This window comes from Podarcis liolepis (genome assembly GCF_965112155.1).
Source record: "Podarcis liolepis genome assembly, chromosome: 8".
NCBI classification, from domain to species: domain Eukaryota; kingdom Metazoa; phylum Chordata; class Lepidosauria; order Squamata; family Lacertidae; genus Podarcis; species Podarcis liolepis.
The window spans coordinates 13,161,789-13,228,803 of NC_139560.1; the positions used below are offsets into that span (position 1 = coordinate 13,161,789).

The 67,015-nt window shown below is 47.0% G+C and overlaps 1 protein-coding gene and 1 long non-coding RNA gene across 8 annotated transcripts; one reads left to right on the top strand and one right to left on the bottom strand.

Annotated features, from left to right (window-relative positions):
* Nucleotides 1-20,825: 20,825 nt before the first annotated feature.
* On the bottom strand, nt 20,826-44,098 carry LOC310713251. Of its 2 annotated transcripts, XR_014529148.1 has the most exons (5): nt 44,020-44,098; nt 33,784-33,849; nt 32,621-32,674; nt 23,214-23,240; nt 20,826-22,629 (listed from the first exon to the last, which is right to left on the bottom strand). It is a non-coding gene; the product is annotated as an uncharacterized lncRNA (long non-coding RNA). The 2 variants fall into 2 exon arrangements; XR_014529149.1 differs by lacking the exon at nt 32,621-32,674 and having other exon boundaries at nt 20,828-22,629.
* On the top strand, nt 43,609-55,965 carry LRATD2 (LRAT domain containing 2). 6 transcript variants are annotated; one of them, XM_083517013.1, is made up of 2 exons: nt 43,609-44,056; nt 50,637-55,965. In XM_083517013.1, exon 2 carries the CDS (start codon nt 50,642-50,644, stop codon nt 51,518-51,520), a length of 879 nt encoding a protein of 292 aa, XP_083373139.1. In that variant the 5' UTR covers nt 43,609-44,056; nt 50,637-50,641; the 3' UTR covers nt 51,521-55,965. The 6 variants fall into 6 exon arrangements, with proteins under 6 accessions (XP_083373139.1, XP_083373141.1, XP_083373143.1 ...); XM_083517015.1 differs by having other exon boundaries at nt 50,640-55,965; XM_083517017.1 differs by having other exon boundaries at nt 43,617-43,688.
* Nucleotides 55,966-67,015: the final 11,050 nt, after the last annotated feature.

A 67,015-nucleotide genomic window follows, 5' to 3' on the forward strand; every position in this document is an offset into this window, starting at 1 on the left:
GCCGAACGGGTTAACTTGTTTTGTTGCTTTAGGTTTCTTTACCTAATGAGTGATCGGAGAACCATTATCACGCACAACATTTCACCAGCTGGAGCCTTAATTGAAATTTGTGCTGAGTTCATAATAGCATTAGGTCATGTTCCGCTTTTAGCATTAAGTAGTGATTACATCTAATGCTTTTGTATTTTAATTAGCTCCTTTGGTTCTCCACGAGAGAGAGAACCATCCTGGACCATAATTCACTTCAGTTTACAATGGCAACAGCAGAACAGGCAGTCATCTTGGGTGTCAAGTGTGTGGATGTATAATTTACATTAGTGACTTGAAGGCTACTGGACCTGGTGATATTTTGATTTTCTGTCGCTTATCGGTTCTGCTAATTGTCCTTTAATGGTGGCAAGGTGCTAGCATTAGTACGTTCAGGGAAATTATATAACACATATATAACATTTCCTTCTGCTGGCTGCAGTAGGAAGCCTTTCGGAAGAAGAAATATGGGGCACATCACTGGGGCTAAGATTCAAGAAGGCTGGGCAGCCGCCATTGCAATAGATGATTGAAGGGCCCATTGAACTCCAACCACAACACAATCCCTACAGTTACAGGTAGGAAGTCATGGTGTGTGTGTGTGTGTGTGTGTGTGTGTGTGTGTGTGTGTGTGTGTGTGTGTGTAAAACAGACCACCTCTTTAATATTCTATTCATGCTGCAGCATCTTAGCTCTCTTCCATATTTACTCTGCAGAGATGTTCATATCTATATAGTATGAACTGTAAATTTTCTCTAGCCTTCAAGATATGATGGATATGGTAGTTAGTCTGAAGAGACCTTCGCTTTGTAGATTAAGAACATAAGAATTGCCTCGCTGGGCCAAACCAAAGATTCATCTCATTTGACACTCGTCTCCCACGGTAGCCAGCCCAGATGTCTCCTGGAAATTCACAAGGGCCTAAGGAGGATATCTATCTCCTATTGTTTACCCTAGCATCTGGTAATTAATAACAACCCTTAACATCTTGTAGAGCACCTTTTAAGGGTTTAAAGCTGGAGCATCCTTGACAAGTGCCTTTCTAAAGGTGGACCACTGAGCCCTAAGCAAGCACTTCAGGCAAGAGCATGGAACCTGGTGCCCTTTGTATGTTGCTGGGTCACAATTTCCATCATTCTTGTCTACAGGCTATGCTCTCTGTGGATGATAGAAGTTCGGTCCAGCAACAACTGGAGGGGCACAGCTTCTCCACCCCTTTTAAAAAGGACTTCACATGCATGACCTTGTAAAGTAGGTCTGAATTATTATTATTATTATTATTATTATTATTATTATTATTATTATTAATTCGAGTTCAGGATTTTTACATACATTATATTATCTCCTTCCAATTTTTAAATTTCCCATACAAATTTTTCCTTTACCCCCATATCCATTGAAGGGTTCAAACAATTATCCTCAGCTATGGGCATAGCGTCTTTAGTTTCCACCGAATGTCTTTTGTTCCAGTAGTTTTTATCCATTGAAGATAGGGGTTCCATCTGTTCCTTATCATGGTGGACTTGACCTTCCACATTGTTTCCTGTGACATCACTGCGGCAATGTCCGACTGAATAAGTTCAAACAAATAACTATTCCATGCCTCTACTGTCCATTTTTCTCTATCTTTCCAACCTAAAGCTATCGTTGCCTTTCCCGCTAATATCATAGCTTTGAAGGTAAACTGGTCACCTTTTTCTATAGCCGTGTTTCCAAGTACACCCATTGTCATGAAATCAAAGTCTATTGAAAGCTTCGCTGAATTATTATTATTGACATATTGTAGGCAGGGAAAGGGCTGAAGGTGAGAGCTGCTTGCCTATGATCGCCTAGCAAGCTCATGAAAAAAACCACAGTTTGTGTGTGTGTGTGTGTGTGTAATGTTTTATTATGGTTTTATTATTTTGTAAGCCGCATGCAGTGGCTGGGGCTACCAAGTCAGATGGCTGGCTTATAAAAAATAAAATTATTCTTACTAATAGGACAGTCCTATTTTCATCGGAGAAATGTTGGAGGATGTATCTGTAGCAGCACAACTGGGCACCTTCATCTGCCCCAGTTGCAATAAAACATGTCTCTCCCACATTGGTCTCTACAGCCACAGCAGGCACTGTGACTCTTCAACAGTTTGACTTCACCCCCAAATGTGTGCTCCTCCATTGTCTCCCTCCCCTTGATTTTTCTTTTCAATCAGTTTGAAAACTGAGGGCATGAGGGAGAGCCAGTGTGGTGTAGTGGTTAAGAGCGGTAGACTCGTAATCTGGGTAACCGGGTTCGCGTCTCCGCTCCTCCACATGCAGCTGCTGGGTGACCTTGGGCCAGTCACACTTCTCTGAAGTCTCTCAGCCCCACTCACCTCACAGAGTGTTTGTTGTGGGGGAGGAAGGGAAAGGAGAATGTTAGCCACTTTGAGATTCCTTTGGGTAGTGATAAAGCGGGATATCAAATCCAAACTCTTCTTCTTCTTGTACTGCCAAAGTTTAGACAAATAGGTCCAGGAGCTATTGAGTTAGGTGATTTTACCTTCATTCTATTAAAAAAAGAATGGGGAAAGTCACCATTTTTTCTTGCTGTTAACTCTTCCTGGAAATACAGTGCAGGAAGAAAGTAGGACGGGGAGAGAATTCTGATTTTAAATTGTTTAAGAAAAAGAATGATTGGCGAAGAAGTAGGCCTCCCCAATTGCCTAACTTTGCTACTTACTCCCAGCTGTCACAGCCAAAATAGAAAGGGAATGATGTCCTGCTTGAAGAACAACTCTCTTTATTTACTTCAACATCCCTCCTCCAAATCATTGTGATTGAGTGCCCATGGGAAATAATTCACCATGATTAAAAGCTGGACCTGTCCGTCAAAACAAAAGATTGCTTCATTTCTCCACTCGCTCCCATCTCCTCTATAACCCACTGAGCACTGGGCTTTCCCCCCAGTTAGTTTGGATGTGTTTCTCAGAAAAGAAAAGGAAGGGGGAATGTTTTGTGTTTAATCTTTTGTTGTGGGGGGACGGGGACCCCAAGGCAACATAGCTACTATGAAGGCTGGGGACTTCCTCATCGACCTCAGCAAGCTTTGTTGATGATATGATTCTATATCAATAATAATAATAATAATAATAATAATAATAATAATAATAATAATAATATTTATACCCCGCCCATCTGGCTGGGTTTCCCCAGCTACTCTGGGTGGCTTCCAACAATATATTAAAATACAATAGTCCGTCAAACATTAAAAGCTTCCCTAAACAGGGCTGCCTTCAGATGTCTTCTAAAAGTCTGGTAGTTGTTTTTCTCTTTGAAATCTGGTAGGAGGGCATTCCACAGGGCGGGCGCCACTACCAAGAAGGCCCTCTGCCTGTAACCTGGCTTCTCGCAGTGAGGGAACCGCCAGAAGGCCCTCGGCGCTGGACCTCAGTATCCGGGCAGAACAATGGGGGTGGAGACGCTCCTTCAGGTATACTGGACCGGGACTACCAGAGCTGGCCCACTAAGGCTGGTTGCTAGGATTCCCACCCCTCATCCAAGCCATTTGTTTGGGAGATTAATTCAAACTGAGAAAGATCGTCTTCCCGGGATATCTTGCCAACATGAAGAGTGGACCACACCAAATGCAGTTTCCTGTCTGTCAACCAAACCAAAGCTCTCCCCCTCCATAGTCCTGTGTGTTCTGCTTGCTAGCAACTCAGCTGCTACTTTTGTGAATGGGCAAGGAAGCTGAGAAAATGACTCATCTGTTTATCCTCTTCTTCGCCAGGCAAGCTAAACTTTCTGCTGTGGATTTGGACTGTACTGGGAAATGAAGAAAGCTGAATTGCTCTCTGCAAGAACCCTGTGATACCAGTGCACCCCAGTGCCCACAAAACCTAATGGTGAAGCAGTATCTGTTGGAATATTAGAGCTATAAGCCTCCACCTTCTCCTCAACTCATAAACTTGTAAATAAATGCAAAGAATATTACAAAATGTCGCAGGTCTTTTGTGACCTTCTAAAGGATACTGAATTTGAAATGAATGCTGATCTCCTGAAGCATCTCACTGCTTGAAAGGGGATGTGATGGCCTGGGATTCAGACTCGGAAGCCTGCACAGGATTCCCCGCCTCCAGAACCAGCTGAGCTGGGGCTGGGGCATGAGCCTGAAGGGTCCTCACCTGTGCTGGATCCTCAGGTGCAGGCATCAGCTGAGTCTGCTCTGGCTCCTGAGGTGATGGAGGACCCATTGCCTGCAGGTGCTCCACTTTCAGCCACTTCAGAGGAAGCTGAGGTTGCCTCTGGGTCCGGTAACCCTCCAGCCTCTCCTGAGCTGCAGAGGCTCAGGGCGGAGAGGCGGAGGGAACTAAGTTCCCGCAGGAGGAGTGCTCGCCTCCAGGCCAGGAGAGGCGAGTCACCACAGGATCGGGGCCGCCCTATGCCTTGGGGCAGATAAAAGCCAGCCAGCCCCAGTCCCAAGTTGTGGGAGCAACATTGTTGGTTGGTAGTTCCTGCTTGAACCCTGTCCTGCTTTTCTGCCAGTGCTCCTGACCCACCCTGGCTTCCTGCTTGCAAGCCTGTTCCTGACTTCACCTGACTCCCTGCCCTGCACCCAGCTTCAGCTACTACGGACTGCCTCCATGTTGCACCTTTGACCATGGACCAGACTTGGACCTTGCCTCTCGGGAACCCACGGGACCAGCACAGGGGAGTCAACATGCACAGGAGTGTGGTGTAGTGGTTAGAGTTTCAGACTAGGACCTGGGAGACCAGGGGTCAAATCGCCACCCAGCCAAGAAGCTCATTGTGTGACCTTGGGCCAGTCTCTCTCTCTCTCTCTCTCTCTCTCTCTCTCTCTCTCTCTCTCTCTCTCCTTGGAGATAAAGGTAGAATGCAAATGTCACAGCCACAACAAGCAACACTGTGTGTGCTGCTTTGGCCAGCGAGGTTGCATGAAACCCCAGTCTTGAAGACATTTGAAGGAAGCGAGGATGTCTTTTTTGAAAGAGGCAGGTGGAAGTAACAGATCCATCTGTGCAACTCCTTAAAAAGAAAAGAACATTTGGACAAAAAGGGAATCCACCCATGTTTGTTCGTCTCAGCTGAGTGATGTGCAGCAGGAAGCCTGCTGGGCTCAAGGAAGAAAGCAGCAGAAAGATGTTCGTGTGTGCAACAGGAGGACAAATTGTCAGAGACCACATACATTCCTTTTTGCAGCTCCTTCTGCTTCACTGACACAGGAGAAAGAGAAGCAGCCCGATGGATGGAGACAGATTTTCTCACACACATGCACACCAAAAGCTGAAGATAGCGTGAAAGAGCTATTTTTGCTTGTGTAGCGCATGGACAGACTCATTAAAAAATATAAATCCTGCTAATGTCTCCAAGCAGGTTGTGCAGGTTTGTTGTTCTTCCGAAGAAAGCAGTTATGCGCACCACAGGCTGTTATTAAAGAATAGAGAAAAGGTTTTTTTATCCCTTCCTCATAACATTAAAACCAAATTTCAATTTGGTTAGCAAGCTTAGCCCTACTATCTTTGGACACAGGTTTCACAATGCACCACAGGGAACTAGTAGGCTTCTTCCTGACCGCAGCACGAATAGCGATTGCTCAACAATGGAAGGACCAGTCTGAAATAGTCCTGAATATATGGGGAAATAATATATGGGATACAGCAATATCCAGGCATCTCACCAGGCACAAGAGGGTAATTAAAGACATAATGAATAGAGACACCTTCCAAGAAACATGGACCCCTTTATTTAACTATGTTAATGGCCAAAGTCAAGAGCTCCTTATATCAACCGCTCAACATTCTCAGTGGAGAGGTTACATTAAGTAATCTGTTTGAACGTTGAATGTGTAAATATATGTCTAGAGACAATGGATAAAACAAATACCATCAGATGTACTGCTGGATAAGTGTTTAATGGTTATTGTATTTGTTTAAAAACAAAAAATGTATGTTGATGATATTATTATTATTATTATTATTATTATTATTATTATTATTATTATTATTATTTTATTTGTACCCTGGCCATCTGGATGGTTTCCCCAACTACTCTAATTTTTTTAAAAACTAGAACCTGTGGACACACCAAGAAACTGAATGCTGGAAGATTCAGGACAGATGCAAGAAAGGTCTTCTCATACAGTGCCCAGCTAAACTATGAAACTCCCATCATCCCCTAATCCCTAGTCCTGCTAGCTGGGGGTGATGGGAGTTGTAGTCCAACAACAGCTGGAGACCCAAGTTTGGGAAACCCTGTTGTAGACAAACAGTGTAGACCCCAAACACAAAGTAAAATGGGATGATTTGGGGCAGGCTCCCACACGATACCCAGCTCTACCTCTCTTTTAAATCAGAACAAGTGAAGGTGGTGAAGGTCCTGTGTGAGTGCCTGGAGGCAGTTAGAGGATGGATGGTGGCTAATGGATTGAGGTTGAATCCTGACAAGACAGAAGTACTGTTTTGGGGGGACAGGAGGAGGGTTGGTGTGGGGGATTCCCTGGTCTTGAATGGGGTAACTGTGCCCCTGAAGGACCAGGTGCGCAGCCTGGGAGTCATTTTGGACTCACAGCTGTCCATGGAGGCGCAGGTCAATTCTGTGTCCAGGGCGGCTCCATCTGCTATGCAAGCTGAGACCCTACCTGCCCATGGACTGTCTCGCCAGAGTGGTGCATGCTCTGATTATCTCCCGCTTGGACTACTGCAATGCGCTCTATGTGGGGCTACCTTTGAAGGTGACCCAGAAACTGCAACTAATCCAGAATGCAGCAGCTAGACTGGTGACTGGGAGTGGCCGCCAAGACCATATAGCACTGGTCCTGAAAGACCTACATTGGCTCTCAGTACATTTCTGAGCACATGTACTGAGAGCACATGTACATGCTATTTGCCCACCTAGGCCTGTATTGTCCATTCTGTGGCTAGCAGAAGCTCTCTAGAGTCTCGAGGTAAGAGTCTTTCCCATCACTCACTGGCAACGGATCCTATTAAATTGCAGTGGCCAGGAATTGAACCTGGGACCGAGACCACATAACACCGGTCTTGAAAGACCTACATTGGCTCCCAGTACGTTTCCGAGCGCAATTCAAAGTGCTGGTGCTGACCTTTAAAGCCCTAAACGGCCTCGGTCCTGTATACCTGAAGGAGTGTCTCCACCCCCATTGTTCAGCCCGGATGCTGAGGTCCAGCTCCTAGGGCCTTCTGGTGGTTCCCTCACTGTGAGAAGTGAGGTTACAGGGAACCAGACAAAGGGCCTTCTCAGTAGTGGTGCCCTCCCTGTGGAACACCCTCCCATCAGATGTCAAGGAAATAAACAACTATCTAACTTTTAGAAGACATCTGAAGGCCGCCCTGTTTAGGGAAGTTTTTAATGTTCTGTTGGAAGCCGCCAAAAGTGGGTGGGGAAACCCAGCCAGATAGGCATGGGCAGGGTAGAAATAAATTATTATTATTATTATTATTATTATTATTATTATTATTATTATTATTATTATTATTATATCTCCCATAGTAGAAAATGCAGAGCTATCTAGAATCATAGGGACCCTAATCTAGTCCAACCCCCTGCAGTTTGGGGGTTCCTTGGACCCACAGTTTGAATCAGGACCCACTTCAGGAGTCGCAAGAGGAAGGCAGAAGAGGCCTTTGCAGAGTTTGCTGAGGAGCTGAGGCATAATGCAGACCTACCCAATCTCTCACTTCCCGAAACAATTATGCACACTGAAACACAGCTATCCTTCTAAAGTCACACTTCTCTGAAGCTTGTGATGCCGTACCCCAAGCAAATACTTTGCATTAATGTGCACATATTATATTTGACAAAAATGCATGCAAACACACACACACAGAGAAAGTGACAAATGGATGCGGATGACAGAGGAGGAAAAATGAGAAACTGAAATTTCCAGGTTCTTCAGCACATGCCCAGGCCAGATCTAAACAAACTACAAACTCAAAGGTTTGGGAAGAATCCTTGAGAGACCATCCAGAGCCCCCCCCCCCCAATGTAATAACAACATGACACAGAAGCTGCCTTCAACCAGGTAATGCTATTTGCCCACCTAGGCCTGTATTGTCCATTCTGTGGCTAACAGAAGCTCTCTAGAGTCTCGAGGTAAGAGTCTTTCCCATCACTCACTGGCAACGGATCCTATTAAATTGCAGTGGCCAGGAATTGAACCAGGGACCGAGACCACATAACACCGGTCTTGAAAGACCTACATTGGCTCCCAGTACATTTCCGAGCACAATTCAAAGTGCTGGTGCTGACCTTTAAAGCCCTAAACAGCCTCGGTCCTGTATACCTGAAGGAGCGTCTCCACCCCATCGTTCAGCCCGGACACTGAAGTCCAGCTCCTAGGGCCTTCTGGTGGTTCCCTCACTGCGAGAAGCCAAGTTACAGGGAACCAGGCAGAGGGCCTTATCAGTAGTGGCACCCGTCCTGTGGAACGCCCTCCCCCCAGATGTCAAAGAGAGGAGCAACTACCAGACTTTTAGAAGACATCTGAAGGCAGCCCTCTTTAGCGAAGCTTTTAATGTTTAACAGACTACTGTATTTTAATACTTTGTTGGAAGCCGCCCAGAGTGACTGGGGAAACCCAGCCAGATGGGCGGGGTATAAATAAATTATAATTTTAAATATAATAGTGATTATTATTATTATTCCATATGTGGTTCTGCTTCCCATTGCTCCTGTGTATGTGGGAAGCTCATATATGTTGTTGTTTAGTTGTTTAGTTGTGTCCGACTCTTCGTGACCCCATGGACCAGAGCATGCCAGGCACTCCTGTCTTCCACTGCCTCCCTGCAGTTTGGTCAGATCCATGTTCATAGCTTCGAGAACACTGTCCAACCATCTCGTCCTTGCTGTCGATCACTGCCTTGCTGTGGCGAAGGGGCTTGAATAACTCAGAGAAGCTATGAGCTATGCCGTGCAGGGCCACCCAAGATGGACAGGTCATAGTGGAGAGTTTTGACCAAACGTGATCCACCTGGAGCAGGAACTGGCAAGCCAATCCAGTATCCCTGCCAAGAAAACTCCATGGACAAAGACAACAGGCTGCCATATACCCTTGGTCTGTCTAGCTCAGTATTGTCCACACTGACTGTCAGCATCTCTCCTAAGAATGACCTGCTTAATCAGGGCAATGGCCATCTTGTCCACCCCTCTGTTCTGACAGTGGCCATCCTGATACCCATGGGAAGTCCATAAACAAGAACCCAAGGCTCTCCGGGGTTTCTATTGCAACCTTATCTGGAGATGCCATGAATTGAACCTGAGACCTTCTATTTGCAAGGGAAATGCACTCCCATGAGCCACAACTACCACCACCCCATGTCCAGGTAATATGAGATGCATAGGGTCATGTGGGAGGAACCCAATCTACAGTATGGCACTGCTCGAAATCCTGAGTTAACAATGGGATGAGGAGGAGTCACAGTATGTGTTATGTATTCCGTGCTCTGTGTTTGCCTGAGCTTGAGTCTGGACTAAGGATTCTGTGTTCTGATTCGATACCTGATATCCAATCACAAAACATTTCAGGATGTGGGCCTCTGCCATTGGCCCTTAAACTCTGAGTTATGATTTGCACCTTGGAAGCTTAGATAGCCAATCACGTTGGGAGTGGCAGTGGCTCAGGCCTTCAGTTGCTTTGCCCCTGTTGTCCACTTCGGTTCGTTCAATAAAGATTCTTGTTGTTATCTCTATGTCTTGCCTTGTGGGAACCCACCTACACTTCAGTCTGGGTAAAAGACAGTCCAGTCAAAGGCGACTATGGGGTTGCGGCGCTCATCTCGCTTTCGGACCGAGGGACCCAGTGTTTGTCCACAGTTTTCCGGGTCATGTGGCCAGCAGGACTAAACCACTACTGGAAACGCCGTTTACTGTAAACGCCGTTTACCTTGCCGCCGCAGCAGTACCTATTTATCTACTTGCACTGGCATGCTTTCAAACTGCTAGGTTGGCAGGAGCAGGGACAGAGCAACAGACAGAGCTCACCCCACCGTGAGGATTCGAACCGCCAACCTTCCAATCCACAAGCCCAAGAGGTTCAGTGGTTTAGACCACAGCACCACCCGCATCCCTACTTCAGTATGGACCTCTGACATGACCCAAAGCATTGGAAAACAGAATCCAACTCACTCTCTCGTTTGTCATGGTTCTGTATTCCCCTTGCTACTATCAGTCTTGTGGAAAAACCAACATATCAAAGCTACAGGCTTTGTCGTTCTTCCTCTCGACTACTCTTTTTCTCACTCAACTCCTAACATTAATATTAATGGCAGCTGTACCTGTCTTCGTTGTTCCTGCTGCTGTTGCTGCTCCTTTTTCTTTTGGTCTCTGGGGAGTTCTCAATCTCTGTCTCTTTTTACAGGAGCAAATGCTTGCTTGACGGAGCACCAGGACATGTTGAGAGGGATGCATGTGATAGATGTTATTCGGTAAAACTTGGGAATAAGCCGCATTGTAGAGAAGTGAACCACAATACGTTCAAACGTGTACTAGACTGAGCATGTGCCTGCCATCCCATAGCTGGAATCTGTCTGTCTCTGGAGACAATGGAGGAGTGGGCCTTTGGGAGCAAAGACAAACTGTTGGAAGGCTACGGCGCCTGCTATGGCTGTAAATGGGACAAATTGATATGGGGCAGACATGTTTTGTTGCAGCTGGGGCAGATGAATGTGTCCAGTTGTGCTGCTGCAGATGTCTTCTCTCTACGGTCATTTCTCCTCAGGTCACTGCTACATATACACAACTTGACTGCCTGTCTCCAGGCAAAGCGGTCACCTGCAAGGAATTCGCACCTGGCGGGGTTGATGTTACCAGCCTTCATATCTGATTTGCAGCCATCCTTGTAGTGCAATTTGGTCTGGTGCTCGAAGCCAGCTCCCTGTAGAGCACATATTTGGCAGAGATATTCAGACAGTCGGGTTTCAGGTTCTGTGAGTGTGCTGGATGTCAGTCTAAGAGACCAGTGAGAAGAACCATCTGGGGCAGGCACAGGGCAAGTTACAGAGGTGACATATTCCAAGCCCATGAGAATGCAAGAAAAGCCCTGCAAGATCAGGCCAAAGACCCATCTAGTCCAGCATTCTGCTCTCACCGTGGCCAACCAGAGGCCTGGGATAGCCCGAAAATGGAACCTGAGGATTGCAATGCTCTCCCTGCTTATGATTCCCATCAAGTGGCCTTCAGAGATACACTGCCTCCAAAGGTCATGGAGATAGTTGGGGTTCAAAAACATGGAGATGATGGTAGCAGGACAATCAATCAGGAAACTGTGGCACAGCTGCGGTGGCTGACAAGTTGCTCAAACTAGAGAAACTAGAACTGGAGACAGCAGTTATCACCCCATATTGCAGAAATAGCCAACCTCCAGTCTCAGCCAGCATGGCCAATGGTCATGGAGGATGGGACTTGTAGTCCACCACATCTGGAGGGAAGCTCATTTGCCTTACTGCCTCTCCAGATCATTCGGACCAAGTGGTCTGATAAGATTTCCAGCCATGTTTAAGGTTGGTGATAGAGAGCAGTCTGGATCAGGCCAGCCATTCCCTCCATTTGTGAGCTGTCCTGGTGGTGCAGAGACAAATATACCTTGGCCCTGATACCAGATTTCTCAGTTTGAGTCACTGGTGATGTAACGCTGATCACACTTAGCATGTCAAAATGAACCTCATCATCGCTGCTGGTAGAATCACAGGTTGCATTCTAGAGATGGCATCTAAGCAGTCAGGTATATGCAGTTAGATGCTGAGATACCTTCTATAAACTGGGGCATGGGGTGAATAAACAAGAATAATGATTGTGGGGCATGTGAATTCTGCAAACTAACGAAGTTGGGAAAGTAAGAAGAGAAGGACTTTAAAAAATGAAGATCTAGGGTTGTGCTACTAGTCCTAATCTAAGTAGACCCAGTGCTATTTTTCTAGAAAATGAGGTGCTGGAGCTCACCACAAACACCTCCCTTGTTCTTTTAGAATGGCATTGGCACTCACCAGAGAGGTGCCGGAACTAAATTCGAGTGAGTTCTGGCTGAAACAAAGTTCTGAGTAGACGCATTGAAATTATTGAATGTAGCTAGTAATTTCCAATAGCTACAGTATGTCTACTCCAAATAGGACTAGCATTAGTTGTGACAAAAAAATGCGTACAAAAATGTGAAAATCTGCAAGAAGTGCCTGCGGAAAGGGATACGCTAGTGTAAGCAATGTACAAAAGTGCATTCTGTTAGGGGAAAGTTGCTTGCCAAAAAGACACGTAAGACTGCAAAAAGTCGACAGATTCACCCAACCTTGCACAACAGAGTCTGAAACACTCGTGGAACTTCTCTTTCTTAATAATTGTAATTCATTAACGATAGCAATTTGCTATTTACAGAGAAAAGGAAAAGGCAATTTACAGTTAATTGGGCATCCCATGCTGTACTAGGTGCTTTACTAATTTTGAAAAAGGAAAGTCTTGCCAAAAGCTTCCTTTCTTCACGCAGGGAGAGAGATTTCTAGTGTCGTAAAAAGGGCATCTCAATGATTGTTCCTTTCAATTGCTGGAGTGAAGTTGCATTTTCCAAGCACTTACAGCATGGATAGGCAAAATAAGGCCCAGGGGCCAGATCCAGCCCAATCACATTCTAAATCCAGCCTGCGATGGTCCCGGGAATCAGCATGTTTTTATGTGAGTAGAATGTATCCTTTTATTTAAAATGCATCTCTGGGTTATTTGTGGGGCCTGCCTGGTGTTTTTACATGAGTAGAATGTGTGCTTTTATTTAAATACACCTCTGGGTTATTTGTGGGGCATAGGAATTTTTTTTCAAAATATAGTCCAGCCCCACACAAAGTCTGAAGGACAGTGGACCGGCTCCCTGCTGAAAAAGTTTGCTGACCCCTGACTTACAGGGACAATGCTACAGCAAACTCCCATGAGAGGTGATGGAGTCTCCTTCCTTGGAAGTTTTTAAGCAGAGGTTGGATGGCCATCTGTCATGGATGCTTCAGCTGAGATTTCTGCAGGGGGTTGGACTAGATGACCCTTGGCTCCCTTCCAACTCTAAGTTTCTATGACATTTGTTCCGATTCACTGGTAAACCCCACCCATGTCCCCATCTGAATTACCCTCCAAAGATTCTGCATTTCCCCCTCCCAGGCACCCCAACAAAGACTGTTGGTTCATCTTTTTTAAAAAAATAAAAATAAAAATCCTCAAAGCCTGGAAATGCAGCTGAAAATAATGTCCAAAATCTGTTTCTCTCGACTTTTTTATATCTTTTTTTTTTTTTTTTTGCAAAAGGCCTAATTTGAAATCCGAACAGCAAAGGTCTTTTGGGCTTCATGCTAAGAAATCTAACACTGAAGAACTGTCTGTATTTGCAAAACACAGAGTCTAAGCAGGGTTGTTTCTGAGATCTCGGCAGGGAGCGTAATAGGAAAATTCAAATCAGGTTTCTGCGCTTCTGGCAATTTCAACACCCCCACCCCAATAAAAAAAGATCTCTCTGCTCCCCAAGCTTTTAAACTTAATTAACTGTCTCTTACCCAGCCTAGAGTATAGAACAGCCCTCCCCAAACTAGTGTCTTCCAGATGTTTTGGACTACAATTCCCATCAGCCCATCAGCAACGTTGCCTGGAGTAAAAGGAGCTGTAGTCTAAACATCTTGAAACCTCCATGCTGGGGGTGGATGAGATAGAACTTCAGTGGGGGTGGGTTGCTACTTCCTGGACCACCCGCTTCCAAGTTCTTCCTGCCCCACTGTTCATTTGTTCCTCCTGTCTGTGCTTCAGAGAACAAGCAAGCTGTCTATAGGTTCAGCATTAAACCTATAGTGTCCTCTGTGGCTAGCAGTTCCTTTTATGAACATAGTCTGGTTCTCCAGGTCTGGCCATTCCTGGACAGGGATAGCTTGACCACTGTAGTCTATGTGTTGGTGACCTTGAAGCTGCAGTGCTATGTGGGACTGCCCTTGGGTCTAGTTTAGAAGCTCCAGTTGATGCAGAATGCAACGGTCAGACTGCTGATGGGGACATCTGGGCAAGAACATGTATATTGTTAAAAGAGAATTATATGAAAATGATATATGAATGGTATATCACACCCTGAGGCAAGTCACAAAATGGCGCCCTGACCCCTACGAGGGAAGAAGGGATGAGTGAAGATTTGTTTTTTGTTTGTTTAGTATACTACCCTATACTCGCAGATCAGGAACAAGGGAGGGAGGAGACCAGCAACGCCTCCGATTTGGGCACTAGGAGCAGGGCTACAGAGGAGATGGCAGATCAAAGGAGCACAACACAGCTGCCGCTGCTAACATGGCAGCAGTGGCAGTGAGCAATACATTCCTTGGAGACTAGACCTGCTGCCCCTGTGGATCCTGCTGCCTGAGGTGGCTGCCTCACCTAGCCTCTTGCACAAGCTTTGCATGGATAAGATCTAGGTTCAATCCTTGGCATCCCCAGTTAGGTTTGCCAAAGGACCCTGGTGACTTTCCAATGGAGAGCTGGTGGCATTTGGACCAGGCGTTAGATGCGCCAATGATCTGACTCAACAGAAGGCTGTGTACTGTGTTCATATGCTCACCTACTGTGGGTTGGCAACTACCGGGTTCCTTAATAATTGTACATTATCTATAAGTATATTATGTTAAGGCATTTTCCCTGGCTGCAACAGAGGAAGACATGGCTGGGAGGGAGCGCAGCTAAAATGCCTCTTCCTGAACTGTCTTCATTCCAACTGGTTGATCATAAGCCCGGTTTTGTAACTTGAATGACTGGTACCTTGAGTTCCCATTTCCTCTTCCTTACCCATCCCTTTTCTCCTTTTGTGCCACGCCTGTGGGCAGGGATTATATTCTGGAAAAATTCTAGATGGTTTACAAACCAGCAGCACAACAACACATAGCTAAGACACAACACATTTCTACTAGAACCATCAGTGTTGTCTCTGCTCCCCCACCGCTGATACTGGCTACATCAGGGATGCAGAAATAGTTAAAACACCATCATCCGGCTGTATTTTTCAACCAAATGCAATTTAGGGCACAAGAGTGCCAAGAAAATAAATTACATTTCAAGTTCGGTTACACTGTGTAAGACTGATAGAACTGAACACTCAGCAAGCCCCAGCCTGCGTTCAGCTTCCAGCTGTGATGCTGCAAAGCTCCATTTCTGATTGCCACATATCCCTACCTTTCACAGAGTCCACAAAATATCACTAATATGTTTTTTTTCCCCTTCCCTTTCCATTTCGCCTTTTCACCCCTTTCTCGCTGAGGCCCAAGCTGCCGCTTTAAACCTTTTGAAAGAAGCCAGCCGGCTCAGTTGCAAATTTTGCTTGGGTGGGCAAACATGGAGATTTGACTGAGAGGGTGGAAATCTGCAGCTCTGGCTTCTGAATGCTCCCCTCCTCCCAGGTTTAGACACTGGTTTCTGTCTTCAGGAGTTAACAGTGGTGCATAGAGCATTATGATGGGATGACTGCTCTGGAAACAATGGGCTAGATTTCTCTTTCGTAGTCCACCTTTTTCTTACTGCTCTCAATGGATGCTGCCAAGGAGAAGACAGAAAATACAGTGGTACCTCAGAAGTCAAATGGAATCCATTCCGGAAGTCCGTTCGACTTCCAAAACGTTCAGAAACCAAGGTGCGGCTTCCGAATGGCTGCAGGAAGCTCTTGCAGCCAATCAGAAGCATGATCAGACATTTGGTTATCAAAGAACGTTTGCAGACCGGAACACTCACTTCTGGGTTTGCGGCTTCGGCAGCCAAAATGGATGAGTACCAAGGCATTCAACAACCAAGGTACGACTGTAAGAGAGTTTGATCTTCAATAAACCAGCGGCCTTGTACCCAGCATTGGTCAGGAATTCTAAGGGAGCAATTCTATGTAAAAGAAGCTGGCATAAAGTTGCAGCAGATCCAAACTCCGTTTAGTAGCAGTTTAGAGAGCGGAAAGAACAAGCTAGTTTAAGATTGGAAAGGCTCTTTCTTCCAAAGGTGAGGAATGGCCCAGAGGAGGTGGTGAGGAGGGATCTGCCACCTGAGGCAGTTGCCTCACTTCGTCAAATAGTAGGGCCGGCTCTGTTTCTGTTTCATCTCGATCCTGCCTGGGTTTTTTTATTTTTAAATCAATTCTTTATTAAAAGTTTTCAATGAAAAATACAATAAAAGTCAAACTAACCTAAAGAGAATGAAAGAATAGAGAAAGAGCAATGGAAAATACTAAAGAAAGGAATAAGGGAGGGAAGGAAGGAAGGAAGGAAGGAAGGAAGGAAGGAAGGAAGGAAGGAAGGAAGGAAGGACAGAAAGCAAGGAAATAGGACTTCCAACGATCCGTCTGTCAGTTATATATGCAATAGTTCTTCAAAATAGTCAAATGTTCAGTTCAAATTAGCATTCAGATGCTCCCCCCCCCTGCTAGGTGATTTTCCAGTCTTTAATCCAGGACTCTCCAGTTCATTAGTTCTTTCAATGCAATAAGTCCAAGAAAGCTTCTCCAAATAATATAATAGTCTACAATAGATTCTCCTCAGGTCCAGCATCACAACGTTACCTCCAGTATTAGGAAACATTCAATCCATCTTCTTCATTTCCTCCAAGATTTCTTCACTGTGTTTATGTATTACAGCACCAGTCCATAATTAGTTATTATACAATCTTTAATCCACACCCAAATCCATGTATCCCAGTCTCTTTTCATGTCAACTATACTTATCCATCCGTATCTTTTCATGAAAAATTCAAATTTCCATCTTCTGCTTTTTCCAGCTCTGTTTTGGTTTCATCTGGATCCTGCCTATTTTCCGCAATGGATCTTATGACCGTCTATGTAGTGTACCCAATCAATTTCCTATCCATGGCCTGACCTGAATGTCTCAAGGCGGTTGGAGGATGGATGGCAGCTAACGGATTGAGGTTGAATCCTGACAAGACAGAAGTGCTGTTCTTGGGGGACAGGGGGTAGACTGGTGTGGAGGACTCCCTGGTCCTGAATGGGGTAACTGTGCCCCTGAAGGACAAAGTGCGCAGCCTGGGAGTCATTTTGGACTCACAGCTGTCCATGAAGGCGCAGGTCAATTCTGTGCCCAGGGCGGCTGTCTACCAGTTCCATCTGGTACACTAGCTGAGATCCTACCTGCCCACAGACTGCCTTGCCAGAGTGGTGCATGCCCTGGTTATCTCTCGTTGGACTACTGCAATGCGCTTTATGTGGGGCTACCTTGAAGCTGACTCGGAAACTGCAATTAATCCAGAATGTGGCACCTAGACTGGTGACTGGGAGTGGCCACCGAGACGATATAACACTTGTCCTGAGAGATATGCATTGGCTCCTGGTACGTTTCCAAGCACAATTCAAAGTGTTGGTGCTGACCTTTAAAGCCCTAAATGGCCTTGGTCCAGTATACCTGAAGGAGGGTCTCCACCCCCCACCCCCCGTTCTGCCCGGACACTGAGGTCCATCGCCGAGGGCCTTTTAGGGCTTTAAAGGTCAGCACCAAGACTTTGAATTGTGCTCGGAAACGTACTGGGAGCCAGTGCAGATCTTTCAGAAACGGTGTTATATGGTCTCGAGAGCCAGTGTGGTGTAGTGGTTAAGAGCAGTGGACTTGTAATCTAGTGAACTGGGTTCGATTCCCCGCTCCTCCACATGCAGCTGCTGGGTGACCTTGGGTCTCTCAGCCCCACTCACCTCACAGAGTGTTTGTTGTGGGGGAGGCAGGGAAAGGAGAATGTTAGCCGCTTTGAGACTGCTTAAGGGGAGTGAAAGGCTGGATATCAAGTCCAAACTCTTCTTCTTCTTCTTCTTCTCCTCGGTGGCCACTCCCATACGAATCCGTCACCTTTTTTTTTTTTAAATGTCAAAACATTTTTAAAAAACAATTGCAAATCTGATCTGGGGTGAAGAGAGACTGCTTTGCTGATCATCCAGGCACTAGCCATTGATGCCTTCCACAACAAGCATTCGGGACACGGGTGGCGCTGTCATGCTGGCCACATGACCCGGAAGCTGTATGCCAGCTCCCTCGGCTAGTAAAGCGAGATGAGCATCACAACCCCAGAGTCGGTCATGACTGGACCTAATTGTCAGTGGTCCCTTTACTTTTACCTTTACAAGAAGCATATCCTTTGAATCATGATGTAAACCTGCAGAACTGGAGAGGGGGTTGTTTAGAAGACAGAAAGGGTACATTTGTCCTGAGCATAGCAAAAGTGCAGTTTTAAATCAAAGCCACTGCTGTAGATCCCCCTTCCTCCAGTCTTCACTCACACATAATTTTATGGGTTTCTGTGTGCTCAAGTGAGCGTCCCATGTCATGTTCATCAGGAGGATGGGGGAAAGAAGGGTCCAATGTGGTTGCCACAAACATAAGGATGATGCCTTATGAGGAACAAACAATGCCTTATGAGGAACGGCTAAGGGAGCTGGGCATGTTTAGCCTGGAGAAGAGGAGGTTAAGGCTATATGATAGCCATGTTATGGCTATATGATAGCCATGTTCAAATATATAAGAGGATGTCACATAGAGGAGGGAGAAAGGTTGTTTTCTGCTGCTCCAGAGAAGCGGACACGGAGCAATGGATCCAAACTACAAGAAAGAAGATTCCACCTAAACATTAGGAAGAACTTCCTGACAGTAAGAGCTGTTCGACAGTGGAATTTGCTGCCAAGGAGTGTGGTGGAGTCTCCTACTTTGGAGGTCTTTAAGCAGAGGCTTGACAACCATATGTCAGGAGTGCTCTGATGGTGTTTCCTGCTTGGCAGGGGGTTGGACTCGATGGCCCTTGTGGTCTCTTCCAACTCTATGATTCTATGATTCTATAAAGAGGGCCTACTGGATCTGGCCGGTGGTCCTTCTATTCCAGCATCCTGTTCTTATGGTGGCCAACCAGATATACATGAGAAGACAGCAAGCAGAACCTCAACACAACAACACATCCCTGGGTAGTTTACAGCGACTGGAATTCTGCCAGAAGCATGGTGTCTCTGACTGTGGAAATGCTACAGAAGGGTACAGCCTGTAATGCTTTGAGAGAGAACGTGATGAAAATGATGTATAGATGGTATATTACACCTGTGAAATTAGCTAAGATGTATAAGACAAATAATAAATGTTGGAAATGTAAAGAAAAAGGAACATTTTACCATATGTGGTGGGAATGTAAGACAGTAAAAAACTTCTGGGAAATGATATATAACGAGGTGAAAAAGATGTTGAAATATACATTCTTTTTAAAAAACCCAGAAGCATTCTTACTCAGTATTATAGACGAGGACATTAATAGACAAGATGTTAAATTGCTTTTATATGCAACAACAGCGGCAAGAGTATTGTCAGCCCAGAAATGGAAGCAAGAAGAAATTCCGACGAAAGAAGAATGGCAGACAAAATTAATGGACTACGCAGAACTAGATAAAATGACAGGAAGGATTCGAAACCTGCGAGACCAGAGATTTACAGAAGATTTGAAGAAATATACAGAATATTTGAAGAGCAATTGTAATCAACAAATTACGCTCGCAGGACTGCAAGAAGTTTTGTAAGGAGAAATATGAAATATTGCAAAGCAGAGAAAGAATAGAGATATTAGTTAAGAAATTTAAATGTAATAGTGAAAGTAAGAAATGAACAGATTGGAAGTTTTTCAGATGTGATTGATGAAAGTCAAAAAAATTGTATAAGATACAAAAGTATGTTTAATTATTGTTGAAAATGATATGTTTATGTCCGCAAGAGTTCTGGTAGCACAAGGATGGAAGACTGAAGAAACCCCAACTAAAGAATCATGGCAAGAAAAATTGATGGACTATGCAGAACTGGCAAAACTGACATACAAGCTACGGGACAAGGATAACTGTGACTTTAAGGATGAATGGGAACCCTTTACAAAGTATCTGAAGATGCAACAAAGCGAACTGGACTCCTTGGCAGGTTTTGAATAAACATTCACAAACTTTTTATTGATAATAATTAGCTAAATAGTTTGAGGATCTATACAACTTTGTAACATGCAGAAAATAGCATTCTTAGAGAAACCAAAGACTGGAACTGAGGGAAGTTGGGGGGTGGGGTGGGGGTAGGTGGGTTTTGTGTGGGAGGGGGGAGGGAGGAAAAATGGGGGGAAACAAGGATAATATGTCTTGTTATAATTTTAACTAAAAAAAGAAATTTTAAAAAAGAAAATGATATGTTTAAACACACACACACACACACACACACACACACACACACACACACACGAGAAATACTAGAGAAGAGAAAGTGCATTAGTACATTGGAGCTACGGGACCCATGAACAAGATGGCTCGTTCTTTTGGCAAATCCTGCGGGAAGGACTCTGCTTCCGCCCTTCGCTCTCTCTTTTTGCTCTTGGTGGATCAAAGCGAAAACCTTCCAGTTCAGGGAACGTTCTGACCATTATCCACATTTCCCACCTATATATAGGCCTAATGCATCATGTATTTTAATACCAATGCTTAATGGCTGCGAGTGGCAGTTTCTGAAATGAAATGCGGGTAATGACCCAAGGAGGCAGAACCCAAGGAGGCCTGGCGAAGGAGGAAACAGAGCATACATTACAGCCGAGGAGGTTTGAACAATAGCTCTTTGACACCAACAGTCTTGGCTCAGTGGCCACGGGTCTCATAAAACCAGCACATACAATTAGGCGCAACCTATGATCTATATTTTGTTCAGAGTCTGCAGGCTGGCTAAATTCTCATTCATATACCCTTGAAGACGCAGGGCCTTTACAAGGTCACGGGTGTGGTCATGCCCTTGCAGTGGCAAAGACCTCCTTATTTCTGGTGTGTCCCCCCGACATATACTCAGAATCACGTAGTGATATCATGCTCTTTATTGCAGCTCGAAAAACAGTGAATGGATTTCCCCCCAAAACCTCAGGCTTTATATACATTATTTACACAATGAGTCCCATCTGATTGGTTTATTCTGTTTCCCTCCTGGAGCCTGATTTGGCTGCTACTGCAGGCCAATCAGTTGTTGCATCCTAGGTTCCTACCAGCCTAATAGGCTGGTTAACTTCCTTCTGGGGTCTGATTGGGCTGCCCCTGCAGGCCAGTCAGGTTGTTGCATTCTGGGATCCTACCTGCCTATTGTTCTAGGATAGAAGCTTAGTCCATAACACACACACACACACACACACACACACACAACATCTTAAAACATTCTCCCCGTGCAAAGATAATTAGCTAGACCTGACAGGAAGGGGGAAGAATGAACCTTCAGGTAAATATTTCTTTTCTTTTTTTAAAAGCAAAATAGTTTGTAACATCACTAGAAAATCACATAGTAAATGGAGGCAGAATCAAAAAATAAAGCCTCAATAGAAGTTACATACCATCCCCCATCAGTTAAGTGGTCTGTTTCCAAATTCTGATCTTACAGGTGTGCTGAGAGCTACAAAGCTCTTTCTCCTTCAGAGTCGCTATACAGTGGTACCTTGGGTTACAGATGCTTCAGGTTACGCATTTTCGGGTTGCGTGCCGTGCCGAACCCAGAAGTACCAGAACAGGTTACTTCCAGGTTTCAGAGCTTGTACATGCATAGAAGTGCTAAACCGCGCTTTGCACATGCGCAGAAGCGCTGAATCACGACCTGCGCATGCGCAGACGTGGCACTGCGGGTTGCGAATGCTGCGGGTTGTGAACGTGCCTCCCATGTATGTGCTATGGGTTTCATCCTTCCATAACACCAAGGGTAGGTGACATATGCCAACCTGAGCCTTGTATGGATATGCAGGATAGTGGTTCCTTTGGATTAAGCCTGGCACCAAGGGAAAGGAAGTACAGTGGTACCTCGGGTTACAGACACTTCAGGTTACAGACGCTTCAGGTTACAGACTCTACTAACCCAGAAATAGTACCTCAGGTTAAGAACTTTGCTTCAGGATGAGAACAGAAATTTTGTGGCGGCAGCACGGTGGCAGCAGGAGGCCCCATTAACTAAAGTGGTACCTCAGGTTAAGAACAGTTTCAGGTTAAGAACGGATCTCTGGAACAAATTAAGTTCTTAACCCGAGGTACCACTGTACTTCTCTTGGAGTTGCTTCCAGGAGCTAAGCAAAGCGATTATACATGATGGACCGTAAAGTCCAAAAGCTTTTCTAATTGGACACTTGATTTTCCCGGTTTGTCATGCTCCAAACACAACATAAGTATGGATAGCTGAACATTTCTTAGACTTCGTTTGCCTGGGGAACCTCCACTCACTACCCAAAGGACGAGTCCCGCACCCTGACATGAAGAAAGATGCCGCTGATAAAATGGCTGTGTTGCTGTTGATTTCTGTTCCTTCCTTAGTGTTTCTCCTTATTAAATTTCCCTCCATGCAACCATTTTTGGAACACTTTGGTTCCTACTCGGCATCACTGGCATCACATCACAGTCAGAATATGACAGTTTGTTCTCAAGGTGGTGGTGAGAGGTGTTGCAGGTGGGGGACAAAGGAAGATATTCTGAAGGCCTTCAAAAGAGAAGAACATCAAAGAATCTATATAAATATTCGAGTACATTCTCAACAAACCAGACAGTTATGTACGCTCGGTATGTACTTGGGTCAAGGGTGGGTGTGGAATTCTGCATTCAGGAGTTGCCAGGCTGGTTTCCCTAGAAAACAAAACATGTTTATGGATTTGAGCACCTTCTGTGGGCACAAGAAGAAATAGCCGAGGGGGGAGCCGGGCTTTGATGTGGAGTTTCGAATCAAGCAAAGCTCACAGGTGGAAAAATGTACCAGCCTTTTCCTATTCATTCCACGTTATCTTATTTTATTTGATCGTTTTATTTTACAAATGTCCACTCTGCCCTTTGATATGCGTACGTAGTTCAGGGGCAGCCAGTGATAGTAAATGCGATGGAAACAATGGAATTGAAACGATAAAACAGAGAGTAAAAGCAACGAGGGGGAAAAGTAAACTAGTAGATTTACTTGCAGTATAAGGCGAGTGTCAAAAAGGTGAAACCTAAACCAGTAAGCTGCTTCCATGTGATCTGTTTATTGAGCCTCCATTCTAATGTGTTTGTGGGGAGATTAGGCAAGAAATTGTTATCTTACACCTTCAATTGCGTCCTCCCAGCGATATGCTTACCACAAAGGCTACATTTTAGGGAAAGCAAGTTCGTTATGGAAAAAATCCCCAATTCACTTTGAACACGCAACCCAACTTTGAAAATATGTGATTGAATCTCACCTGAAAGCAGTAACAGTCTGGTAGCACCTGCAAAAAGACCAGGAATTCCTATTGGCATCATCACACTAAAAAAAAAAGTTGAGCGGCTGTGAAGGTAGGCTTTAGAAAAGGTTCATAAAGCCACCCATTATTTGAACGTTGCACGTGGTTCCTAATCCCAGTTTAAGCCCAACCAATTCAGAGCACCTTTACCCCATTTGGCAAATGAATGAGCAGAGTAACGAAAGATGGGGGCCTACCTAGTAAGTAATCCAAGAACTGTGAAACAAAGCCTTAATCTTAGCAACTGGGGGCTTTTGTGCATTCCAATCAGACACCGGCAAACAATGGGGTGGGGGGAGGAGACATTCCAAGCCAACCTAATCAAGGACAAGCTTAAACCCTAAGAACTCAAAGCTCCTTTTGTGATAAAGTGTGTGAACTATGCTACTGGGAATATTAAGGAGCCAGCTTGCAGTTCGGAGGAGCATCAAGCTTCCCATTCAGCAGAGGAAATGATATTTTCAGGACTCTTGGTGGTTGCCTCACATCCTTTAAGGCTGCAATCCTATACACCAAGGAGCGCTGAAATATACTCGGAGTCGAGAGTGGATTTCATGCTCTTTATTCAGCTCATGGTGGTGAGGAGGAATGGAAGTTCCCCCAGAATGTCTGCTTTATATACATTATTTACACAATGGGCCCCATGTGATTGGCTAATTCCGGGATTCTCCTGTAGGCCAATCAGGTTGCGGATTCACTTCCACCTGGAGTTGGATTGGGTGGCTCCTGTGGACCAATCAGACTGCTGCATTCTGAATCCTAATGTTCTAGGACCAATCAGACTGCTGCATTCTGAATCCTATTGTTCTAGGACCAATCAGACTGCTGCATTTTGGATCCTATTCAACTCAGTACATAACAAGCACCATGGGGCTGAGGAAGTTTCAGGGTCCCCAAAGTATTTTTGAGGGGACCAAGCCCCTTCAATATTCAGGAGGCATTTGGTTCCGCCCCCTGGCGCTGTGCACAGACCGTCAGGACGTCATGAGCTGTTATGTGCATGACGTCATGATGTTGTACAATGTTGCACAGGCCCCCTCAATCCCCTTAAGAAGATGGCATTTCTGCTACACATTTACCTGGAGAGAAAGTCCCACTGAACTCAATGGGGCTTTCTTCTGCGTAGGTAGCTATAGCAGTGGCTCCCAATTAGCTAAATAGTGTGGACCTCTCTTTTTTTTCAAAAGCCAAGTCAGGGGCCCCCTACTTTTGAATATTTTTGATATCTCCATGGTAGTTTTTTTAATGGTGCCACAGACCCCCCCTGGGTGGGTTACACAGACCCCCCTGAGGTCTGCAGACCCACACTGATCTATAGGATTGTATTAATGGCCTGACAAACTGGTCTTTGATCCAGAAAGGATGCTGGAATTTGCCTCAAAATACCATGTTCAAAACTATTTTCAAAACAATTTTTCTTTGTCTCGCTGCCTGTAAATTGAAGATGCGTCACTTCTGACCTTTTGGTTTATTGATATTGGAGGGCTCCCAAAATCTGGAAATTAGTGTGTGACGGCGTTGACAGTCTCAAACAATCTCCAGATTTGATTTTCAACCCCAAAACAGTGATTTCAAAGGAGTACGGTGGTACCTCGAGTTACAAACGCCTCAGGTTACAAACGCTTCAGGTTACAAACTCTGCTAACCTGGAAGAGTTACCTCGAATTGAGAACTTTGCCCCAGGATGAGAACAGAAATCGTGTGCCAGCGGTGCAGTGGCAGTAAGAGGCGCCATTAGCGAAAGCAAGTCTCTAGTTAAGAACAGTTTCAGGTTAATAACGGACCTCCGGAACAAATTAAGTTTGTAACTAGAGGTACTACTGTACAACTATTGGGTGTTGACATTCTGTGGTAGCAATGGAACTTTCCCCACCTGGGCTCTCTCCTGAAGGCCTCCCCCAACATCCTCAAAAATTGCTCCAGGGGGTTGGGGGAGTCTCTGGGGTTGATTCTGAGAGAGTATGGAGAGAAAAGAAGGGAAGTCCGACTGCATGAGAAGAATACAGCTCATGCAGCATTTGATGCAACTTATGTCCTCCCCATTGGGACGCGGGTGGCGCTGTGGGTTAAACCACAGAGCCTAGGACTTGCCAATCAGAAGGCTGATGGTTCGAATCCCCGCGACGGGGTGAGCTCCCGTTGCTCGGTCCCTGCTCCTGCCAACCTAGCAGTTCGAAAGCACATCAAAGTGCAAGTAGATAAATAGGTACCACTCCAGCGGGAAGGTAAACGGCATTTCCATGCGCTGCTCTGGTTCGTCAGAAGCAGCTTAGTCATGTTGGCCACATGAACTAGAAGCTGTACGCCGGCTCCCTCGGCCAATAAAGGGAGATGAGCGCCGCAACCCCAGAGTCATCTGCGACTGGACCTAATGGTCAGGGGTCCCTTTACCCTTTTACTTTTATGTCCTCCTCAACGTTTCACTATGTAATTTTTTTTAACATTGTATTTTTAAATCCTTTTTGTCTCTCCTAGCTGCTACTGCTTTGACACCTTCCCCTTCCGCTGCACCTAGTGCTCATAGCTCATGATTCAATCGTCACCTGTAGACACAGAGACCTCCTGTGGCTCCCACGTGGTCTTCTCCCTGCCCTGAAATTAACTTGAAGGAAGAAAGTCAATACAGTAAGAGGTGATGTGTGCTTGGTGGGAGAGTGTGTTTGTGTGTGTGCCCACAACAGATTCTCTGCAACGCTAGCACAGTGGTACCTCGGGTTACAGACGCTTCAGGTTACATATGAGTCAGGTTACAGACTCCGCTAACCCAGAAATAGTACCTCGGGTTAAGAACTTTGCTTCAGGATGAGAACAGAAATCATGCTCCAGTGGCGCAGCAGCAACAGCAGGCCCCATTAGCTAAAGTGGTGCTTCAGGGTAAGAACAGTTTCAGGTTAAGTACTTAACCTGAGGTACCACTGTACTCATGGGAAACCAATGAAGCTGATTCTTGGAAGATTCAAGACAGATAAAATTAAGTGCTTCTTCCCAAAAACACTTACTTAAACTATGACACTCTTGCAAGAGGCAGTGATGGCCACCAAACTACCTGGCTTTAAAGGAGGATTAGACAGAATTCTGGATCCGATTAATGTGGTCTGATGGGGAACATTTTCCCCATCCACAATGTTCAGCCGGGACACTAAGGTCCAGCTTCAAGGGCCTTCTGGCGGTTCCCTCACTGTGAGAAGTGAAGCTACAGGGAGTGTAGTGGCACCCACCTTGTGGAATGCTCTCCCATCAGATGTCAAGGAAATAAACAACTATCTGACTTTTAGAAGACATCTGAAGGCAGCCCTGTTTAGGGTAGCTTTTAATGTTTGATGTTTTATTGCTTTATTATTAATAATACAGTGGTACCTCGGGTTAAGTACTTAATTTGTTCCGGAGGTCCGTTCTTAACCTGAAACTGTTCTTAACCTGAAGCACCACTTTAGTTAATGGGGCCTCCCACTGCTGCTGCACGATTTTTGTTCTCATCCTGAAGCAAAGTTCTTAACCCGGGGTACTATTTCTGGGTTAGCGGAGTCTGTAACCTGAAGCGTCTGTAACCTGAAGCGTACATAACCCAAGGTACCACATTATTATTATTATTATTATTATTATTATTATTATTATTATTACTATGAACAGACAGGTGGAATTGACACTTTCACATATATGGACCTTATGCATAAACTGATTAGAGAATGAACTGATCCCCTGGGTCTTCTACTTTTTTTTGTTGAACTTTATGATCTACTTCTGTTGGAAGCCACAGTACGGCAAAGTGCTCTGGTCCTTGGGTTCTGTTTGGGATGGGATAATGGAGGCAGTGAGAGGTTTTACTTTCTTGGGCTCCATGATCATTGCAGATGGTGACAGCAGCAACGAAATTAAAAGACGCCTGCTTCTTGGGAGAAAAGCAATGACAAACCTAGACAGCATCTTAAAAAGTAGAGACATCACCTTGCCAACAAAGGTCCGTATAGTAAAAGCTATGGTTGTCCCAGTAGTGATGTGTGGAAGTGAGAGCTGGACCATAAAGAAGGCTGATCGCTGAAGAATTGATGCTTTTGAATTATGGTACTGGAGGAGACTACCGTTCTCCCGGCTACCCGAGCGAACCAGCGACAGCTTCCCGGGCACTCTTCCCGACTCTGCCTCCGAAGAAGAAGAAGAAACAGCCCCCGCCGAGGTGCATCCCAAAAGTTGGACGACGATGCGTCCCGGTATGGGCCCCCCCAATATTTTTTATAAGTCGGCGCCCCTGGTGCTGGAGGAGACTCTTGAGAGTCCCATGGACTGCAAGAAGATCAAACCTATCTAATCTTAAGGAAATCAGCCCTGAGTGCTTACTGGAAGGACAGATTGTGAAGCTGAGGCTCCAGTACTTTGGCCACCTCATGAGAAGAGAAGACTCCCTGGAAAAAACCCTGATGTTGGGAAAGATGGAGGGCACAAGGAGAAGGGGACAACAGAGGATGAGATGGTTGGACAGTGTTCTCGAAGCTACCAGCATGAGCTTGACCAAACTGCGGGAGGCAGTGGAAGACAGAAGTGCCTGGCGTGCTCTGGTCCATGGGGTCACGAAGAGTTGAACACAACTAAACGACTAAACAACAACAACAATGGACTAGACGAGCTCTGACATTCCATTTTACAAATGTGTCCACAGGCCCGAAAAGGATAGCAGGCCCTAGCCCTAACTGCTGCTTGAAGCAAGAGTCATGGCAGTTAAAATCTCCTCGGTGTACCAACTGTGATCTGCCCCGAATGCTGCTGCAACCCCCGTTAGTGCTTAACTTATTTTGTTACTTTTATTCCTTTGAAATATATCAAGGCTGCTTTTTGTTTTTTAATCTGGGCAAACACCCATCCAAAGCAAAACAAAAGATAAAAACAGTGCTACGTTTAAAATAGTGCAACCTTTAAAACTTTAAAAACTTAGCACTACCAATCGGCACTTGACATAAAAATTATAGAAGTGGAGAGAACATAATTGAGTCAGACCGTCACCCAGCTAGCAGAATTTTACCCAGCTATTTCTCTTTCCAGAAATAGTTGTGAAGAGAGAGGAGGAAGGGATGTAGCTGCAGGCAGAAGGACCCTGATTCAAACCCCAGGATCCCCGGGTAGCGCTCAGAGACACTCCCCCCTCAAAACCTCAGAGAGCTACTCCAGTCAGCATAGACAATAAAAGGCAAAGGTAAAGGGACCCCTGACCATTAGGTCCAGTCGTGACCGACTCTGGGGTTGTGGCGCTCATCTCGCTTTATTGGCCAAGGGAGCTGGTGCACAGCTTCCAGGACCTGTGGCCAGCATGACCAAGCCGCTTCTGGCGAACCAGAGCAGCGAACAGAAACACCGTTTACCTTCCTGCCGGAGCGGTACCTATTTATCTACTTGCACTTTGACATGCTTTCGAACTGTTAGGTTGGCAGGAGCTGGGACTGAACAACGGGAGCTTGCCCCATCATGGGGTTTTGAACCGCCGACCTTCTGATCGGCAAGTCCTAGGCTCTGTGGTTTAACCCACAGTGCCACCCGCATCCCTAGCATAGACAATACTATTCGCCAATTTCAATGTTCACTAGGCATGTGCTTCAATTCCCTTTGGTTTCCTTAGCGGGTACTTTCTCCTGCTTCTTCTGAGAGCCAGTGTGGTGTATTGGTTAAGAGCGGTAGTCTCGTAATCTGGTGAACTGGGTTTGCTTCCCCGCTCCTCCACATGCAGCTGCTGGGTGACCTTGGGCTAGTCACACTTCTCTGAAGTATCTCAGCCCCACTCACCTCACAGAGTGTTTGTTGTGGGGGAGGAAGGGGAAGGAGAATGTTAGCCGCTTTGAGACTCCTTCGGGTAGTGATATCAAATCCAAACTCTTTTTCTTCTATTAGACACTGTTACGATATTGAAGCAATGCAGCCGCAAGCTGCTAGCTTGAAAGCAAAGCATAATGGGAATGTTGGGACTGTCCGTGGGAAACAAAAGGACAGTCTATTCACAGTGCGAAGCACCGGAATTAGCTCAGAGTGTAATATGAGCTGTACAGGAAGTACAGCAAGTGTTTGTTCTCTCTCGACTGCAGGAGTTTGAAGAGAGCAGTCATGTTTTCTGTAACGCTGCAAAGACAAAAATAAAGGCATGTAAATACGTTTCTGTCTATCTCTTTCCCCTGCCGGGGGGGAGGGGCAGGAAAGAGGGGGGGTGTTCTTCTCACGCTAAGAAGGATCGCCTATCGCGACCTCTGCCTGGATCTTGCCGGGAAAGCAGACAGGGAGGTCAACAGGAGATCAAGCCGGGTGCCTGGGAGAGTTGCCAGTTTCTCCTGATAAAGGCTTGATTCCCGACAGACACATGGGATTTCCCATGCAATCAGGGATGACCCAGAGAACCGGATGATGTCACAACGCTATGTAGCCAATCAAGTTTAACAGTATGATGACATCACTGAGGACAAGCACAGGCAATTTGAAGCAAGAGGAATGTCAACGAATAAGCGAAACACTTTTGCAAGGAGTGCCAAAAACATGCAAACGAAAAACCCCAAAACGAAACAAAAGCAAAAAGTTGACCGCCCTGAAGGATAGCTTTTTCTTTCAGTTCCCTTTGGTTTCCTTAGTGGATGTTTTCTCCTGCTACTTGGATTAGACACATGGCGTTCCCATGCAATCACAGATAACCCAGAGAACCACACGGTGTCACAATGCTATGTAGCCAATCAAGTTTGGCAATATGATGACGTCACTGAGGATAACCACAGGTAATTAGAAGCAAGAGGAATGTCAATGAATACAGTGGTGCCTCACAAGACGAAAAGAATCCGTTCCGCGAGTCTCTTCGTCATGCGGTTTTTCCGTCTTGCGAAGCAAGCCCATTAGCGACTTAGCGGATTAGCGCTATTAGCGGCTTAGCGGGCTTAGCGGATCACCTGATAAGCTGTTAAGCGGCTTAGGATCAGCTGATAAGCGGCTTAGCGGCTTGGGGGAAAGGGGGGAGGGGGGGGAAACCCGCAGGAACTCGCAAGACATTTTCCTCTTGCGAAGCAAGCCCATAGGAAATCCGTTTTGTGAAGCACCTCCAAAACGGAAAACCCTTTCATCTAGCGGGTTTTCCGTCTTGCGAGGCATTCGTCTTGCGGGGCACCACTGTAAATTAAACACTTTTGCCAGGAGTGCCACAAACAAGCAAACAAAAAACCCAGAAACAAAAAAGCAAAAAAAAAAAATCCATAGCTTTTCCTTTCCTTTTCTTTTTTGGGCAGAATTGAAAATGCTGGCAAAAAACCCCCCACTTGAGTATTTTCAGCTCAGCTCTAATTAGCAATAATGTCCTTTCCACCAGCCTATCCATAGGCAGTTGCATTAAGCCTGGTGCGTCAGGAGCCGAAGCATTGCAGCAGCGCATCTCCATCTGGGTCTGCAACCAGTCTGTGGAGGCAGATGAAACTGAAAATGGCTGGGAGGTTGCCCTGAAGCAAGTGAAGCTTTAAAGTTAGATTTCTGTCTGGGAGAGAGCCAGGCAGGGTGCGGGGGCACAAAGCAGGTTGGAAATAAGAAGACTTGAATTACAGCATCTCATTTGCTCTCCTCGTCCCCTCTGCCCAATGGAAATCAACTTTCAACACCGGGCGGAATGGCATCTGTCTGCAGGGGGGGGGCAAACGTGCACAGCTGTCAGTTCTGACAGGTATCAGAATCATTTTTACGAGCGCACGCATCATTATCCACGCTGAACTTGATAACTCCATTCTCAGTGCGCCATCAAGCAGGCCAATTGCTTCCTCTCCAGAGGTGAGGTAGTTTTTTAATCCAACAAGTGTGGAAGACTAAAGGAAGATCCATCTGCTGCTGCCAATCCTTCCCAGAGAGCCCGTCGCAGATGCTTTTCTAATCATGAGCTCGTGAATGAAAATGGTGGCATCTGTGAAATTGTTCTGCACCAGCAGTAAGGAACCCCCGGCCCGTAGGCGTAATGTTTCTACCAAGTGGTATCCGCCTGCCCTCTAGATGTCAGCATCAAGGAGCTGTCAACGAGGCAGGTCAAGCACAGAATAGGCACACACACACTGCAGGCATGGAATAATAATAATAATTTATTATTTATACCCCGCCCATCTGGCTGGGTTTCCCCAGCCACTCTGGGGCGGCTTCCAACAAAACACTAAAATACAATAACCTATTAAAAATTAAAAGCTTCTCTAAACAGGGCTGCCTTCAGATGTCTTCTAAAAGTTTGGTAGTTATTTTTCTCTTTGACATCTGTTGGGAGGGCGTTCCACAGGGCGGGTGCCACTACCGAGAAGGCCCTCTGGTTTAACAGACCACAGTATTTTAATATTTTGTTGGAAGCCACCCAGAGTGGCTGGGGAAACCCAGCCAGATGGGTGGGGTATTTATTATTATTATTATTATTATTATTATTATTATTATTATTATTATTATCATCATCATCATCATCATCATCAGCTGCTGCCCCTGGAGACCCTGCCTCACCTAGCCTCATAGGTGGGCCAGCCGTACCTGTGCCTGCAATTTGTTTTAACTGTTTTTAACATTGAATTTGATTATTTTTGTTATCACACCCTGGGACCTGATGGTGCAAAGCAGGTAGCAAGTCATCAACGGCAATGGTGTGCTGGTCAAAAGGATGTTGTGTGACCTGTTGCATTCAACTCTTGAGCATACAGCAAAACCCTACAATAGATTAGTGAAGGTTGCACCAAGGAGGGGCCAGAGAGGAGGTAAGTGGCTCCTGCTAAACCCACCCCACCCCCAATTTTGGAAGAATTTGGAACAAACCATCAGGTTGTGGGCAGAGGGGAGCCTCTCCTTCCCTCCCTTCCCCCCTGCTGCTGGTCCCTCACTGCAACGTGCTGTCTACTTGGTAGATACTAACAGCACCTCTTCAGCACCGGCTAGAGGTCGATATGAAATTATACAGCTTGAAATGGCTTTTCTTTCGAATTGGATGCAATTGATCCATTGCAAGATCTGAGAGGCAAGGGAGATCTACATTGCCAAAGTCAATCCAGCCGCAGCAGAGAAAACCTCTAATTGCCCTTTCTCTATTGCACCGGCAAAGCTCTTATTTTGTTTTGCTTTCCTAAGAACCCTTAACTCAATACTGCTGACTTCTCCTCTGGGGCTTTAAGCAACAGGAGTATATGCAACTTGTGGCTGGATTAAAGGCCTAGGAACGACACAGCCCAGTTGCTCCCCCTGTCCCGGGAACATCTATTATGCAGCACACAGAATCGTCAGACGTGTGAGAGTTCTCTAACTCGTGGGAGAATCAAAGTCCTCCATTTGGGAGTCAATGCTCATTGCACACAGATATATGAGAATCCTGGCTTGTTCCAGGCCCAACCAGACAAGAAGTTTCTTACATGAATGCCATGAATCATCATAGTGTAAGGGAAAGCATTAGCAGGACTGGGACCCTGGGAAGGAAGAGTTTAACCCCTTCCTCAGTGGTCCCAGTGACCTCCCCACAGTGGCGTAGCGTGGGTTGTCAGCACCCGGGGCAAGGCAAGTAATTTGCGCCCCCTAACCCATGGATTTGCGCCCCCTAACCCGTGGATTTGCTCCCCCTAACCCTAACCCCCAGATGTTGCACCCGGTGCGGCCAGCCCCCCCCCCTGCACCCCCCACGCTACGCCACTGCCTCCCCATCAAAGCTATTTGTACTGTAAGAGAAACCTCCATTGCCACAAATGAAGGTTTCTCTTCTAAGGCAATAGCAGTTTGGGGTGGGGCAGGGAGTGTTTGTCACAATTGCGGCAGGAGGGAAAACAATTAAAATCTTTCTCCTGGCGGTGAACACACCACACAATTAAAGCCCATTACTTTCACCAAGGAATCCTGGAAACTGTAGTTTACCCCCCACATACACACACAAAGCCACAATTTCCAGCACCCTTAACAAACTACAACTTCCAAGACTCTTGATGTGTATGCAGCCCCGACCCCTGCAATGAATGAATGAATTTTATTATTATGGTCACAGACCAGTTCTGGCTCACTTACAATACTGAATGCCTCTCCCCTGACTGCTATTTACATTTAAAAAAATTAAGTGTACATTAATTGCCTTCACGGGACGTGGGTGGCGCTGTGGGTTAAATCACAGAGCCTAGGACTTGCCGATCAGAAGGCCGGCAGTTCGAATTCCCACGACGGGGTGAGCTCCCGTTGCTCGGTCCCTGCTCCTGCCAACCTAGCAGTTCGAAAGCACATCAAAGTTCAAGTAGATAAATAGGTACCGCTCCAGCGGGAAGGTAAACGGCATTTCCGTGCGCTGCTCTAGTTTGCCAGAAGCAGCTTAGTCATGCTGGCCACATGACCCGGAAGCTGTACGCCGGCTCCCTTGGCCAATAAAGCGAGATGAGCGCCACAACCCCAGAGTCGGTCATGACTGGACCTAATGGTCAGGGGTCCCTTTACCTTTAATTGCCTTCACACAATTGGCATCATGTCCACTACTGACTTAGGCTGCAGTCCTAACCACACTGCACTGGGAGCATGTCCCATAGAATTTAGTAGGACTTACTTCTGAGTAGACCTAGATAGGAAGACACTGTTAGGCAGTTTTTTCCATGGCCAGGAGCTCTCAAGTCTGGGTGTTGAATAAAAAAAGATAGAAAATAATTCACTGACCAAATAACTGCACCACAGTGAAAAATGCATTGGGGAGGTGTTTGTAAAACAAACTATTCAGGCTATTAAAGCTTATGAAGGGGAAACCATGTAACATTGAAGTGGTGTTGTTGTGTCACTTCCTTAATTACCCTCTGGCGTTGGGTCAAGTGCTCAGATAGAGCAATGTCCCAGATGTTCCAATGTCCTCATGGCAACACATTTCCCTGCTCCTACTTCATATCATCGGCTGCTGAGGAGAGGAGACCAGGTATTTGTACAAAGTTGTGCTTCACCAGGCTATGGAAAGAGAAGAGCTGCTCTTATTACATTTCTATCTCCACTTTCTTCCACCATTAGAACACAAGAAGGTGAGCCTGGTGGATCAAACCAGTGGCTGTTCTTACAGTGGCCAACCAGATGTCTGTGGGGAACCTGAAATCAGGATTAGAACTCAAGAGCCCTCTCCCCTCTGGTGGCTTCCAGTAACTGGTAGCCATCAATTGCCCTCTCCTTCAAAAATTCTCCTTTAAAGCCATCCAAAAGGGGGCCCATCATTAACTCTTGAGAGCATTGTAAAGTACTGTATTTTTTGCTCTATAAGACTCACTTTTTCCCTCCTAAAGAGTAAGGGGAAATGTGTGTGCGTCTTATGGGGCGAATGCAGGCTGCGCAGCTATCCCAGAAGCCAGAACAGCAAGAGGGATTGCTGCTTTCACTGCACAGCGATCCCTCTTGCTGTTCTGGCTTCTGAGATTCAGAATATTTTTTTTTTCTTGTTTTCCTCCTCCAAAAACTAGGTGCGTCTTGTGGTCTGGTGCGTCTTATAGAGTGAAAAATATGGTACTTTCTTTTTAAAATTATTATTATTATTATTATTATTATTATTAGATTCCTAAAAGAAAAGAAAACAAATAGTACAACATTTTCCAATTAGCATTCCATAAGTATTCATCTTCCCCTCCACCCTTCCATGGTTTCCTCAGGTTTTCTAATACTGCTACATATTACAGTCGTACCTTGGAAGCCAAACGCCTTGGCTCCCGAACAAATCGGCTCCCAAACAATTGAAACCCAGAAGTGAATGTTTCGGTTTTCGAGCAATTTTCGGAAGCTGAACGTCCGGAGTGCCTTCTGCATCTTCCGATTGGCTGCAGGAACATCCTGCACCCAATCGGAAGCCACACTTTGGTTTTTGAATGTTTCCCGGAGTCAAACAGACTTCCAGAACACATTCTGTTAGAAAACCAAGGTACCACTGTATGATTATTCTAAACCAGGCATAGGCAAACTCGGCCCTTCAGATGTTTTGGGACTAATAATAATAATAATAATAATAAAATTTTATTTATATCCCGCTCTCCCCAGCCGAAGCTGGGCTCAGAGCGGCAAACAACAGTGAAATAATACAGCATTCTAAAATCAATTCATTGTAAAATCAGTTCTACAACTCCCATCATCCCAAGCTAACAGGACCAGTGGTCAGGGATGATGGGAATTGTAGTCTCAAAACATGTGGTGGGCCGAGTTTGCCTATGCCTGTTCTAAACTTCTATTCTACAGTGTTCTCAGATATACATTTTAGTGCTGTCCTTACTCCAAACCTGCTTGTGTTTTAACATGTTTACAATACATATTTCTAAATAGTCTGCAAAAATATTCCAATCCTCCTTGAAAACTGTCTCATCTTGCTCTCCTCCTCTTGCTAATTCAGCATATCCCATCAGTTTCAATGGCCCATCTTTTCCAGTATGTACTGCCTCATCTCGCCATTTTTGAACATGTAATAGTCTTGCTGCGGTTGTCGCATACAAGAATAAATTCCTTTGGTTTTTTGATACATCTGTCCCAGTTATCCCCAAAAGAAACGCTTCTGGTCTTTTTGGGAGAGTCCTTCTATCTGTCCTAAATCTTCCAAGATTCCGCTTCATTGGGTGCCCATCAGATCAAGTGTCATGAGTGAAGGAGAACAACTATTCTCTAGCCTCTATCTCCATGACTTCATAGATGTATCCAAGTATGCATGAATGTGGTTTCCGGGAAGTCTCCCATACAGACAACTGACTGGACGGAGACCTGAATAGCTTCAGGAAGATGGTGGCCCAATGTGCCTTTGGACATGACCGTCAGGTGACTGCCATTTTCAACAGCAGACCTGTGTTGCTCATGCCATGAATCAGGTCACTTTCAGAAAGCAACAGTCTCCATGCGTGGGGTATGCTAGGCTGACCAACTCATTGACCAATTGGGGGCTAGCTGCCACTAGGACCCTAAACAGTGTCAAAGCAATGATTCTTCAACATCAACTTCGTTGGACTGGTCATGTTGTGTGGGTGCCTGATTATTGTCTTCCAAAGCAACTACTCTATTTTGAACTTAAAAATGGAAAAGAGGTTTAAAGACTCTTTCAAGGCAAATCTAAAAAAAAAAAAGTAGTATAAACTCCGACAACTGGGAAACACTGGCCTGAGAGCGTTTCAGTTGGAGAACAGCCTTTACCAAAGGTGTCATGCTCAAACTCAGGACGAAAGGGAGAAACGTGCTAAGAGGAAGGCAAATTTGGCAAACTCTCACTGTGATCAACTCCCACCCGGAAACCTATGTTCCCACTGTGGAAGGATGTGTGGATCCAGAATTGGCCTCCACAGTCACTCACAGACTCACTGTTAAAATCGTGTTCATGGAAGACAATCTTACATGGTTATGAGTGATTGCTAAAGAAGAAGAAAAAAGAGGACCCTAACTTCCAGAATTACCGTATCTCTCTTAGGATCATCTCATCTGCTCACATCCATTTTCCCATTCATATCAGGTTTGTTAGATTGTAAGCTTGCTGGCTGAGACTGTGTTGGTTCTTTTTTTACAAAAATATTTTATTTAAACAAAGTCTAGTGATACATTTATAAACAGAAAATGGGATAAACTGCATAAACAAATATCTTACCGTATAGCTCATTCCAGTAATGCACAAAACAATTCCATCTCTCTGCATACATAATATTCCATTTTACACCTCCTTTTTCCCCAATAGCACCTATCAATTTATCCTACGCTGCCACTTCCGACACAATTCATTAGCCATTCCCAAACAGTTGGTACATTCTGGTCTTTCCATTTTCTTACCCAAACGATTTTTTGCAGCCATTAGTAAGACAGAGACTAAAGATCTCAATCTCTTCTTCATCTCACTTTCAACCAAGTTAAGACAAAATCAACAAAACAGTAGGTCTTCTTATAAGGCCTACTACATCTGAAATGCGCTGTGAAATTGTTCTCCAGCAAGTTGTAGCAAATGGGCGTGCCCAACACACAAGGGCAGCACATTCAATTTTGCTACCCAAGGCAGAATTGGATCACAGCAGCAACTCACACAGAGACACAATGGACAACCTCTTTTGAGGGGAGACGATTCTCCCTGGTTGCTGCATGGGGAGTTATGGCATGATCAGAAATACACACAGCCCAGCATTAGCTACCCAGATATAACATCTCGGAATCACAAACCAGGTGACCATATTCTGTCCCTTTCTGACCTCAGAAGCAGAACAATACTGAGCGTTGTGGTTTATTATTGTGCTGGCAAAGCAATTGGCCTTTATTACATACTGGAAACAAATAAGAGGTGCTGTTTTTGTACTGCTTTCTTCATTTATTTTATGTGGGAGAATGGTGACCATGGCTTGATGGAGAATTTTATTTTTATTTAAAAAGCACACTTACTATAAATTATAAAACAGATATTAAAACTAATTTCCAGTTAATGCTCGACTCAGGCCATCAGAAACTTAGCCCTAACTGAAAGTTCTTGCAAAATCATCATTTTTGTTGTTGTTGTTATTGTTTTATTAATGTTTTATTGCAAACAAATATTTTCCTCTTCCCCATTTCCATCCTTTCCCAAGCTATCTCCTACGTGGACATCCCACACAATTTTGAAAGTGTTCAGTGATGGACTGGAATCTAGTCAATAGTAACAGCTTCCATGCTACCATGCCCTCTCCTCATTCTCAAACCCACTACACCTGCTTCCTAGCTGATCCCACCTCCCCACCTTAGGTTAACCCCTTTTGCACTCCGTATATGAACTCCTGACCAAGAAGCTAACCAAGAGAAAATACAGTGGTACCTCAAGTTAAGTACTTAATTCGTTCCGGAGGTCCGTTCTTAACCTGAAACTGTTCTTAACCTGAAGCACAACTTTAGCTAATGGGGCCTCCCGCTGCTGCCGTGCCACTGGAGCACGATTTCTGTTCTCATCCTGAAGCAAAGTTCTTAACCTGAAGCACTATTTCTGGGTTAGCGGAGTCTGTAACCTGAAGCGTATGTATCCTGAATCGTATGTAACCTGAGGTACCACTGTATAAGGAATGGGGAAAATATGGCAGAAGGAGAGGGAGGGAGAGGTGGCAACTCTAACCAGAGCACGTTTGACAGTGGAATGCACTCAGGAAGTGATGAATTCTCCTTCACTGGAGGTTTTTAACCAGAGGCTGGATGACCGCATTTCAGGGGGTTGGACTAGATGATCCTTAGGGTTCCTTCCAATTCTACAATTCTCTGATTCTGTGTCTACAGAAACCCTACAACTCAGGGTAGCATCAGCCTACCACCTCTATGCAAAAGAACCCACATAGTGTAGTGTGGTCAGAAATCTGACAAGCATGTATCATGTTGTCATTTAGGCAAGCACTGAATACATTTTTAATGTTTAAGAAGGCTTTCCCTGAAGTCTGCCCCAGTCATTTCATGGAATAATAATTGCACACTTGTTTTTAATTGCACTGAGTTTGTAATATTTCGTTTGTTGTTGTTTTTTATCTTATTCTATTGTGTGCCACTTTGGTTACTTTGCGTTGTGATGCGGTGTATAAATCTGCAAATAAATAAATGCATGATAAATAAATTTTGTTGTTGTTTAGTCATTTAGTCATGTCCGACTCTTCATGACCCCATGGACCAGAGCACGCCAGGCACTCCTGTCTTCCATGATAAATAAATAGCAGATCACATTTCAAATACGCCATCTGTTAAGACTTAAAAAGGTGAAAGGCTGAACAAATCCCCAAGAACTGGTTCACTTACAATAGGTCAAAAAGGTAAAGGACCCCTGGATAGTTAAGGCCAGTCTAAGGCGACTCTGGGGTTGCGGCGCTCATCTCGCTTTCAGGCTGAGGGAGCCAGCGTTTATCCACAGACAGCTTTCTGGGTCATGTGGCCAGTATGACTAAACTGCTTCTGGAGCAACGAGGCACCTTGATGAAAACCAGAGCGCACGGAAATGCCGTTTACCTTCCCGCCACAGCAGTACCTATTTATCTGCTTGCACTGGTGCGCTTTCGAACTGCTAGGTTGGCAGGAGCCAGCGGCGTAGCGTGAGTTGTCAGCACCCGGGGCAACGCAAGTAATTTGCGCCCCCTAACCCGGGGCAAGACAAGTAACTTGCACCCCCCCTAACCCCTAACCTGCAAGTTGCCGCTGGCGCTGCCGCCCAAACAACGCCGCTTGCCCGGAGGAGGAGGGGGGCAGAGAGCCGAGGAAAATGCAACGGCCCAGCAGCTGCAGCAGCACCGGCGGAGGCGGGGCTGTGAGGAGGGGCTGCCTGGCGCGTCCTCCGCGGCGAGCGCTGAGAGCCGCTGCCTGCCGGGCGCCTTCAGCCCGGACGCGCGCACAGCTCAGCGGTTCCGTGAGACATGCGGCTCTGCCACAGCCTGCGCCCGAGGCTCTTCGGCGACTCCGGAGGCAGCGAGCGCGCCCCCCCCAGATGTTGCGCCCGGTGCGGCCGGCACCCCTGGCACCCCCCACGCTACGCCACTGGCAGGAGCTGGGACAGAGCAACGGGAGCTCACCCTGTCGAGCAGATTCGAACCGCTGATCTCGAAATGATCAGCAAGTGCCATCCGCTCCTCCTACACCTATGATAGTAACATAGAAAGTTGCCTTACATGCAGTCTGACCCAAGGCTTTTTTTCAGCTGGAATTTGCCAGCATTCAGTTCCGGCACCTCTCAGGTGAGTGCCATTGCCATTCTAAGACAATGAGGGAGGTATTAATTGTGAGTTCCAGCACCTAGAAAAATACCACTGTCTGACCATTACTCCATTGTGCCCGGTATTGTCTATGCCAGGGGTCAGCAAACTTTTTCAGCAGGGGGCCAGTCCACTGTCCCTCACACCTTGTGGGGGGCTGGACTATATTTTTTTTTTTTAAAAAAATGAACGAATTCCTATGCCCCACAAATAACCCAGAGATGCCTTTTAAATAAAAGCACACATTCTACTCATGTAAAAACACCTGGCAGGCCCCACAAATAACCCAGAGATGCATTTTAAATAAAAGGACACATTCTACTCATGTATAAAAACACGCTGATTCCTGGATCGTCCGCAGGCAGGATTTAGAAGGCAATTGGGCTGGATCCGGCCCCTGGGCCTTAGTTTGCCTACCCATGGTCTATGCGAACTGACCAAGGCTTTCCAGAATTCCAGACTCGGTACATTCACAGCCCTAACTGGAGATGCCAAGGAATTGACACTGAGACATTCTGCATGCAAAGCAGATGTTCTGGCACTGAGCTATAGCCCTCCTCCTGGCCAGTGCCAATTTCAGAGCCACAGTTTTAGGTGTGCCCTGTTAGTGTTTAAGATTACCTATGAGCACATGCAGGGGACGCGGGTGGCACTGTGGGTAAAACCGCAGTGCCTAGGATTTGCCAATCGTATGGTCGGCGGTTCGAATCCCCGCAGCGGGGTGAGCTCCCGTCATTCGGTCCCAGCTCCTGCCCACCTAGCAGTTCGAAAGCACCCTTAAGTGCAAGTAGATAAATAGGTACTGCTTTATAGCGGGAAGGCAATGGCGTTTCTGTGTGCTGCGCTGGTGCAGGCTCACCAGAGCAGCGTTATCACACTGGCCACGTGACCCGGAAGTGTCCTCGGACGGCACCGGCTCCTGGCCTCTAGAGTGAGATGAGCGCACAACCCTAGAGTCGGACACGACTGGTCTTTGGGCAGGGGTACCTTTACCTTTACCTTTTTATGAGCATGTGCAGTTTGCCTTTCCTTCATCACCAAGCAAGGAAATCCTGTGCATCCCTGCTTGTCTGGAAGTACAGAGCTTACAAGGCAGATGGCAGAGCTGCCTTATAGGCCTGAACACCGGCATCTCTTTTTTTTAGAAATTAAGCACTTGCCCACACACCACTTGACAGCAGACAACGCAGTCCAAAAAATATATATGCCTGGAACATTTATAGCATATGCAGAAGTCAGAAGCTGCAGCTCGTTCACTCCATTCCAGTGGTCCACGGAAAGCTTGCAGAACTGTGAAAGAATCATAGAGTTGGAAGGGTCACCCAAGGATCATCTATTCCAACCCCCTGCAATGCAGGAATCTCAGCTAAAGCATCCATGGCAGATCCAATCTCTTCTTAAAACCCACCAAGGACGGAGAGTCCACAACCTCTCGTGGGGGGACTGTTCCACTGTCAAACAGCTCTTACCATCAGAAAGTTCTTCCTGGGACAGCTAGAGTGGTGAAGAAAAAGCGATTTATACACGTTGTATGTGCCACCAGAGGGCGATGTGGAGTCCTGGTTTTTCTCTACCTGTTTTCCCTGTTTCAATTTACAACGCTTTAAACTGAAACGCTTCTTTGACCCAGCCCTGGTGCTTAGTTGGAATCTTCTTTCTTGTAACTTGGCCCTGCTGCTAATTTTTTGTGTGTGAAGATGGAGAACCAAGTTTTTTTCACCAGGGATGGATTATATCCAACTGGCTAGCAATGCCCTCCTGAACACAGGCCAGCAATTTTCATTATTATTATTATTTATTAAATTTATTAAATTTATACTTCCCTTCATCCAAAGATGGCAGGATGGTTTACAATATAAAAAGATAAAAATACATTCCATAGTAACAAAGGAAAACAATAACACAATGATTTAAAAGCTATAGATTGCTTAATTAGCCAAAGGCCTGGGAGAAGAGGAATGTTTTTGCCTGGCACATCAAGATATGCAAGGAAGGCACCAGGAGAGCCTGCCAGGGGAGACAAGCAGGGAGCCACCACAGAAAAGGCCATGTTGCCATCCTCAATCAATCAATCAATCAATCTCCAGTCAATATAACTATCCTTCCACCCCCAACTTTACATTATAAAGGAGGCCTTCTCAGGAGCCTGGCCTAAGGCCTGTGAATATCGCTCATAATACAGCACCAGTTTTGATTGAAGATACAGATGCCAAAGGAAAAGCAAGACCCCCGGCAATTGTCAAGTGGTCAGCACACACACAAAAAGTTTGAGAACTGCTAGCTTAAAATTATGCTTCCTGCGCCACTTACACCAATCACAGGAAACAGGGGGTCAGTTCACCGGCCCCAATATCATTGAAGAAGAAGAAGAAGAAGAACAGTTTGGATTTGATATCCCGCCTTTCACTCCCTTTAAGGAGTCTCAAAGCGGCTAACATTCTCCTTTCCCTTCCTCCCCCACAACAAACACTCTGTGAGGTGAGTGGGGCTGAGAGACTTCAAAGAAGTGTGACTAGCCCAAGGTCACCCAGCAGCTGCATGTGGAGGAGCGGAGACGCGAACCCAGTTCCCCAGATTACAAGACTGCCGCTCCTAAGCACTACACCACACTGGCTCTCACTGACTCTCCACTCCTAACCACTACACCACACTGGCTCTCATTGACTCTGACTGGCAGCAGCTCTCCAGGGTCTTGGGGAGATGTCTACTCCCCCCCCAATTCAAAGCATGTGCTCTACCACTGAGCTATGGCCTGCTCATAGCTGCGAGTGTTGTCGTTTAAACCTAGCTTGGGCTCCTCCTGTGCCTTAAAAAAACAGCTTGGTGCTTATGAATCACATACTTTTTACGGTATGGAGATATAAACATCATGGCCTGCTAATTTTGGAGCATCGAATCGATGTTTTACATCGGCTGATTGGGGTGGGTGGGGAGATGGCAATTAGCATCGCCACTTGATTGGGGCGGGGAGAAATCCAGCCTAGGCTGGGCGCGTGGCTTTTAACAGCAGCCTTAATTTACAGAGGAAGAGCTGGCGAAGCTTTTAAGGAGGCTTTTAAGGAGAAAAGTCATTGGTGGAGGAGAGGATTCATCGACGGCTACTAGCCATGATGGCTTTGCCCTGCCTCCACAGCTTGAAGCAGCGATGTTTCTGGACAGCAGTTGCTGAAAACCACAGGAGGGGAGTGCTGCTGCGCTCGAATCCTGCCTACTGGTTTTCCCACGGACATCTGGGGAAACAGGGTGCTTATCTAAATGGGCCATCCTGCATAATCAGTCACAAGACCCGGTGCACACATACCATTGAAATGGCAACGCCCATCAACTTTGGGGAAACCTGGTCCACTCAAATATTTTAATGAGGGAACCGCAAGGACCTCAGCCCCTAGGAGTTAACTCCTTTGCAATGGCCTGATCCAGCTTCTCATGTGCTTACGAAGCAGTCTGCCTCCACCCTCCGCTCAATTCCCCGTTAAAGGCGCAGGCGGCGCGGCTGGGCTTTTGTTTTTTTAAAGTTGGCAACCTCCGCACCAACTCGGTACTTTCCGATTCTGACTGCATACGGCTCCGGTTTTTTTTTCTTTGAGCAGCACCTCCCCGCGAAAAAAAAAATAAAAACAACGTACAGAGATACGCACACCAACGACTGCTTTAACTCCTCCTCCTCTCCCCCCCCCCCCGCCGATCTTTGCCCGCCCCCGAACCAAAGCTCCCTCCACTGGCTGCGATCGGCGCTGCGCGCACCGAGCAGGGCGCACGGAGGAGGAAGCGCCACCAAAGACGCGCGACTTTGGTGCGTTTGGGAAACAAAAAGCGGGCGGGCGAGAAAGCGCGCACCCGCCTCCCTCCCGGGAGAGCCGTGCCTTTAAATGCTGGGGGCTGAGCGCTCGCCGGGGACTCCAGCGCCCGCCTCGCTCTCTCCAGCCACCCGCTCCGGCTCCCGCTTGTTGCTCAGGCCGGCTGGCGAGGCGGGCGCGCGGCGCGCAGCCGGAGCGCACAGCGCGGCGACCATGAGCCACCTGCGGCCGGGCTGAGCTGGAGGGGGGAAGCCACAACTCTCTGTTGGCTGTTGCTCCCCCCCAAGGGGGGACGAAAAAATCCCTCCAGGAACCAGGCGGACTAACCGGCTCCCCAGGAGCCTCGCAGCAGCGCCGTCGCTTGGTAAGTTTCCAGCGCCGTCGCCACCAGCAGCAGCCGCTCTCCGGACGGAGGAGGAGGAGGAATAGGAGGAGCGGGGGAAGGTATGGGGAGTGGATCAGGTGACAGGAGCCAGGTACACCTGGGCTGATCTCCGGCTTGTTTGTGCAGAGAAGGCGGCGGGAGAGGTGAGTGGCTCTCTCGGGCTGCTGCTGGCTGCTCGCGTCTCTCTCGGGCTGTAGCTGGGCAACCTGGTGGCCGCCGGCGGCACCCCGCCCCTCCTTTCCCTCCCCTCCTCCACCCCATCCCACCCCCCAAAAAACTTTGATCGCTGGAGGAAGAATGTGATGGAGGAGCGCGAGGGGGAGCGCAGCTCGCGGAGAAAAAGATCCCGCTGGGAAAACTCACCCGCGATTCGATAAATGAACGAAGGTGGCCGGCAACTGGGCTGGGCTTTCAGCGTGTTCTCCGGCAAACACTCCCTTTAAAACCAACAGCCTCATAGGCAAAGGCAAAGTTAGCCCAGACGTGGAGTCACATTTTAAGGCTTTGGTTATCCTTCGGGTGCTTTCCAAGTCAATTCGGGAAGAGGCGCTTCAGTAACGCTGTAAGAGAATGTGTGTCTTGCCCCTTAAGAGCCCTAAATGTTTGGAATGAAGTCTTACTGAATGAAATTGGACTTCATTCTCTCAATAAGAGTGTACGCTGGTGGCCCTTGACAAGGGGCTGTTCCAACCTCAGCCTCTCCTCGGCACTATGGAGAGAAGAATGGCCTACCTTAATGGGTTGTCGGATGAACCAGCGGCGTAGCGTGAGTTGTCAGCACCCGGGGCAAGGCAAGTAATTTGCGCCCCCCCAACCCCTAACCTGCGAGTTGCCGCGCAAACAACGCTGCTTGCCCGGAGGAGGATGGAGGCAGAAGCAGCCGCCGCCTGTGGCTGGGCCGAGGGGATGGCGGCGGCGGCAGGGTGCAGAGGGTGCCCGTGCCCGGCCAGGCGTCGGTGGCGGCGTCGGCGCTGCTGCAGCGGCTGCTCCTCCTGCAAGCAGTGAGCGGAGCGCAGCCACAGCGACGGCGGGGGGCGCGCGCGCTAGGGCGCAAGGCTGGCGGTGGCAGCGGGGAGCCCGGTGGAGGAAGGAACTTGTCCCTTCCCTCTGGACTCGCGCCCCCCCCCCCAGATGTTGCGCCCGGTGCGGTCGGCACCCCTGGCACCCCCCACGCTACGCCACTGGGATGAACTGATTAGATTATGATGGTCTATGCCAGTGGTTCCTAATTAGCTAAGTCCTGTGGACCCCGTTTTTCAAAAGCCAAGCCATGGACCCCCTACTTTTGAATTTTTTAATGTATTTCTTGGGTAGTTTTGTTATGTGAATAGTACCACAGTCCCTCCTGTGTGGGTTATGCGAACTCCCAGTTGGGAACCACTGGTGTATGGGAAGTGCTTTGGAGACTCTGGAAGAAATGCAGAATTTTAATACTGGCATTTAATTGCCATTTCTACTGCTGCTTATTTTTTCATGCCCTTATCTGCTCTTCAGAGACATAGGAAGCTGCCTGGGATGGTTTGGTCATCTAGGTCAGTATCATTTACAGCAACTGGCAGGGGACATTGCTACCCATCCTGTAGATACCAGGGACTGATCATGAGACCTGAGGTGCTTGTCCACTCAGCAGTTGCCCTTCCTCTGTCTAGCCACTGTCAGAAGCGGGATGATGAAGCAGGCAGATGGGCCTCTGCTGGATCCAGTAGCATCCTTCTGATGCTCTTACTAGAAAGGGCATAAGTGATGGAAGGGGCCACCCCTGTGCATTTTGAGAATCCCTCAGGATCAAACTCCCAGCAAGAGCAGCATTTTCATCTTGGGTCCCTTCAGCTCTGCTCGGCCTTCTCACAGGAGTCGGCCGATGGAATGATGCAGACATCAAACTCTGTGCAGCAAGAGTCAAAGTGAGATTTTGCTCACAAGTTAGGTGTGCCTGGGGCTGGAGCCTGAAACTTACCCTGCCTTGCTTCTGACTTGTGTGGATCATCGTCTCTAACCTCTAGCCTTGCTATGTTCTATGGTCCCCCTGGGTTCCTGAGGCCTTGCCAGAGCATGGTATTGATCAGTTAAGAAATAAGCCAGGCGCATTTTGTACCTGGCTTCTATTGGCCACTTGTGACCAGGTGAAGATGCCTGGGTGCCTGACATCTCCACCATCTGGAGGTGCATGTTTGGGGATCCTTGGGTCTTGATTGTTTTCACACACGAGCAACACATCCTGTAGAATTCAATCAGTTCTATTTTATCTCTTTATGAATTTCAAGAACCAAAATGCTTTTTCTGTGCAGCCTGAGCAGGAGCAGTGAACAACATTCCAGTTAGCTGTTGTCTTCACTTATCCCACCCAACTGCCCTGCCCACACTTGTGAAGGATATTCCTATGTTATGAATGGTCCATGCCACCATTAAGAAAAAGAGGCCAGAATAGGCTAATATATATGTGGACTGTCCCTGGATCAAGTGACTTTTCTTCTTGAAGTTCAAGGTTGTCATCTGAACTAGCCAGGTATTTAATTGAGAATCAATCACAGCCAGTCCTTCATTTGAAAAATTAGAGCAATCTCTTCCCAAAATGCAAACTAGGCATTCCGTTTTGGTGACTGCAACCCTGGTTTAAGGAGACATTTGGCACTTAGCTATCTGACTTTCTAACACTGGCTATTGATGCTTGCCACAGGGCCAAAAAAAACCCAACAACAACAACTGACTGCAAGCCTAGCTTTGTAATGCAGTAGAACCTTTTTGCTTTGTGGAACTGCTCCAGAGCTCCTCTTCCAGAGCTTGCGTCTGGTGGTGCTATGGGAAGTAGAAACAAAGGGTTGTTTTGTTTTGGCGACTTGGTTGTTGTGGGTTTTGCTTTGACTCCCAGGTTCTTTAAATAAAATGCTCAGGTTTATGGCTAGCAGCCCTTGTCCTTTCTGGTTCCTCTCCTTGCTCTGATAGCTTCTTCCCTCCTCTTTAGATGTAGGTGGTTCGTTAAGATTAAGGAGCCTGTCGCTTTGCTCCTGTTACTCTATAGCAGGGTTTCCCAAACTTGGATGTCCAGCTGGTTTTAGACTACAACTCCCATCACCCCTAGCTAAGCAGGACCAGTGGTCAGCGATGATGGGATTTGTAGTCCAAAAACCACTGGAGAGACCTAAGTTTGTGAAACCCTGTTCTATAGGGATTGGTACACTATGGCCCTCTGGACATTCCTGGACTGCAACTCCCATCACCCTTGATCACTGGGACTGATGGTAATTGGAGTCCAGAGGGCCACAGCTTTGCCAACTTTGTTATCAAGCAGTGTTTCCAAAACCCAGGTCTTCAGGTGTTTTGGGACTACAATTCACGTCATCCCTTGCTAGTTAGAAATGGTGGGAGTTGTTCAAAAATTGTTAGGGACCCAGGTTTTGGCAACACTGCTGTAAAGTAACATGGCATGCTGATATTATCTCATTTAGCAACAATGAAATTGAGACAAGTATCCTCTCAAAGTTCATCCTTCCCAAAGAGTAGCAAATGATTTGGTGGGCAGGGGTAGGTGGAAGGGAGGATAATCATGGCAGCGGTTGCCTTGTCTTTTCTTTTACCACATTTGATACAAAAAAGTGACATTAATCAACTCCAACGAAACCTGCAGAGTGTTGCATGTGTGCATCAGTCACATATAAAGTGGAAAATCTGAGTGGGGACACTGTCAAATAACTGAATCATAGGGTTCAATGCCAAGACTTCAGCTGCCCATAGCTTCTCTATAAGCAAGCAGCTGGCGGTCTGACATCAGCATCACTTCTGTTTACATAGCTGATATATGGGAGCCATCCCTTGTCAAAGCAGCCGGGTTTAATTTGGCCTCCTTCTGCATTGTGTTAAGTTCTTGCTTTGTGTGCTTTTCAGCCAAGGCAGCAACCCTAGGCAGGTGGAAAAGTTGCACCCTTTCAGGCTCTCACCTGTTCTGTGATGTCTAGTCCTTCCTGTTCCTGTTGCAGATTCATCCCATGTCTCTCAGTGTGGTGTAGTGGTTAAGAATGGTAGAATCGTAATCTGGTGAACCGGGTTCACTTCCCCGCTCCTCCACATGCAGCTGCTGGGTGACCTTGGGCTAGTCACTCTTCTCTGAAGTCTCTCAGCCTCACTCATCTCACAGAGTGTTTGTTGTGTGGGAGGAAGGGAAAGGAGAATGTCAGCCGCTTTGAGGCTCCTTTGGGTAGTGATAAAGTGGGATATCAAATCCAAACTCTTCTTCTCTCTGTTGTCTCTGTTGCATTGCAACTCCCTTCTCTTCTAACAGGTGGGGAAACTTCTTGTTACCTGAGCTCCCTTTCCCAGCATCCTTTGCACCATGTGATACTTCCTTAAGTCTGTTTCCTGCTACAGTTGGAACTGGCTCAAACTGCTGATTGGAGACACACACACACACACACACACACACACACACACACACCTATAGTTTCCAAACTGATGTGCATCTCATCCTACACACCCCATGTTTTCTGTAGCAACCCCTCTTGGCTGCTCATTGTGTTCCTGTGCACCACGTCTTCTTAATGTGGTCTTAGGGAGCCTAGATGAGGCATTGAAATGCCGAGCATCAGCTGAGAGGTGTGTGTGTGTGATAATTATGGGGATTGCAGCAAACAGATGGGGGGATGAGACCCTCTCCTCTCCTGCTGAGGTCTTTAGCAAAATCCCTTTTCTAGCCTTGGTGTTTGCTGGGAAGGGGAATCCACCCCCAGCCTCTCCCCACCCCCCTCCCCGCTCAACTGATGCTTGTTGCATTTTTATAAAAACAGCCGTTTCAGCACAAAGACGTATTTAACATCCTGCCTAGTTCAAGCCTGAAATATCTTTCTTCAACAACTCTGTTCTGTGCATAACCAAAAATATTTCTTCCTCTGTCAGTTGTTTGCTCTTTTGTTTTCCCCTCCCCATTCTCTTTAGACTTGCCTGTGCAGTATGGGGAGCTTTTATCCTGTTCTGCAGGTACATTTCCAGATCAAGGGGTTAGGGGAGGTGCTCAGCCACCTACACACAAGTGTTAAAGCAAATGCTTTGCATGTCTAAGATCTCCGGTGCAAGCGCTGGCATTTCTGCTTCAGAAATCTCAAGTAGCAGAGCTGTGAAAGATCCTTGGCTTTAGGCCCTACAGAGCTGCTGTTTGTCAGGGTAGAGGTGCCCTGGGTTTAAATGCTCCGGTCCAGTATAGTTTGGACCTGAGAGTGGTCACTAAGCAGTGTAGGGAGGGCAGAAGCAGATGGTAGATTTAGACACCCTAGGCTGCAGCTCCCAGGGGCTCCTTTTCATCAAGGAGGGCTGGAAGTCGGAGGTCAAGTTACACAAAAGAGTCTCTTACTTTTGGACATGTGTATGATTGCTAGATTTGGGGTGGTTAAGCTCAGGCAGTCCAGCTGATTGTGCTGGACTAAAACCTGCCCTGGCGGCCAGCATGCCCAATGGTCAGGGACACTGCAAACTGTAGTCTAGCATCAACTGGAGGGCAACAGGTTCCCCCATGCCTGAACTAGAGACACTGGGGTGGTTGTAACACCGGGCGGGGGGGGGAGAGCTCAGGCTTGGTGGCCGAATGTGGCCCTCCATGTCTTTCAACCTGGCCCTCAGGGCTCTTTCTAGAGCACCAGCCCAGCTTCATGCCCTCATGGGGTGGTTTTGCCTAGCTGGAATGTCTCCTTGAATAACATCTCTTTCTTGGCTGGATGGAGAAGCAAATGCAGAAACTCACTGACTGGATAAGGGTAAAATTCGTACCCATTGCCCTGCTCTCTTTTGCCTCTGGCCCTGTCCGTTGCTAGCATGTGGCCCCTGAAATGTTGCCCAGAAAGAACCCTTGGGTTGGAAAAGATCTCCCACTTTTCCCCTAAGAGTTGCAGTACAGTGGTACCTCAGGTTACATACGCTTCAGGTTACATACGCTTCAGGTTACAGACTCCGCTAACCCAAAAATAGTGCTTCAGGTTAAGAACTTTGCTTCAGGATGAGAACAGAAATCGTGCTCTGGCGGCGCAGCAGCAGGAGGAGGCCCCATTAGCTAAAGTGGTGCTTCAGGTTAAGAACAGTTTCAGGTTAAGTACGAACCTCCGGAACAAATTAAGTACTTAACCCGAGGTACAGTGGTGCCCCACAAGACGAATGCCTCGCAAGACGGAAAACCCGCTAGACGAAAGGGTTTTCCGTTTTTGAGCTGCTTTGCAAGACGATTTTCCCTATGGGCTTGCTTTGCAAGACGAAAATGTCTTGCAAGTGTTCCGATTTTTTTTCGCTCCCCCCCCCCTTTTTCTAAGCCGCTAAGCCGCTAATAGCCTTTTAGCCGCTAATCCTTTAATAGCTGCTAAACCGCTAATAGCGCTAATCCGCTAAACCGCTAATAGGGTTGCTTCGCAAGACGAAAAAACCGCTAGACAAAGAGACTCGCGGAACGGATTAATTTCGTCTTGCGAGGCACCACTGTACCACTATATTGTGATAAATGGCCATGCAGTTCTGCAACCTGTGAAGTGAGGGATGAGTTTTTGGGGATTCCGCCTGCACTAACGCCTCTGTTGGTTTTTCCTTTCAGCAGGCATGGGGAACCAAGTGGAGAAGCTGACGCACTTAAACTACAAGGAGGTTCCCACCACAGACCCGACGGGCATGGACAGGGATGAGGGCCCCCGGATTGGGGTCTCCTACATATTTTCTAACGACGACGACGACGTGGAGCCTCAACATGACTCCATGGCACCTGACCTCGGCGGAGAGCACCCCACGTCTCAGCCGTACGACCCCCGGCTTCACGAAGTGGAATGTTCCATCTATTACCGCGACGAGTGCATATACCAGAAAAGCTTCTCTGGGGATGTGCCGATGTCCGACGGGGTGGAAGGAGGAGGCCATCTGGCCACCTACACCCCAGAAAACCTTTTGAACCGGTGCAAGCCTGGGGACGTGGTGGAGTTTGTCTGCCAGGCCCAGTACCCTCACTGGGTGGTCTACGTTGGGGATTTCCAAGTCGTGCACCTGCACCGGTTGGAGGTAGTGAACAGCTTTCTGACCGACGCCAGCCAGGGCAGACGGGGACGTATTGCTAACCAGCTATACCACTACAAGCCGCTGAGCCCGGCTACGGTGGTGCGGAATGCCCTGGACCAGGTGGGCTGCAAGGACCGGGACCTCAGCTGGAGGAACTCGGAGTGCTTTGCCGCCTGGTGCCGCTACGGCAAGCGTGAGTTCAAAATCGGCGGCGAGCTGCGGATAGGCAAGCAGCCCTATCGCTTGCAGATCCAGCTGGGGGAGAAGCGCAGCCACACGCTGGAATTCCAGAGTCTGGAGGACCTCATCATGGAGAAGAGGAGGAACGACCAGATCGGGAAGGTGGCCGTCCTCCAAGAACTGTCCAGCCACCTGCAGCCGGCCGAAGATGCCGACGGCAAGGATCCCGGGGCCCAGACAGCCAACGAGTAAGCGGGGCTTGCACCGCTGGGCCCAGCCTGGGTGATGGATTAAAACTGAAGGCGGAGAAACTGAGCTGTTATAAGCCCCTTTGGGCTGCTTCAGGGTGGCTTCACTCCAATCACATGTGAAGGGAAGTGTGTGTGTGGGGGGGAAGCTGATTAAGTGTCTGTGCTTTAGCACTTAACTCCTTCCGCGCTTGGTAGAACCAGCAACTTTACTTTTTTGTTTTGTTTTGTTTTTTGGTCAAGGGTTAAAACTCAGGGAGATCTTCCTTCCTCTCTGTTCTGGCGTGGTTTTCTCTCCCCCAGCCGGCTCCAAGTCTGTGCTTTTAGCTCCTGCAGCTTTAAATTTGGGTGAAGTCCAGTGGCTCTGGGCTACATGATTAAAATGCGGAGCCGGAAAGTTCCCCTCTGCTGTCTGTTTTCCCCCTCCTTTACCTCCTCGTTTGCATTGGCATTTCTGGAATTTATTTCAGTCCTGGCCTCCCCAACCTCCCCTGCCCCCATCCCTCCAAGGATCTAATGGCTAAATCACTGTTAACGCTGGAATGGGGTTGTTGGCCTGTTTGCATTGGCTCCTTAATAAAGAGAAGCCAGCCTTTGGAAGGCTGTGGGATGGAGGCTCCTGGGTCCCCTTTGTGGGATCTCTGGAAGGAGCCCTTGTTATTAGATTCCTGCTCCCATCATCCCTGTCCGTTGGCCATGTTGGCTGGAGGAGGATGGGTGTTGGAGTCCTGCAACATCTAGAGGTCTACTGGTTCCACATCCCTGGTGTAGGAGGACAGTTGCAACTTCTTTTCACTTTTAACCGAGGAGCCTAAAATATGTTGGCAGAAAGTTGGCTTTTGTTTCCTGGTAGCAGGGCAGGTTTCCTTCGGGTGCTACTGAAATGGTTGGCAAAGCTTTCCCTTGAATTCTGTTGAGCCATATGACCCACTTTCAATATATCTCACAGGCCAGTTGGGGTTTTTTTTGGGGGGGGGGGGATCATACTATTTTGGTGGCAGTGGGAGAAGGATTAAATCCACGTGGCACCATTGGGATGTGAATTGGCTTCTTAGCCACATAATGTTTGGGCACATCTATGTTATTGCAAAATGTGAATTAATTCTACACAATTTAATTGCACAATAGGAACTGATAGCCTCCCCCCCCTTTTTTTAAGGTCTCTGGGTCCAAAATTTCTGGGTTTGCATGACAGTTGGCTTGGAGGGCAGACATGCCCTGATTTAATTGCTTTTGGAGATCAGGTTCTTAGTGATTTGGAAGAAACTGGTTGTCTCGATCAGTTTGTATTGTAATTTGGTTTGCTTACGAAATTGATTTCAGGATCCCAGGAAAAACTGTTTCTGAAAGGTTGGGGCTTTTTCACGCTTCCCCTTTTCACCTCAGTAAGCTCTGCAGACCATACAAGCCCTCTTCCTTTCTGGGTAGTGGTTTGGCAGTAGACTAGGCTTATCTGTTGCCTGAAGTTATGGTGGGTTTTCAAGCTGTGTTCTGGCTTCACCTGCTGCACGTAGATTCCTCCAGAAACCTTTTTAAGTTCATCCCCATGTGCCGCTGTGCCACAACAATATTGTTGGGGGAAGAAAGAGGGAGCAGTTGTTCTCCTTTTGGTGATAGATCTGATTTTTAAAAGCCATTTTGACTCGTCAAGGGATCGTAGTTGCAGAAGGAGAGAGATGCAAAGCCTTCCTTTGTAGTGGCTTGCTAGCGCAGGGTAACAATTGAATTGGCCCTGTTTTTTGAAAGCTCTTTTCACTTCAATGGGGTTTATGTAATAGCCATGCTTGATGGGTTGTTTTCTGCCTGAGAATTGCATCCCACTTCCTAGCATTCAGAGAACACAACAGGGTCCTTCACACAAATGGGGCGAGGAAGAGAGAGCTTATTTGAGCCACCGGATTGACTTGAGGTAGCGAGAATTAGTACTGTACTTGAAAGCAAAGTGTTTTCAATGGAATTAAGCAGAATATATAGTATATTCCCCCCTCCCCCTCTCTTACAGCTTGCAGTTCTCCACTACTTGATGCAGAAAAAGATTCCCTTGCCCTGCTGTCCACTGCAAGATTGGATCACATGTAATTGGAGAGAGTGGGCTGTACTCCTCATGAAACATACTTTGGGGTATTCCCACGAGAGTTAGGTCTGTTCCAGGGCAAGCAACTTTTGGGTTGCGAGTAGTTTGGAAGGCAAAGGAATTTCAAGATTGATTCGGTTGTCGTGACTCTAAAGTTAAGGAAACTGTAGCACATAGGAAATGCTTTCTTAGCTTCCCCTAACACTTTCTGTCTGTTCTTGGGATACACTGTTCTGTTGCAGCGGCAACTAGGTAAACCCACAAGCCAGATCATTTGTCTTAAACCAACGTAATATGGCGTCCTGAAAGCCGTTTTCAACAGTAATCCCGAAGTGGCTTGCTCTGAAGTATTCAAACCTGAAGTTAGTGGTGCACCTCAAAGAAGACAGCAGGTTGTACATTCAACAGAAAAAAGTGGTAGAGGCTTTCCAGGGCTGTACCACTTTAGGCTGCAGGTGTGGGGGGGGGGGGTCACATGATTGGATGCTTCTCTTCCCAGAACAAACACAAACCTTCCCTTAGCATAGAAGACGCATGCCACAAATGTTCATATCACAATTTTCTCTGTGTCATAAACAGAGTCTTATCCAATGTAGCACTCAAGATATGTGATTGCCCCCCCCCCAATACTTTGAAATAGTACAGTCCAGGAAAACAAAGTTGCTGCTTCATTCTGCTGAATGTAGAACTCCCCAGAAACTTGCAGCACTTGTCTGATTCTTGAACCCCAAGCAAACCCACACTTGATTTGACTTAGCTGGGTTGTGGGCTGTTGCATTACTGTTTGTTTTTGGGTGGAGGGATAGCAATGCTATTATTTCACCAACCAGTTTCTGAGCTTTTCGTTTTGAGATGACGGAAAGTTCATGATAATTTCTCAAGGAAGCCACCGGTGTCTGAAAACACGGGCCAGCTTCCAAGTCGTGTGCTCCAGACCATGCGACCCCCTAAACAGCTGTGCACAATGCACAAGATCTGAAGGTGGCATTGAGGAGCAGGATGTGGCTCCTGGCATGCTTCTGAGGCTGTTGTCGGTGCACCTGCCTACGCCGGAAAATTCCTGCTTCCGGTGATGTCGTCCCTTTGGTGGGTGTGAGCTGTGGGCTTGGTCTCTGTCCCTGCAAGATGGAAATGGCACCTGAGCATCATGGGGGACCCAACTTCCTATATACACGAGCCACTTATGAGCACCAATTGAGTACTTCCTGTCATTGTGCCCCCCAGAAATCTGTGGCTTCTTCCCTCCTCCTCCCCCCGTGGAATAAAAGGTTTTAAGGATGCCCTAAAATAGGGCAATGTCTCGGAACTGGGCTTGATGCTGGAGGAGCCAATGCTTATCCTGGAACCTGCATCTTGTTTGGCAAGGGGATGCGTGTGAGACTGGTGTGGTTTCAACGGGTGAAGCAGTGGGTGGGAAGCGATGTCTTGTTTCGCTGTTTTCCTGCCCCTTGATCCATAGACGTGTGTTGTGCAGTGTCGCCTGAAGGAAAACAATGGGGAGGGATTGTAGGAGAAAAGCAGCAGGTGGAGGAAGGGTTAAGACAGGGGTCGGCAGCGTGCGGCCCATGGGCCAGATGCGGCCCTTGAAGACTGTTCAAGCCACGAGCCACCCCCTAACCGAACCGCTCACTCGGTGAGTCCCCCGCGCACTGCACTAAACCGGTGCAGCACGGGGACTCGGCAAGCGGCACTGAAAATCACATCTGCGCATGCACAGATACCAGAAATTGCTTCTGCGCATGTCCTGATGCTGAAAATCACTTGGGCATGTGCAGAAGCGATTTCTGGCACCGTGGACATGCGCAGACGTGATTTCACTCTGCACCAGTCCAGCCCACAGATGATCTCCATGGGAGTGATCCAGCCCATGGCCAGTAAACCTTTCTGACCCCTGGGTTAAGCACTCACATGTTCCTCCTTCCCTTTCCCCTCCATAGCTTTTCTGGTGGTCACACATCTGAGTTTTCCCCTGAAAACTTAGCTCTCCCTTCGGTATGAGGCCTCTGTCCCAAGTCTACAGAAGGGAGGGTTGTGGCAGATGACACCTTCTTCCAGCACTTTGGTGCCATAACAGGTGAGGAAGCAGTACCTGCTGCAATTCTCCTTTCATTAAACCACTATTAAAGGCACAACGGAGCCTTGGTTTCCCGTTAAATCCTTCAACTGTATCCTGGCTCCAGAGTCGATTCTATAAAGTTATTAATGATTCCGGTCCTCAGTTTTGTGTAGGACGAGATTTATTCCACTATGTAACGAGTGGTTGTAAAATTATATTTTCTTACGCAAGTATTTTTTTTTTAAAGAAAGCCTATAACGAGAATATTTACATTTCTTGAAAGTTGTTGTATTATTTTCACACGCAAAAAAAAAGAAAAGAATATCCTCCAAATCGGCTATTATTTTTGTCATTGGTGATCTAAAAGTATTTTCTAGGTCATAAATCTACTGTAAAAGAAACTATAGATGTCAAACATTGTGAATCTATGTATCTACAAGGTACTAAACTGTAACTTTACTGTGAAAATTATTTTCCCCTGTGTGTCCGAAACACTGAAGATGGTTTTGGGGGAGGACCTTTTTCTCATCAGCTTTTATTCCCCCACCCCCCAAAAAACCATGATGTGCTTTATTTGTAAAAGCAAATACTTATTCATTGTTGGACATCTGCTCAGGTTTAAACAAAACTCATTTGTTAACTGACGTGTTGGAATGATCATGCTTTTATCTTGACAAATGCTTAATGCGCATGGAGTTGGTCGGATGGAAAGATCAGGAAAGGCTGCAAAAACGCCCCCACAACACCCGTAGAGCAGAAAATTATAGGAAGAAGCTGTAGTAACCATCTCCCCTTAATATTCTGTGTAGGAGGTCACTATAAGTCACTCTCCTATTTAGCACCTTGTGAGTAATATTCATAAGGGGGGCGGGGAAAAACCTTGCTTACTAATGAGAGTAGATCCACATGACTTGAGACCTGCCAAGTTGAACACAAACCATTAGGTCCTCAATAAACTTTCTTTTTTGCAGCAAAATTAGGCGTGTCAAGCCCCATGGCGGGCCACAATACATGTCTAGGGTAGGGGCAGGAATTTGGCGACTGACAGATCATACAGGCCTGAACTAACCCCATGTCACACCTTAGCTCCTTGTTTTCTAAATCCTCAACCAGAATGACATGACCAGGAATGATGGCAGATGTTTGCAAGCTAGCAGGGCTGTCTGCAGGTTTATGAATGCTGCACCAGCCCTCGGAGCTCCATGCTGGGGCTGTACTGCAGATGGGGCTATAATCTGCTCCCTTAATTGAAAACATGCTTATCTTCCCCCTCTTTCCTTGTAGGATCTGTTTCCACTTCAATAAGAAGGCTGCTGGTGTCCCAAGAGCTCAAAGCACAAGGCAAACCTCCCTTGGGTGAGGCACCGGCAGGTGCTGAGACAGTGATGGCCAAACTTGGCCCTCCAGCTGTTTTGGCACTACAGTTCCCATCATCCCTGACCACAGCTAGGGATGATGGGAGTTGTAGTCCAACAACAGCTGGAGGGCCAAGTTTGGCCATCACTGTGCTGGGAGAATGGGAGGACCTCCCAGCCATGGTGTAGACACAGATTGGGTCAAATGTCCATTGCTTCCCTGCCTATCCACACGTTGAGTTGGTGATGCTGAAGGCCTGCTAGGCCTGCGCTTTGGTGTGTGTTCTTTGGCCTTGAGCTTTCCACTCCTTGGTTTGACCGGTCTGTCCCCAAACTGGGAACGAGTGGAGCTGTGTGGGGATATCTGCACTTACACTTGTGTAATTGCTGTGGCTTCCCACCAAGAACCATGGAGGTTCCATCACCAATGATGGTTCTTCAGTTTCTGTGAAGGGTGGGGGTGGGATGACTATTATATGTGTCCAAGATACAGCTATGCCTTCTGTTTCACTATATGGCATTCAGTGCTAGTCCTACTCAGAGTAGATCCATTTAAGCTAGTAGACATGGCTAATTTCATTAATTTCAGTGTGTCCACGCTTAGTAGGACTTAATTTTAGCACTAACAGAGCGATGGAATCATCTCCCCTCTCTTCCCCCCATGTTCTGCTTTTGGGTTTCACCTGACCCTCTTGAGTAGATTTGAGGAGGAAACCCCATTGTGTTCCCGGAGTCTCCCAGTAGCAGAACACATTAGGGGGGACACATTCACATCAAACATTTAAAGAGCTATGATACCACTTTAAACTGTCATGTCTCTTCCCCCCTCCAAAAAATTCTGGAAGCTGTAGTTTGTTAAGGGTGCTGAGAGCTGTTAAAGGTAAAGGGACCCCTGTCCATTAGGTCCAGACGTGACCAACTCTTGGGTTGCGGCACTCATCTCACTTTATTGGCTTCAGGGTCATGTGGCCAGCATGACTAAGCCGCTTCTGGCGAACCAGAGCAGCGCACAGAAACGCCGTTTACCTTCTCACCGGAGCGGTACCTATTTATCTACTTGCACTTTGACGTGCTTTCGAACTGCTAGGTTGGCTGGAGCAGGTGTTTAACCCACAGCGCCACCTGCGTCCCTTTGAGAGAAGTTAGGAGGCCTCTATTTATCTCCCAGAGCTACAATTCCTTAGCACTGTGTTGAATTCCACTGCTTTAACTTTGAGTCCCCACCCCCCAGCAATGCCTATGGGATTCCTCTGGAGTAAGTGGCTTGAATGTTTGAGCCTTAACTTCCTATTTGTCAAGGTGACACTTTAGCCCACTCTGCCTTCCCTGAATCATTTGGCTTTGACTAGCGCTAATGGGATGACTCACGAGTGCTTTGAGGATATACATTTGCATGTAGCCTGGGCACAACTAGGCTTTGGTTTCCAATGCCTTATTAAAAAGGTCACTTCTTAAAAAAACTATAAAAGAAACCTTTAGCCTGTAGCTTAAAACACATTTGCCTGTCTGGACTTGCAGGAAGTGGTGATTCGTAGGACATTGGAAAGCAGAAAGGCCTTTAAACAAGTCACACTTTCCATTTGATTCAAAGATTGTGCCCTTCTGACACATCTCTAGGAAAAGCCTGATTTTTTTTTCTGGGCAGATGGGATGATAGGAAAGTCAGCTCACCAGGCACATAAGAGGATCGTATCCATGGTGTCTCCTCTCTGCATATTTGCCTGATCAATATTATCCCTATTTTTCAAGAGAAACGAATAGGGCAAGATTTTTTAGTGCTCAGGCTACCTTGCATATGCAAAGAGGCCCATGCAGGTATAGGAAACTGAACACAAGAAACTGCCTTAATATGCAGGCAAGTGGGCCATCTCACTCAGTACTGCTTATACCAGCGGTAACCAACCTGGTGCCCTCTGGATGTTGCTGGACTCCAACTCCCATCAGCCCCCACCAGTGGTCAGCAATGATGGCCGCTGGAGTCTAGCAAACATCTGAAGTTGACTGGCAGAAGCTCTCCGGGGATTTGGGCTGGGGACTTTTGTAGCCCTACCTGGTTGAAGCTGGAACCTTCTCTGTCCAAAGCAAGTGGTCCTCTATTCCAGACATCCTCGTGGAGGAACGGGGGTGGCGGCTGCGTTGCAACAGAAGGCTCCACCCTGATGTGGCTGCATTCATTGTACTGTCTGAGAAGGTCCCTGCAGACATGCAAGTGTTTCCATGGAGAGCTTTGTTTTTTCCAGGAATGCATGTGTGTAATTAATACATATGAGTGTTTGAGGGGAGGAGCCTGCTGCTGCTGCTGCTGCTGCTGCATCCATCTCTCATGTGTGTTTTGTTTTGAGTGCATTGCCGTGACTGAAAAGGGATGGTCTGTACGCCATTCCTGGCTGGCTGAGTAAAATCAACAGCACCGTGTTTTCAATGAAAGTAGCTTGTGTTGCAAGAAGCCCTTAAGGCAGAACTTGCAACTATAGGGGTAGCTTGTTTACACAGTACAGCACAAGTCACTGACATCCCTGGGGCTAGTCTGGAGCCAGGGCTGCTCCACGCTAGGTTTCCCCAGCCTGGTGCCCTCTGGGTAATTCTGAGCTACAATTCCCATCAGCCCCAGCCATGATAACCCAGCATCAGGAATGGGAGTTGTAGTTCAGAACATCTGGAGGTTGTCCGGTTGCAGGGAGCTGTTTTAAACCAGCCAGAGATCACATGGCGGTCTGTGCTACATCTGGGTGCAGATCGGGGGTGGCATGCCTTCTGCAGAGGAAATCACCGCTTGCAGAAAGCTAGCACAGCAGGGACAAGGCTCAACTCGAACTCTTCTCTGTCACATTTTTAAAAAAGAATTATTTAATATTGACATTTGAACACTAACCTTTGCTACATGCACCCTGAAGGGCTAAACTCCAAGAACAGTTTTACCCCATGATCATCTGTTGATTTAAGACTAGCTCCGTGTAAAATCAATATTCTGGCCAGACGTTCTAATACCTTGTTAGTTATATTAAATATGCTGGCAACCTGGCCATCAAAATCCTAATTATGGGACCCCAAACACTCACATGCACTTTGGTGTGTTTGTTTCCCATTCAGGGCTTCTGTGCCCTTTTTTATCTGGTGTGACAGGAGGGGAATATGTAGGTGGAGTTCTTTTTTTCCTTGGAATAAAGGTTCAGTGATTTGGTCATGTTGCATAAGAAAAGATGGCATCGCCTCACCCCTGGGACTGTCACCTTGTGCCTTTGAACGACATATGACCTGAAAAGCTTTGTATGACATAAAAAGCTGCCTACTGAGCCAGACCATTGGTCCATCTAGCTCAGTAATAATAATAATAATAATAATAATAATAATAATAATAATAATAATTTATTTATATCCTGCCCTCCCCAGCCGAAGCCAGGCTCAGAGCGGCTAACAACATTAAAATGATACAACATTCTAAAATCAGTTCATTATAAGTTCAAATCAGATTAATGGCAACCATTGGGCTAGAGTTCTGTGAGGATTACCAAAGGAGGGGGTCAGATTGTGCCTTGGCCAAAGGCCTGGTGCAGGGGTCTGCAACCCGCGGCTCCGGAGCCGCATGTGGCTCTTTTACATCTTTGCTGCGGCTCCGGGGTGGATACTAGCGAGGGGAGGAGGCGCATTGTGCGCCCCGACACTTCTCACTGTGGCAGGCGCTGTACTGGCTGTGACGTCGCATGGGGGCGGTGCGTGCGTTAGTCACGCACCGTCCCGACATCACCTTCCCCCCCGCTGTCAGATCGTGGCTCCGGAGATATATTTGTTTTAAATGTCACAATGGTTTTGCGGCTCCCAGTTGTTGTTTTTTCTTCGGAAACGGGTCCAAGTGGCTCTTTTTGTCTTAAAGGTTGCAGACCCCTGGTGGTGGAACAGCTGTCTTGCAGGCCCTGCGGAAAGATGTCAAGTCCCGCAGGGCCCTAGTCTCTTGTGACAGAGCGTTCCACCAGATCGGGGCCACGGCCGAAAAGCCCTGGCTCTGGTTGAGGCCAGCCTAACTTCTCTGTGGCCCGGGACCTCCAAGATGTTTTTGTTTGAAGACTGTAAGGTCCTCTGTGGGACATACCAGGAGAGGCGGTCCCGTAGGTATAAGGGTCCTAGGCCGTATAGGGCTTTAAAGGTTAAAACCAGCACCTTAAACCTGATCCTGTACTCCACCAGGAGCCAGTGCAGCTGGTATAGCACTGGGTGAATGTGATCCTGCAGCAAGGACCCCATAAGGAGTCTCACCGTGGCATTCTGCACCCGCTGGAGTTTCTGGGTCAGTCTCAAGGGCAGCCCCAGTATTGTCTCCACAGATTGGCAGCTTCTTTTCAGGGCTTCAGACATGTGACATTCCTACCTGGAGATGGCAGAACTTGACCAGCTCTACCTCTCCTTTAAATCAGAACCAGTGAAGGCGGTAAAGGTCCTGTGTGAGTGCCTGGAGGCGGTTGGAGGATGGATGGCGGCTAACAGATTGAGGTTGAATCCTGACAAGACAGAAGTACTGCTTTTGGGGGACAGGGAGCGGGTTGGTGTGGGGGATTCCCTGGTCTTGAATGGGGTAACTGTGCCCCTGAAAGACCAGGTGCGCAGCCTAGGAGTCATTTTGGACTCACAGCTGTCCATAGAAGCGCAGGTTAACTCTGTGTCCAGGGCAGCTGTCTACCAGCTCCACCTGGTACGCAGGCCCTACCTGCCCGCGAACTGTCTCGCCAGAGTGGTGCATGCTCTAGTTATCTCACGCTTGGACTACTGCAATGCGCTCTACGTGGGGCTACCTTTGAAGGTGACCCGGAAACTGCAATTAATCCAGAATGTGGCAGCTAGACTGGTGACTGGGAGTGGCCGCCGGGACCACATAACACCGGTTCTGAGAGATCTGCATTGGCTCCCAGCACGTTTCCGAGCACGATTCAAAGTGTTGGTGCTGACCTTTAAAGCCCTAAACGGCCTCGGTCCTGTATACCTGAAGGAGCGTCTCCACCCCCATCGTTCAGCCCGGACACTGAGGTCCAGCACCGAGGGCCTTCTGGTGGTTCCCTCAGTGCGAGAAGTGAGGCTACAGGGAACCAGACAGAGGGCCTTCTCGGTAGTGGCGCCCGCCCTGTGGAACGCCCTCCCATCAGATGTCAAAGAGATAAATAATTACCTGACATTCAGAAGACATCTTAAGGCAGCCCTGTTCAGGGAAGTTTTTAATATGTAACGCTGTACTGTTTTTAACACTGATTGGGAGCCGCCCAGAGTGGCTGGGGAAACTCAGCCAGATGGGCGGGGTACAAATAATAAATTATTATTATTATTATTATTATTATTATTATTATTATTATTATTATTATTATTATTAAACCTGGCACCTTCTGCATGCAGAGCAGAAGCTCTGTCACTGAACTGCAGCCCAGTAGACACTTTTGAACAGCAGCCCTCCTTGTAATATTTGGAAGGGAGTTCAGATGGACCCCGTCTCGTGATAAAACCACATCAAGATGATAGGGTGATGCAGCCTAACATTACTGTTCACTTGCCATACACACCACACATTAAAAGCACATTTCCCCCAAAGAATCCTGGGAACTGTAGTTTGTGAAGGGTGCTGGGAATTGTAGCTCTGTGGTGGGTGAACTACAATTCGCTTTGTATGTATTGTGTGTACACAGCCTTTGTTGATTAGGTACAGTGGCTGGAATCTGGCTAATCAGGGACAAAGTCTGTAAGCAAAAGTAAAATTTCTTAACCTGCAGCCAGGTTACCTTTCCCCATCTGACATGAGGACTAAAATAAACATTTGAACAGATGTTAAAACAAAAACAAAAATCAGGTTACTAAAGGAAACAGTATATAAAATGCTGCTTCATATTGGCACAGGACAACCTTGTTTTTTAAAAAAGCATTCTGTTTTCACCTGAATTCTCCAAATTACAACACAGGCAATGGGTTTCATCGGAGGAGAGGTATGAATTTTGCAGTTCATCTGTGAAATGCTAGGAATGTTGGAAGCTGCTTTATACTGAGCTAGACCATTGGTCCATAGGACTTAGTATTGTCTACACTGACTGGCAGCATATCTGTGGGATTTCAGGCAGGGTTTTCTTGCCAGCCTTAACTGGGGATGCTATGAATCAGACCTGGAAACTTCTGTCTGGAAAGTGAATATGCTACCAACTCTCTCCCCCCCCCCCCCATATTAGCACGTTTACAGATAGAGTTTCCCCAAGGGCAGTAGAGGGTTGTTTTGTCAGTTGCTTCAACACCTGTGCTCTTCAATGATTATCCATTCACAGTTCCTGATAGCAAGAGTATAGGAACAAATGGGAAAGCAAAATATGAAGATCTTTTAATAAAAGGCAGTACTGTACAGAATCGAGTACATTCACAGGTAGAGCAGATTAGACTATATACTATATATAGCCAGCTGTCCTTTCCTTCCCAGTTTCTCTGTTTATTGGTTTGTTTTCCATCCACCAGTTTCCTAAATCAAAAGCTGGAGGGAGTATCTGGATATCAGTGAATGGCTTAGGATGATTTATTTTTTAATCCACAATATGTAGCCTTGTGAATGAAAATCGGGATGATCTCTGACTTCAGCCTAGGTATTTCTAACCATCGCAAGATTTGCTTTATATGTTTTAATGTAATGAAGACATGTCATGATACTGTCCACAGCAATAGTTCTTGTTTTCTCCATGAACTGTGTTAATTCTGTAAGTTTGTGTTTCCGAAACTTCTAATCGTGGGGTACAGCGTTTTGTTTTTAAAACTGAAGGCCCACTTCATTCTTGCAAAAGGTGTGTGTTTTCTTAATTCATCCATGTGGACTCTCTTCCTTGGGGAGAGTTTATATTGTCCCTGGCATCTCCCTTTCAAGGCCTCAAGACTGGGATTAGTTCTTTCCAGACAATGGGGATACTTCTGACCTTTCCCCCCAAGGCACCCCACTTTCACCCATCTCATAGCACAAAGTGTGCCCCAGGCGTACAGTTTGGGAATCACTACTGTCTTTCGTTGGTGAATGTTGAAAAGCTGTTTGCTCAGACACCAGTTATTTCCATGGAAAAATGAAGATTCCTGATTGTATGACTTCCTTCAAAATGAAGGGCATTGCCTAGTTATTAAGAGGAAATAAAATATTTATAATATCTTTTACATGTTTTCCTGCTGAGCTTTCTTTCCCCGCGTTCCTTACCCTTCCTTTTAAACCTAAAACTCTGAAATCGCCGTGATTTCTCTTTTCGATGTTGACGTGCAGAACAGTTGGGGGATTAGAGGGACTATTGCAGTTCCCCCAAAGGAACATAAGAAGCTGCCGGATGCAGAGATGGACTATCAATCCATCTTGCTTGGTACGGCCTATGAGGAATCTTCAGCCTGTGGACTGGATGCATCCTGCCAGACTTCTCCGCTTGACCTACAGGACAATCCTCAGGCCATATCCCCCCTCTGGCCTGCTTTAAACCCCTTGGTATTTTTTATTTTTTGCTGGAATGTATCCTTCCCCTGACATGACATTTCTGGCTTTTTCTGGACTGTGGGAAGAGTAGAAAACTCTGGCTCTTGCGTGGCTGCAGCGGCGTAGCGTAATATGGCAAGTAATATGGCAAGTAATATGCGCCCCCTAACCCGGGGCAAGGCAAGTAATTTGCACCCCCTAACCCGGGGCAAGGCAAGTAATTTGCGCCCCCTAACCCCTAACCTGCCGCCGCTGCCAGCTTCTTCTTGCTGCTGCCTGGTCTGGTCTGGTGTGGTTCTCTCCCGCGCTCAGCGCTGCGCTGGGCGGCCGCTGCACTGTCCCTCCCCCAGGTAGTCCCTCGCTCTCTCTCTGCACCGCACGCCTGGCACCCACCCCCTCCACAGTGGGCGGCGACCCAGCGGCTTGGATCGGATTCGCACAGCCAGCACTGCAGTGAGAGAGAGTGAGTGAGCCAGGTAGGGGCAGAGAGCTGCGAGTGTGAGCGCACCCCCCCCCAGATGTTGCGCCCGGTGCGGCCAGCCCCCCCTGCACCCCACGCTGCGCCACTGCGTGGCTGGAATGTAGTGTTTAGTTCAAAGGTATCACACATAGCATTAGGACATCCCCATTTCCATCAGAGAAATGTTGCAAGGTGTGAAATAAAGGTCAAGGTAAAGGGACCCCTGACCATTAGGTCCAGTCGCAGACGACTCTGGGGTTGCGACACTCATCTCGCTTTATTGGCCGAGGGAGCCAGAGCAGGGCATGGAAACGCTGTTTACCTTCCCGCCGGAGCGGTATCTATTTATCTACTTGCACTTTGACGTGCTTTTGAACTGCTAGGTTGGCAGGAGCAGGGACTGAGCAACAGGAGCTCACCCTGTCGTGGGGATTCGAACCGCTGACCTTCTGATCGGCAAGCCCTAGGCTCTGTGGTTTAGACCACAGCGCCACCCCTAGGTGTGAAATAGGACGTCCCTATTTCCATCAGACAAATGTTAGAAGGTATGCTTTTTCAGTTCCCATAGTGCTGCCCACAAAAGAAAATCCTACTGGATCAGGCTCAACAGCCAATCAAGTCTAGTCCATCCTCTTCTCCTCGTGGCCATCCAGGTGCTGGTGGGAATCCTGCAAGCAAGACCCAAGCACAAGAGCATCTCCCAATGCTGTCAGCCACCAGTAGCCATCTCCTCCATGTCTCCACCAGTGTGGTGTAGTGGTTAAGAGCGGTAGTCTCGTAATTTGGGGAACCGGGTTCGCGTCTCCGCTCCTCCACATGCAGCTGCTGGGTGACCTTGGGCCAGTCACACTTCTCTGAAGTCTCTCAGCCCCACTCACCTCACAGGGTGTTTGTTGTGGGGGAGGAAGGGAAAGGAGAATGTTAGCCGCTTTGAGACTCCTTCAAGGGAGTGAAAGGCGGGATATCAAATCCAAACTCTTCTTCTTCTTCTTTATTTTTCCTCTTAAAGCTATCTAGGTTGGTGGCTACAACTTCATGTACTACATGAAGACGTACTTTCTTTTCTGTCCCAAATCTTGCAGTGCCGTGGTACCTCAATCTACAAACGCCTCAGGTTACAAACGCTTCAGGTTACAAATTCCGCTGACCTGAAAGAGTTACCTCGGGTTGAGAACTTTGCCCCAGGATGAGAACGGAAATCATGCTCCGGCGGCACAGCGGCAGCCAGAAGTCCCATTAGCGAAAGCACGCCTCTAGTTAAGAACAGTTTCAGGTTAAGAACGGACCTGCGGACCGAATTAAGTTCATAACTAGAGGTACCACTGTATTCAACATCATTGGCTGCCCATGAGCTGTAAGTGTTATGAGAGAGGGAGAAAAAATTATCTCTATCCACTCTCTATGCTATGCGTTGTGTTTTAAACTTTTTTTCATGTGGCTTCTTGCTCGCATTTTTCTCTGAATTAAAAAATCCCAAACACTGCAACCTTTATTTATTGCAGAGTCGCTCCATCCCCTTGATCATTTTGGTGGATGTTTTCTGCACTTCCCCCAACTCTACAATATCCTTTTTGGAATTAATGCCACCAAAACTATGCACAAAGTTCCAAATGTGGTTGCACCATAGATTTGTATCATGGCATTATGACATATTCCGTCTTATTTTCAATGGCTTTCCTAATGAGCCCTAGGATGGAGTTTGCCTATTTTTCCCCAGCTGCTCCACCTAGAGTTGACATCTTCACTGAGCTATCTACAACAACCCCGAAGTCTCATTCCTGGTCAGTCACTGCCAGTTCAGACCCCATGAACGTGTACGTGAAATTAAGATTTTGTTATTCTCATTATTATTTGCCTTGAGATGCAGCAGTTTATGCTTGTTTACGCTGAACTGCATTTGCCACTTTCAATCCACTCAGTTTGGAGAGGTCCTTTTGGAGCTCTTCACAATTCCTTTTTGTGTTTTAACAACCCTGAACAATTTAGTATCATCGGCAAACATGGCCACTTCAGGGAAAGCAGCCTCTGGGCTATAAAAGGTCCGCTGCCCTGGGTCTTAATTGATTGGGAGCTGGTTTCCAGGATTTCAGGTGAGTGTCCT

Bases quoted from the DNA above. Each gene is read 5' to 3' on its own strand.
- LRATD2 (XM_083517013.1), top strand. From the start codon at position 50,642: ATGGGGAACCAAGTGGAGAAGCTGACGCACTTAAACTACAAGGAGGTT.